The sequence below is a fragment of the Sceloporus occidentalis genome, unplaced genomic scaffold (assembly GCF_023333645.1).
Source record: "Sceloporus occidentalis isolate IW3139 unplaced genomic scaffold, rSceOcc1.0.p SCAF_96, whole genome shotgun sequence".
NCBI lineage: Eukaryota > Metazoa > Chordata > Lepidosauria > Squamata > Phrynosomatidae > Sceloporus > Sceloporus occidentalis.
This window is the reverse complement of record NW_028317076.1, coordinates 1,818,510-1,890,598: the sequence shown is the minus strand read 5'-3', so window position 1 is coordinate 1,890,598 and position 72,089 is coordinate 1,818,510. Positions and strand designations below refer to the sequence as shown.

The following is a 72,089-nucleotide window of genomic DNA, read 5'->3' as shown; positions in this document are numbered from 1 at the left end:
CGAGCAGTACAGGAATAACCAGATGGTACTAGGAGCTGGCAATAGGATAGTCGGGGTCACAAGCAGAGGTCGGGGCAGGCAGCAGACAACGGATAGTCGGGGTCACGAGCAGAGGTCAGGGCAGGCAGCAAACAACGGATGGTCAGGTTCAAGCAAAGTTCAGGCAACGAAAAGGCAAATAAGATTCTGGAACGCTAGTGAAGGCAATAAAGGCACTATCACAGGCAAGGGGTACATGCAGACTGAAGGTTTAAATAGTCCTCTAGCTCAGGATCCTCCTACCCCCTAAATTAGGGGGAGGAGGAAGAGATAAGTACCCTTTAAGACGCGGCATAAATATTCATGAGATATTCATGCGCGAACGGCTCTCATGCTGCTGAGACGCGCGTCCCGTCTAACCTTAGATCACCACACGGGGGCGAGCGTCTAACGGCCGGACGGACCACAACGTGTCTTCCCGCGAACAGAACGAGCAGGGGGCTGAACGCGCGGGCTGCGTCTCGGCTCCCCTGCTCGCGGCAACGCTGGAACCGCCGGCAAGGTAACAGTATCCGGAATTGTTCTGGCAGTTGTGGCTAAAATCTTTCTTGGTCTACCTGACCTTGGCTCCCCAAAATGTTCCCCTTCTTAATAAGTGATTGAACAGTACTGACTGGCATTTTCAAGGCTTTTCCATCTTCATACATTTCCATTAGCTTTTTATGCAGGTCTTTTGGCAGTTCTTTTCTGCTCCCCATGGCTCAGTATCTAGCCTGCTCATTGCATCCATGTGAGAGCTAAACTGATTGCAATTTAAAAAGCCACAGGTGTGGGAAATTAACCTTTAATTACCAATTTAGCCTGTGTGTGTCACCTTGTGTGTCTGTAACAAGGCCAAACATTCAAGGGTATGTAAACTTGTGAACAGTGCCATTTGGGTGATATCTGCTATCATTATTATTTAAAAAGGAGCAAGACAACTATGTGATAATAAATGGCTTCGTATGATCACTAGCCTTAAATAAAACGTTTTTTTCATGATCAGTCATATTTTCAAAATCAATGCCAACATTTCACAATTTCTGCCAGAGTATGGTAACTTTTAAGCTCAACTGTATGGATAGATAGATCGATTACAAGACAAGTTTTTTTCAGAAAAATACCCCTCGTCTTATAGCCAAGGTCGTCTTATAATCAGACCTCAAATAGAGGTCTGACTATAAGACTAAGATTCAGATCCCCCGCAGTGCTGCCGGGAACCTGGATCCTCCTCTCTAGCAGCCGGTGGAGGTCTGCATGATGCACGCAGACAACCTCCGCTGCTGCTGGCACTTCTGCCGGGCTTCTATGATGGAGCGCCAGTGTGACATGACCTTCGGGTGCTCCACCATAGAAGCCCCGGTGGAAGAACCAGCCAGCAGCGGAGGTTGTCTACGCGCATCGCACAGCCGTTCACCGGCTGCCAGAGAGGAGGATTCCCTGCAACGCTGCAGGGGACCTGGATCCTCCTCTCCGGCAGCGGGTGGAGGTCTGTGCGATGCATGCTACCGGAATGCGGCTACCGAACCTTTCTGGTGCTCAGTCATAGAGGGCCCCAGCGGAAGTCACGGGTAGCAGCGGAGGTTGTTTGCGCACATTGCGCAGACGTTCACTGGCTGCCCCCACTTGACACCAGGGAGTGTGGAGCATGGGGGACAAGTCTAGGGATGCATCGGTAAGTTGGGGGGCATATAGGGGGGTATAAGGTATATCAGGGGGCAGATTGGCAAATAGGGGGGAATAAGGTATATCTGGGAAGCAGAGTGGTACATAGGAGAGTATAAGGTGTATCAGGGAGGCAGGGTGGTAAATAGGGGGATATAAGGCATATCTGGGGGGGGCAGAGTGGCATATAGGGGGGCTATAAGGCATATCAGTGAGGCAGAGTGGCATATAGGGGGTATAAGGCCTATCTGGGGAGCAGAGTAGCATATAGGGGGTATAAGGCATATCTGAGGGGACAGAATGGTATATAGGGGTATAAGGCATATCTGGGGGAGTAGAATGGCATATAGGGTATAAGGCATATCTGGGGGCAGAGTAGCAAATAGGAAGTATAAGGGATACTAGGGAAGCAAAATGGCATATAGCGGGTATAAGGCATATCTGGGGGCAGAGTGGCATATAGGGGTTATAAGGCATATCTGGGGGCAGAGTAGCAAATAGCGGTATAAGGCATATCAGGGAAGCAGAGTGGCATAAAGCGGGTATAAGGCATATCTGGGGATAGGTTGGCAAATAACAGGGAAAAATCAACAAAAATGCATTTTTCTCAATCATAGTTTTTATTAAATATGAAAAAATTGTTTACATGGGAATTCATATTTACTAATAAAACTTTTTTCTTATAGGGTAGTCTTATGGTTTTTTTTTCTATAGGGTAGTCTTTTTCTTTTTTTCTAAATTAATATTCAAATTTTGGGGGGGTCGTCTTATAATCGAGCAACTATGGTATTCAACTTGTCTGGAAATACATACACAAAAAAAGTGAACAAAAAGTATAACTTATTCATTTTTAAATGAAGTATTTGCCAATTTTGACTTAAATTATTGATTTAACACAACTATATATATTCAGGTTTTGCATATGTAAAAATGGATATGCTGACATGTCAGGTCCGCGACACTCAATCAACACAACAATTTTACAAGATCGTCTACATGTGGGCATTCAGATAGTTGATGATTCTTTTCACACTGAATATAGCATGCACCAGTACTTGCTTCCCTGTTCATTGAAGTCTTTTTGTTGGGTCAAATCCTGAATAATGTTATTTATTCCCCCCCCCTCTCCTCTTCCCCTTTTCTCTTCTACTGTGTGTTATTTAAACTAAAATAAAAGGTACATTTTTCATCTTTGACACGGATATAATGTTGTTTCATGTTAATTTAATGTAGATACTGCAAACATCATTTATATACACATATAAAAAGTAGATGTGGACTAAAATCATTATTCTTTTCAGGAACAATGGTGGGGCATAAAATGGTTTCACATGGATTGTCATAAATAAATCTTTAGAAAAAAACTATAAAATAAATGTTTATAAACAATCATATTAATCAATTACAGTATAATCACAGATGATCTTTCCTGGAACTACTGGTCTCACATCGTGCAAGGATGCAGCAGAGGAGAAAATATGGATTGTAAAGAATGGGGCTTATCAGTCTGCTGCAGATTCTCTGTCTTATCTGAAAGGAGCAGATTACTTGCCTGATCTGCTCTCCATGCTGAGTACAAATCAAAAGATGTGTTTTTTTAAGCACATTGTGAGTAAACCGCTCAATCTCTAGCCAGATAAATCAATTAATGTGATGCAGAGCAGTTTTAATTTTGCCTATATTTTCTTTATGCTTATTCCCATACCTCCCACCATTTCCATGTAGATGGGTGTTGTAATAGCATCTAAGAGTCCTTAGAAGAGGACTTTACTGAAATGCAGGTGCAGGCTTTCAGTGCAGTGTAACTAGGCTAATTTGACTTCTTTTGCATGCCCCCTTCCATGCATTAGTCTTTCAGCTCTTGTGTGGGTCACTTTGTTTCCAACCGCCCTGTTTTTTTCTTTCGAATGTACAACACTGCAGATAATCTGATTATGTTAATTTGTACTTCATAAACCTAACCACAGGGTCCTTTCCAAGAGGAAAAAGAAGGAGAGTGTGGCTTGAGGGGCTTGGATGAACGAGTAAAATGGGGGGGGGGGGATTAAGACAATGAGTTCAAGTTGGTTAAGAAAACTTCTGTTTTAGTGAACAAAGCACTCATTGGGAAGTCTACACAGCCCTTGACTATCTGGAGTGTTAAAACTGCCCATCATAAAACCATGATGCTGAGGATAAGTTAACCTACATTATGTCTTATACTAATAATATCAACAATAAGCAAATCATTTCAGAACACACTCAATTAAACTGGAAATAAAAAGCTTCTTTACAACATTCATAGGTTTAACACTTTTTAATACTGACACAAATCTTGACATAAGTAAGGAGGCAGCCCTGGTGCTTTAGTGTAATAAAAATGTAGCTTGTGGCTGGGCATATTTAGCCGCTGGCTGCATGCTGCACCACCCGATTTGCCTCTCCAGCAGTGTGCGGTGGTGTCGGCCATCAGGTCACCAGTCACCCAGTGTGCCAGATGGGCAGGTCTGGCCTGAGTGAGCATTATGTAGATACATAAATTCACCACAAGAACTGCAGAAAAACTAGTTCACAGGTTATTATGCGCAGATGAACTGTATATGTTATGTAGAGAATATCTAACTTCTGGCTGCTATGAAAAGCAAATACAATGCAAAAATTCAATCTGCCGGTTTTCTTATGTATAAAACTGTTTAAACTCCCTTACTGTATTAATAGCCACCACTTCTGCTGGAAGGTTAGCTACCACCCTCAGTAAAATAAAACATGCTTACATTACATCTTAGAATAAACTAAACGTTGAGATTCTTAGTTTTTCCCAATAGGTTTTATCCTGCAAACCATTTATCATTTTTGCAGTCTTCTCTGGATTCTCTCCAATATATTGTAAGTAAAACCTTTCCAGAGATCTGTAAGAGACATAACCACCTCTCTGTTTCTGCTACTACAAATTATTAAAAGGACTTTGGGGGCTCAGGTTTGCAGACTTTTTAATTTATTGAGTTACTATTGACAGGCGTAGTTTCAGAAGACTGGAAGTTGTCAATTGTATACACATACACATTCACTCTTAACACCATACACTAACACTCAACAGTCTTAACACTGTACACTAACTGTACATTGACACACAAATACAGTTTAACACTGTACACCTCAGTCTAGCATTGTACACTAACACACATACACTCATTGTAGCACTGTACACTCTCCTCCTCTTGGAGTAATTCCACAAAAGTGGGACAGCCATCACCCAATCCGGGGTGTGTGTATATATATATATATAAATATATTCGTACCGCTGTCAGCAGGGATTAGCGTTAGGACCCACCGTCATTGGAGTACTTTGGCGTAGTGGTGGGCTAAGCATACTATGGCCATAAGATGTGATGGAATCTCCAATAGTTATCATTCAGTCCTAGGCTAGTTCCTGTATTTATGTGTGTCAGTCTGATGTAACCTGTCTTGTATCCCCCGGCAGCGGGGTGTCCTGTCTTGTATCCCCCGGCAGCGGGGTGTCCTGTCCTGTCTGGTATGTATATCTTGTCTGGTTATGTTTCTTGCTTGGTCTCTCTGTTCATTGCTATGTCCCCCTTGCTCGTTATGTTTCTGCTATATCCTTTGCTTAGATTCCATACTTTCAGCCTGCAGCATCCTGCACGTGATTCTAGTGATATGTTTCATGCCTGCTACAGGGTGCATGCAGGATATCAGCTTGTTTCATTTTGGACTACATCTGCTGCTATGTCAGGGCGCTGGTATGTGGCTGCACAACCCTAGGTGCTCAACACCCGGGTGAGTGCAGTAGCCCTGCGCCAGGCCCTGTCCAACTCTGCTTTTGCACCGTAACTCCTGCACACAATCTTTGGGCACGCTGGGTCAATGCAGTCATCTGTATGGACCCGGTTCGTGACAAGTCCTGGTCTGGTTAAAGGAATACAGTCACCTTAAGAGTCTCCACATGCGCATTCTTGCAGCACTTTATTTGATTAAAACGTATTACACTATATTTCTGGTTTTGTTATTTTTTTACGTGTATATGGATCCTGTGTTATGAGAATGAAGGTGTCATGTTTTAATTTTTTTTGCACATTTGTGTAATAAGTGCACAACCCACCTGTTTATGTTTATTCCATTTTTAAAGATGTTTGATTCAGAATAAAGAGATTTATATTATAAGAGTTGACAGACTTTAGTCCACGAAATCTAAATGACGCTTACCTTTGTGGATTGAATGCTTTCATTACTTTTTTCACTTACAACCTTTTCTGGTTGTATGTAGCTCTGTTCTCCATGAGGCTTCTCACCAAGCAAAAGCCAATGGGAGTGGCAGGCATACCCATACTCTACCATGGACAAGAGAAGTTTGAAGCATGCACCACGTAATTATATGACAGGTCCATTGTACACAAATGTTGTCATAGAGGACCATTTCTCCACTGCTGACTCTTTAGACTTTTCCCCTGAAATTCACACATGTAGGGATTCCTCATTTGTTTCATCCTCCACTTAAAAATTTAAATTTAAACAACCCAAATCCTGCAGTGAGGCGTATAATGTGAGTTATTCTTCTTGCCTGTTTGGGCTCAACTTATGACAGAATGCCAGGGGTTTTTTTTTTTGTTATTGTTTCGCTTGAGTCTCCCTGGCTTTTCTCCAGGGCAGTCTTGAAGTGACGGATCAGACAGCCCGTGGCCTAGGTTTATGGACTAGGAATCTGACACAGTCTCCTACTATTATGTCAAAGCATGCCACGCTGTATATCTGGTATAAATCCACCTGAGAGGCCATGTTCTAGATGGATATTAGATGGGTATTTGACCCTGGGCTCTGTACACTTTTTCTGGTCCCCAGGTTTAGGTCACATGTGTACAGGGCTACCGAATTTGATGGCGCTATATAAAACAATAAATAATAATAATAATGTGACATCCAATTCACCCTTTTTACCAGACTGTCAGGCTCTGTGTTTTGTGTCCCGCTGCTGCAGTCAGGCATGTATCCATTTACAAATCTAAATCTGCATTTATCGATAAATTCATATTGTAATGCAGTTCTATCCTTACAAAAAGATTAAAATGAGCACTGTTACAATACAAGATTAGGTATTAGGAACCAAATGAGTTTGAAACATGTGTCCCCAAAATGCATTATTTCTTCCACAACTTAAATGCCTTTCCATATTACAGGATATAAAATATGCATTTGGTGCCTCCTAGTGGACAATAAAGCTTATTACTCTCATAATTTCATTTCACAAGATATGGACATAAAAGCAATAAACATGCATACAGCAAATCATAAATACATGAAATGCTAGTTACTATATTTATTAAACTACGCGATAGAATCAATTTTAAGAGCGTTTACACAGGTACAAACACTGCATAAAATTTTAAAATGTAGGGAGGTACTATCTTTGACAATACGTTTCTAGGTTACTATTGATGATGAGTACTGGCAAACCAGCAGTGTAGATATAACATACATTTCAAGTGAACATATTTTTAATCAAATAACCATAAATGATAAAACCTATTTAAGATAAAAAAGACAGAAAACAAAATTAAGACAAACAAAACTAATTTGATAATGTATATGTGTAAACGTTGTAAGGGAAATAAGAAGCCACTTCCTACTCCTTCATGTTTACACTATATGAAAAATGTTACCGATAAGAGCTGGTGGCCAAGCTAGGACCGGCCATTCGGCAAACCAGCTAAATAACGTGCAGGCCAGTGGATGATGGGACACACAATTACCTTTACTGCTGTTCATAAATGCTAATTATTTCTGTAGTAGGTCAAACAGTTTAGTCCATTTACCAAACCAGTCGATTCACATAATGAAAAGCATTGCAAGTCGCTAAAGTTTTTATGCTAAATCTAGTGCTAGCAGACATAAAGAATGCACTTCTATATATATTTGAATCAGGGGCACCATTACGTAGAGCAAGTTAAATGTGTTTGATAACCATAAGTGGGAATTTTCTAACTGCGCCGACCCTGAGACTCTTTAAATATTAACCCTTTAATTGCCCATCATGCAGATTCTATGTTGTGACTCATGGAATGTGTTAACCAAATTAGTCTAATACTGGTCCTCATGGAAACCTTGATTTGTCTTTATTTAATTGAGTGACATGCATCCCGACAGGGATATCAACATCATCAGATCAATGTAGAGTATGAATGAGTTAGCTCCAGATTGTGTGACCCTGAGAATCTGCCCCTTCACCCTGAGACTCAGAGTGAAACCTTGAGAGTTCCAAAAACTTTAACTAAATTTAACTAAATTAATTGTAATGACTAAATTAATTGTATATACACTCAATGGCCACTTTATTAGGTACACCTTGCTAGTACCGGGTTGGACCCCCTTTTGCCTTCAGAACTGCCTTAATTCTTTGTGGCATACATACTACAAGGTGCTGGAAACATTCTTCAGAGATGTTGGTCTATATGGACATGATGGGATCACGCAGTTGCTGCAGATTTGTTGGCTGCACATCCATGATGTGAATCTCCCCTTCCACCACATCCCAAAGGTGCTCTATTGGATTGAGATCTCTGTAAACCTTAGAGATGGTTGTGGGTGAAAATCCCAGTAGATCAGCAGTTTCTGAAAAGCCCTGACTCTATTTAGCAGTCAGGGCGGCATGTGGTTGTGGGGATAGAGGAGTCAAGTATAGGTCAGGTTGTAAAACAGCTTAGGGTTGAGGTTACATTAAAAAAAAAAAAAGTTTTAGTGAGTGTAGAAGCTTCTGGATGCGCTCGCGCTGCTTAGTTGGCCGCGCCCCTTTTGTGCTCGAGGGTAGCTCGAGCCACTTAGTTTAACCGCGCTTTTGTGATCTTGAGGTAAAAGGTGTCTCGCGCTGCGCTAAGGGCGGGATTTTGCCCTATAAATAGAGCTTCTGAGGTGAGCGATTTCATACCTGCGGCGAACCGCTAGCTGACTGCACTGACCTCTTGGTAGCGTCTGGTGAGCGGCGGCATAGCGGGAGAGCCAAGGGTTGAAGAATGGAAGAACTTCTTCTGAGGCTTCGAGAGAAAGCTGCAAGCAAGGGAGAAGCATGGCTGCGTCGCTGTTTGGAGTCGGCTGCCGATGACGAAGACGTCCAACGCGGTTGGCTCGGAAAGCGAATTGGAGGTGTTCACCGAGGCGGAGCCCGGGGATGAAGTTTCAGCGGTGGAAGTTTCGCGAGAAGAGATTTTGGACCCGGAAGAAGGTACTTCGCGAGATTTCCTGATTGCATCGCGAGAGTTCATCAGAAACTCGCGTGAATTGAATCAGGAAGTGTTTGAATCACCCGGTCAGTGCAGAAAGAGCACTAGACTGGCTTCCAGACAGAAGAGAGCAAGGTCCAGCTCCCCAAGGAAGAGAGAAGGCAAGAAGAAACATCTTCAGCAGCCAGTGGAGCAGGGTTCCTGCAGCAGTCAGCCGAATAGGCGGCAGGTGCCGGCATCATGTGAGGCTGTTAGGCTGCAGGAAGCATCGGAGGTACCACAGACTGACGGCAGGGCTGGTACTGGTGAGTGCACAAAATTTTCTATGGATAAGCTTGGTGAATTGGTTGGTTCGCTGGTTGGTTTTTTGAAGGAAATGCAGTCTCCCAGTCCAGCCCAGGCTTGGGTGGATAAGGTTAAGCAAAATGTTGTTAGTGAGACGTGTATGAAGGAGTCATTATCGTGTGATATGTCACCGCTTGGTTTCCATTTAAGTCTTGCTGTTAAAGAAAAAATTTGGAACGGTGATTACGTGGATATTTTATCTTTATTACCTGCGTCTAAAGAATTCCTTTTGAAGCATGATAAGGACGATGATAGGAGACGTCCAATTCCTAGATCTTTTAATAACTGGTTGCAAGCTTTTTGCATTTTTGCTAGTGTGTTATGTGAGAAACATAGTGGGAAAAGTACTGGTCTGTTTCAGCATCTTGAAGCAGTTTTGGAGGCCTATAAGAACTTTGGTGGATTGTCATGGTTTAATTATGATGAGATTTTCAGGCAAAAGCTAGCGGTGCATAAAAACCTTCAATGGGGTATGAAAGACGTTGGAACGTGGGTTAGTGTTATGCTTCCTCAAAAAAATGTTTCTAATTATAGGTCACAAGGGGTTAATGCGCAACAGATGCGTCAAAAAGGTAAATGCTGGTCCTTTAATGATTCACAATGTAAGTGGCCAAATTCGTGCAGGTTTAGGCATGAATGTACAATTTGCGCCGGTAGCCATCCTGCCGTTAAATGTTTTCGTAGGAATCAGGGAAAAGATCAGTTTCCAAAAAGCGGAGACGCCGGTGAGACAGTTAAATCTGCTCCCCTTTTTAAACATTTATCCAAACAAGCGGATGGCTAAACTGCTACATGATGGTTTTAAATTTGGCTTTAATATTCCAGTTTTTAAAGGGAATAATTTATGCTGGGTTAATAACCTAAAATCGGTGGAGGGTAATTTGAAGGTTGTTGAAGAAAAGATTAAAAAAGAAATCTTGCTCGGGCGAGTTGCGGGCCCCTTTCAATTTCCCCCGTTCGACAGTTTTAGGTTATCGCCTTTGGGTTTGGTTCCAAAGAAGGAAAAAGGGTCCTTCAGGCTAATTCATCACCTTTCGTTTCCTAAAGGCGGTTCTCTTAACGATGAAATTTGCTTAGCTGATTTTCCTGTTCATTATGCTAGCTTTGATGATGCGTTGATGTGGGTGAGACGGTGTGGAAAAAATGCTTTGCTGGCTAAGATAGACATTGAAGCTGCTTTTAGGCTTTTGCCTATTAACCCGATTTGTTTTCCTTCTTTAGGTTTTCATTTCAATGGGAAATTTTACTTCGATAAATGTCTGCCAATGGGGTGTTCCGTTTCATGTTTTTATTTCGAAGCTTTTGCGTGTTTCTTAGATTGGGTGGTCAAGAAAGTTTCAGGCCTGGATTCTGTTGTTCATTATTTAGATGATTTTCTGTTTATTGGTAAGGCGGATAGTTTAGATCAGGGGTGGGCAATTAATTTTCCCATGGGGCCACATGAGAAATTGGAATGGTTTTAGAGGGCCAGACCTCTACAAACTACAAACTCCGAAGCCTTGTCCATTTTGTTAACTTATGTGCTGTTTAATAAAGTTATTCAAGCCTACGTCATTGGTAGAGGTGCTTGAATAAGTAAGGCCTGAATAACTATTAGCACAGCACAGAAGTGAACAAAATGAACAAGGCTTCGGAGTGCATACCGTATTTTTCGCTCTATAAGACGCACCTGCTGATAAGACGCACCTAGATTTTAGAGGAGAAAAAAAAGGAAAAAATATTTTGAGCTAAAAAATGGGCTAAAATATTTATTACAATAACTGAATAAGCTATGAACACAGTAAGACACACGCAGTAAGACACACACAGACACAGTAAGACACACACAGACACAGTGAGACACACACAGACACAGTGAGACACACACAGACACAGTAAGATACACACAGACACAGTGAGACACACACAGACACAGTAAGACACACACAGACACAGTGAGACACACACAGACACAGTAAGACACACACAGACACAGTAAGACACACACAGACACAGTGAGACACACACAGACACAGTAAGACACACACAGACACAGTAAGACACACACAGACACAGTGAGACACACACAGACACAGTAAGACACACACAGACACAGTGAGACACACACAGACACAGTAAGATACACACACACACAGTAAGACACACACACACAAACACAGTAAGACACACACACACAGTAAGACCTCCCTCCCTAACCCCCCTTCTCAGTATCTCCCCTCTAACTCCCTAACCCCCCCTTCTCAGTATCTCCCCTCTAACTCCCTAACCCCCCCTTCTCAGGATCTCCCCCCCCGCCCCGGTCACTTACCTTAAACTCCTGTGTTGGAAGCGTGAGGCGTTTGTCTCGGGTGCCGGCGCTTCACTGCTGATCGCCGGCGTCTGACGTCATATGCCGGCGCCCAGCGTAAAGCGCCGGCACCCGAGACAAACGCTTCCAACACAGGAGTTTAAGGTAAGTGACCGGGGCGGGGGGGGACACCGGACTCATTGGTGAGTCACCAGGACACTCTTTGCGGGCCGGTCCGAGCTATTCAGCGGGCCGGATGTGGCCCGCGGGCCGTGCTTTGCCCAGGTCTGGTTTAGATTGTTTAAACTTGTTGAATTCTTTCTTTGTTCTATCGGAGTTTTTTGGTATTCCGTTAGCACATGATAAGACAGTTTTTCCGGTTACTTCTTTATTATTTTTAGGTATAGAAATTGACACAGTTAAGATGTTATTTAGGTTACCTAAGGTTAAAGTGGTTAAATTGCGTACTATGATTAATGTAGTTTTATCGTCTAAGAAAGTCACAGTTAAATGTTTTCAATCGTTACTTGGCTTATTGAACTTCGCAGCTAGGATTATCCCTATGGGAAGGGTTTTTTCCAGGCAGATGGCTAAAGCTATTGCCGGGAAGAAGGTTGGTTTTCACAGAGTTAGGGTTACTAGGCAGGTAAAGGAGGATTTGTTAATATGGAAGTTATTTCTTAAAAAGTTCAATGGGGCAGCCATATGGCAACATGATTTTATCACTAATGATGATTTAGAGTTTTTTACAGATGCAGCGGGTTCATCTGGTTTTGGTATTTTTTGGCAAGGGCAATGGGCTGTTGCTAAATGGCCTCTTGATTGGTACGAAGCGGGTTGGACTAAAAATTTGGTATTGTTGGAATTGTTTCCTGTAGTGGTGGCTCTTGTATTTTGGGGTCAGGCATGGAGTAACAGAAGGATTTTATTGAACTGTGATAATATGGGGGTGGTCTGGGTTGTTAACACTTTGAGAGCAAAATCTTTGCCAGTAATAAGTTTATTAAGGCGGTTAGTTTATTTGTGTTTTACTAATAATATTTGGTTGAAAGCCAAGCATATTCCGGGTAAAAGCAACAGTATCGCTGATGCTCTTTCGCGCTTTGATTTTAAGCTGTTCAGGAAGCTGGTACCCCTGGCAGAGGAGGAAGGGCTGCAGGTTCCACCGTGCATTTGGCAATTGACTTCTCCCAGATAAGTAACTTAATTTCCAGATCTTTATCCAAAAGCACATGGGACAGCTATAGGAGGTCTTGGCGTTTGTGGTCAAATTTTGTGCAATCAATTAAAGTAGATTTGTTAGATGCCAGTTTAGAAACAGCTTTGGGTTTTGTTTTGGATCTAATTAAGAAGGAATTTTCGCGGTCATTGATAGACAGGTGTCTGTTGGGTGTATCTTTTTTCTTTAATTTAGCAGGTAAGCAACACGTTTTTAAGGATTTTTTAGTGAAGCAAATTTTGAAAGGCTATGGTGTTAGTCCTTGTATTCAGGACTCAAGACGACCTATTTCTTATGAGTTACTACATGATTTAGTGAATATTATGGATGATATTTGTTGGAACAAATTTGAGTCGTGCCTATTCAAGACAGCGTTTACTATTGCCTTTTTTGGGGCTTTTCGATTAGGTGAGTTGGTGGCCAATAATAAAAAGGGTGGTTCAGGTTTACAAATGGTAGATATTATTTGTGGTAATTTCTGAGGTCATCTAAAACTGACAGGCGGGGTAAAGGTTGTTGGATAGTCCTACATCGGGTTAATGGTAAGGGTATTTGCCCTGTGAGGATGTCTGAGGCTTTTATGGCTCAGCGCCCTAATGTCTCTGGTAACTGGCTGGTTCATGGTTCAGGACATCCGCTTACTAGGTTTCAATTTAACAGTGTGTTAAAAAAAGGTTTATTCGCTTTGGGTCTGGGTGCTGAACATTATTCTTCTCATTCTTTTAGAATCGGAGCAGCGACAGAAGCTGCTAGGTTAGGGCTGGATAATTCCGTTATTAAGAGGATTGGGAGGTGGGAGTCAGACCGTTTTAAAATATATGTAAGACCGGAATTGTTGTGTTTTGGCTAACATTTTTCTTTTTCAGGTCATTCCCCTAAAATAGTCTGGATCATTGGACACTCATTTGTTTTCTGGGCTCAAAGAAGAGCAGAAATCAGAAAAGGAGGAGACAACCTCGGTTTTGATGATAACTATGTTAAAATTTTTTGGTTAGGCATTCGTGGTTTAGGCATTTGTCAACTATACAGTATTTTGTGTGAATACATCTCTATTTTTCCATGCCCTAATATTATCATTCACTGCGGAGGTAATGATTTGGGCAAAGTGAAATCTATGGAATTATTGAAGGTTTTTAAAGAGTTGATTATTGGTTTAAAAAATATGTTTATTAATGTGTGTTTTGTCTGGTCTGAAATTGTGCCAAGATTGTTGTGGTCTGGCAGACTGGAATTTAAAACTCTAGAGAGGGTTAGGCGCAAGCTGAATAGAGCTATGCAGAAGTTCATGCAATTGGAGGGGGGGTTTAGCTTTAGGCACAGGGATCTGGAAGGTCTTTGTAAAGGTTTATATAGGAAAGATGGGGTTCATCTATCCGATATTGGAAACGATATATTTAATCTGAATTTGCAGTTGATGGTTGAACAGGCCGTGGTTTTTATGGGGTGGGCCGCGAATTCTTGATGGTAATTCGCAGCTGGTGGGTGAACCAGTGGTATTTTTGACTGTCCTGGCTTTAGGGCGCATGGTCTTTGAGTATTTTGTATGGTGGCACTCTGGGGCTTGGGCCAAGAGTGTATTATGGTTATAAGGTTTATGTTGATATTAAGTATTCGGTTTATGTTACAATGTAAGCTAAATAAAAGACCACGGCCTGTTTTCTCCAGTTCAAGTTGTCAGTGTCTTTATTTATTTATTGAGTTTTGAGGTAAGGTATTTTATTTATATATAGATATCCCTTACAATCACATGAAATACTCAGACCAGCCTGTCTGGCACCAACAACCCCTTTCCTCCCCATTTCGATGCTCGATTTGAACTTCAGCAAGTTGTCTTGACTACATCTACATGCCTAAATGCATTGAGTTGCTGCCATGTGATTGGCTGATTACCTATTTGTGTTAACAAACAATTGAACAGGTGTCCCTAAGAAAGTGACCAGCGAGTATATATTTAGTTCCAAGGAAAAATCAGTAAATAGATGACTTATTATTGTTGTGGAAATTAAAAACTAGTAATATTTTTGTCTAACCCCTTAAGGACCGGGCTCATTTTTTCTTTTTCTACCCTGTGGGACCGAGGCTGTTTTAGGGTAAATCAAATTTTTATTGCATTTTCAAACAGTAGAGGGAGGGATACAGAAAGGAAAAAAGGGAGGGGGGGGGACATAGGTAGCATCACAGTAGATTACAGGAGTGGTTCCCAGCATGCCGTCGCGTAACAAAAGACGGGCCATGATGAAATGCAAGAGCAATATCACACAGAATGACATATGCAAAACCAACGGAACAAGGGACCAGGCACATGTCCCTCAAAAAGAGGGTACAGCATGGATGAAACCAAAAGCACACAGGTGAACGTTAACACAGGTTCCAGAACAGCAGAGCAGGTGGACACCATGTAGTTGTGTAACGTGTGTGAGGCAAATTGGCGAATAGGAAAATGAAGGCAGCATCCGCAGGGTCGCGGAAACAAAACAAGCGGACCACGAGGCAAGGTCTAGGACCAGCGGGTCAAGCGTGTGAGAAAGAAGGAGCCCAGTAGCACATAGTAAAGGACTCATAAGAGGAGAGCAACTGTCGTGGCACCGCGAGACCGGGAAACCTGATCACGGAGCAACAGTGACACAGAGGGGTAGGAAGGATAAGGAGTGGGAAGGAGGGTGAGAAGAAAAAAAAAAAAGGGGGGGGGGTAAGAAAAGGGGAGAGAAAGAAAGAGGAAAGAAAAGGAGGGGGAATCCAGGAGAAGTGGCGAGACAGCAAACTTACCGGATTTAGGTAAGCAGAGAGCGAACCAGGGGGCCAGACAGAAAGTCCAACCAATAGAACCACATTTTCTGATACCTCTCAGCAGCCCCCGTGGCCAAAAGGGACAACTCCTCCAACACCCGTATCTGTTCCACCCGAAGGATCCACTCCTTGGTAGTAGGGGGAGCAGGATCACCCCAGTGCAGGGGGACCAACGCCTTAGCAGCCGTGAGGAGGTGACGGACAACCGACTTCCGGAACCAGGACGCCGAGTACGGAATGTGATGAAGGAGAAAAAATTCAGGCGTAAATGGGATTTCTCTATCAGTAAAATGAGCTAGCTGGTGATGAATAGATTCCCAGAAAGGAACGATGCGGGGACAGTACCACCACAAGTGCAGAAGAGAGCCCGGGGCAGCATCACACCTCCAGCACTTGTTCGGAATGTCAGGATGATATCTGGACGTGACAGAGGGGGGCCGGTACCAACGGGCAAGCAATTTATATGCCATCTCTTGATCCCTGTTACTCCTGGAGCAGTGGCGGGTAAGGTCACAGATCTTCCCCCATTGCTCAGAAGAGAGAACAATCTGAAGCTCAGACTCCCACCGCCCCATAAACGGGGGGTGGTCAGGGTAGGAGGTCGCAAGGAGCAGGCCATAGAGACGCGAGATACCGTGAGCAGGGAGTGAGGGCGCTGCGCAAAGGTCCTCAAACCGCGTGAGGGCACGCAACACATTGTGCTGAGGAGTCAAGGAGCGGAAGAAGCTGTGCAGCTGTGCATAGTGGAAGACATCAGTGAAAGAGGGAGGCGAGCGGGTAGCAAGCAGACCCAACAGCTTAAGACCCCCTGTAGTCACAAAAAAGCGTATGTCAGACCTCCGCGCAGGAGGAGACGAGGGGAAGAGGGTGGCACCCACACCAGGCGGGAAATCAGGATTATCCCGAACAGGAGTCAAAGGGGAGGGGATAGAAGACAACCGGGACTTCCATAGAATGGAAAGCCACTCTTTCCAGGTAGCATGAGTAAAAGGGTGGGGCAGCGCCGCACAACGAGCCGTCGGAACGGAAAGCCAGGGCAGAACCCTCGCAGGAAAACCCAGCAGGGTAGACTCAACCTCAACCCATTGCTTATGGCCCGGGAGGTGATACCACTCCAACACTCGGAGCAGGTGGCAGGCCCTATAATAAGAGCGTGGACAAGGCAAGGCCAGCCCACCCAGGGGCTTAGGCAAAATCAGAGTAGTGAAGCGGATCCGGGGGGTCCGCGAGTTCCACACAAAGCGCATGAAAGCCGTTCGGAGGGAGGCGAAGAAGGAAGACGGGATAGCAATAGGGAGGGTCTGAAAGAGATATAATACACGGGGCATGACATTCATTTTAATCGCATTTATCCTGCCAACCCAGGAGATTGTTAGCCGCTTCCACGATCGGAGATCAGCTTGAATGACAGTCAGCAGAGGCGCGAAGTTATACAAAAAGAGCTGGGTGAAGTCGGGAGACAGCCACACACCCAGGTATTTAAGCTTGTGGCAACACCAAGAGAAGGGAAACGAGGACTTCAAAGGAGAAACAACAGCAGGGGGCAAATTTATGTTGAGGATCTCTGATTTGGAGGCATTAATTTTGAAGTTGGTAAGTTTACCATAGACCGAAAATTCCCGGAGAAGAGTGGGGAGGGTGATGGTGGGCCGGGTGACAACAAACAAAAGGTCGTCAGCGTAGCCAAGAACCTTATGATGAGTCCTCCCAACCTGAAGCCCGCTGATATCCGGGTTCATCCTAACGGCCTGAAGGAACGGTTCTAGAGCAAGCACGAAGAGAAGCGGGGAAAGCGGGCAGCCCTGTCGAGTCCCATTCCGGATATAGAGGGGATCGGAGAGGGAACCATTGACACGGACACGAGCCGAAGGAGTGGTATACAAAGATCCTATCCAGGAGAGCAGGCCAGGGCCAAAACCCATATGGGACAGGGTGGACAGCAAGAAGGACCAGTCCACCCTATCGAAGGCCTTTTCCGCGTCGGTGGATAACAGCAGAGTCGGAGTGGAGGTATGCTTTGCATAGTGCATAAGGTTCAAGGCCCTGATAGTGCTGTCCCGAGCTTCCCGGCCAGGTACGAAGCCAGTTTGATCAGGATGGACCAAAAAAAGACATGAAAGGCTTCATCCGATTGGCCAGAATCTTCGCGAAGAGCTTCAGGTCCACATTCAGCAAAGAAATGGGACGATAGCTGCCACACAGCTCAGGATCCTTACCCTCCTTGGGCACCAGGGTTATCGAAGCCGCCAAAGTGTGATCGTGGATGCGACCACCATCCAAGATGGAGTTGAAAGCCTCTACAAAGTGGGGACCCAAAAGCTCACGGAACACCGAGTAGTATCTCAAGGAGAGCCCATCGGGGCCGGGACATTTCCCAGACTTAGAGGATTTAAGGGCCAGGACAACCTCCGGTAAAGAGATCGGAGCGTCAAGAAGGGCAGCCTCCTCAACTGTCAATTTCCTACCGATCGTCCTATCCAGGTATGAATGAAGGTCTGTCGAGACCCCCGGTGGGGGCTGAGAGGGCGCAGCAGGGCGGAGGTTGTACAACCTCTCATAGTAATCCCGAAAGCAGTTGGTGATATCCGAGGGCAGAGAGCGGGACAGGCCATCAGGAGAGCGGAGTTTGGAGACATACGTGGATCTCCGACCCACACGAAGCGCACGGGCCAAGTATTTACCCGTCTTATTGGCATGTTCATAGAACAAGGCCCTGGATTTCAGAAAGGAGCGCTGCATTTTAGAGTGAAGAAGAGTGGCCAGTTCGCCGCGTAAGGATAAAAGGAGCTGAAGATCATCACTAGACAGAGAAGTTTTGTGTGCCTGTTCAGCCAGAGCTATTTGCTGGTAGAGTCCCTCTACCCTCTCCGCCTCGCGGCGCCTTCGCAGAGAGCAGGCACCAATGAAGTGTCCCCTGACCACACATTTGTGAGCCTCCCAGACAGTCAGCCTGGGGGTCTCGGGGGTCAGGTTGTCCTTAAAGAAATTCTCAAGGACCTGAGAAGTTTCAGCACAAAACGCCGCATCAGAGAGAATGGACTCGTTAAGGCGCCAGGAACGCATGGAGGGACAGGTCAGAGGAGAAGCTAAGGAGATGGAGAGGGGAGCGTGATCAGACCAAGTAGAGATCCCGATAGTGGACCGGCGCAAAAGTGGTGCGAAGTGACAGGGGAGGAAAAAGTAATCAATACGGGAGTAGGAGCGATGGGGTGTGGAGAAAAAGGTATAATCACGGGCAGCAGGGTGGAGAGCCCTCCAACAGTCAACCAGCTTGCGATCTGTGAGGAGAGAGGCAACTCTATTCGTGACATGGCGAGGAGTCCTCGTACTGCCCGCGGAGGTGTCAAAGGCAGGGTGCAAAGCAACATTAAAGTCTCCCCCAAGGATCAGCAACCCCTCCTGAAAACTATCAAGCTCACGAAGAACGGCACGCAGGGCGAGATGCTGCCCCCGATTAGGCAGATAAACGTTGGCAAAGGTGTAGACCTGTTGCAAAATCGTGCCTTTCACGAACAAGAACCGCCCCTCCGGATCCACCCGAGAATCCAGTTCCTGGAAAGGAACCCGACTGGAAAAAAGCACCGCCACCCCTTTAGTTTTAGCGAGAGGGTTGTTACTCAGATACACGGTAGGATAGAGCCGGTTGTGAAGCCTGGGAGCCTTAGGCCCAAAAAAGTGAGTTTCCTGCACAAACGCGATATCAGCTCGTTGCTTTTTGAGCTCCCGAAAAAGGGTGGAACGTTTCTCAGGAGTGTTCAGACCACGGGCGTTAATAGAGAGAAGATTCAGCTCGCCAGGCGCCGGAGTCGACATAGTGTAAAGAGGAGCAAAGCAAGAAAAAGAAAAGAGGAAGTACGAAAAGAAGAGAAAAAGAAAAAAAAAAAAAAAAAAAAAGGGGGGGGGAGGGAAGGAAAGAGGAGGAGGGACTAAAAGAAGGGAGAGGGAGAAGAATTAGGACAAGGCCGGAAGGGAGAGGAAGGGAACAGCAACGAGGGGGAAAGGGAGAGGAAAGGGACAAAGTAGACACAAACTACGCCTGCCAGGGACCACTGCCTGGCAACCAATGGCGTCACTGTGTAGGGGAAAGGTCTACCACCACCGAGTGGGTAGAGCCGCAATCAAGGACAAACAAGAACCGTAAAAAGAAACAGTCAAGCGCGAGCCGCCGCTCGCAGCGCAGAAGAACACAGAGTGAGAAAAAATCAAAATAGGAGAGCAGCAACAGTGAAAGGGCGCTCCAACAAAAGGCGACCAAACATCATAAAAGTGATAAAGGCGAGGAAAAAAAAAAAAAAAGGGGAGGGGGGGGCATGTGAAGTTGTGTGGAATGGTGCACAAGCGTGTCCACGGTGTTACAAGTAGGAAGGCAAAACCCCATTTAGAGGAATAAACCATACGTCTGTAGTTATACACACATCGTTAGATAGTAGAAGCACAATATACCATAGAATACAAACGGATACAAACGGATAGCGGCAAACAGACGGGTGTGAAGTAGTGTATAATGGTGCACAAGTGTGTCCATGCTGTTACCAGTAGGAAGGCAAAACCCCATATATAGGAATAAACCATGCGCCTGTTGTGATACACACATCGGTAGATAGCAGAAGCACAATATATTAGAGAATATAAACCGATATCGGCAAACAGACGGGTGTGAAGTAGTGTGTAATGGTTCACAAGTGTATCCACACTTTTACAAGTAGGAAGGCAAAACCCCCAGAGATAGAAATAAACCATGCGACTGCTGGGATACACACATCAGTAGATAGTAGAAGCACAACATACCAGAGAATACAAATGTATACCGGCAAACAGACGGGTGTGAAGTAGTGTGTAATGGCGCACAAGCGTGTCCACACTGTTACAAATAGGAAGGCAAAACCCCCCATAAAGAGGAATAAACCACACGTCTGTTGTGATACACACACCGTTAGATAGTAGAAGCACAGTATACCAGAGAATACAAACGGATACCGGCAAACAGACGGGTGTGAAGTAGTGTGTAATGATGCACAAGCGTGTCCACGCCGGCACAAGTAGGAAGGCAAAACCCCATATACAGGAATGAACCATGCGTCTGTTGCGATACACACATCATTAGATAGTAGAGGCACAATATACCAGAGAATACAAACAGATACCGACAAACAGACAGGTGTGAAGTAGTGTGTAATGGTGCACAAGCGTGTCCACACTGTTACAAATAGGAAGGCAAAACCCCCCAGAAATAGGAATAAACCATGCGTCTGTTGTGATACACACACCGGTAGATAGGAGGAGCACAGTATACCAGAGAATACAAACGGATACCGGCAAACAGACGGGTGTGAAGTAGTGTGTAATGATGCACAAGCGTGTCCACGCTGGTACAAGTAGGAAGGCAATACCCCATATACAGGAATAAACCATGCGTCTGTTGTGATACACACATCATTAGATAGTAGAAGCACAATATACCATAGAATACAAACGGATAGCGGCAAACAGACGGGTGTGAAGTAGTGTGTAAGGGTGCATAAGTGCGGCCATGCCGCTACCCCCGATAAAACCAAACCCGTACGTAGGAAGAAACTATGCGTCCGCAGTATGAGACAGACGCGGAGAAGTATAATAGCCTATTGGTGAAATATAACCTAACAGGAGGTGTAATGTGGTGCTGAAGAGACCGCGCATAAGGAGAGCCACCAGGCAGGAACGGTGCGAGACATGGGTGGAGGCACGGAAGGGAAGCCCCAGAACCCCCAACAAGCCCGGCCCCAGACAGAGACTCAATTGGCACAGAGAGGGGAGAGAAAAAAAAAAAAAAAAAAAAAAAAAGGGGGGGGGGTTGGGTTTAGTTAACATGTGACAAATAGCAGCTCGGCCTACAGAGCCAATGCACAGAGGAGGAGCAGTGGCAAGAGTCTCAGAAACAGCAGAGCCGGGTGGGAGACCGCAGAGCCCCCAGTACCTCCAACCAGTACAGCATACACAAAACTAGGCATCACAAATAAAAATGAAAAGAAAAAAAAAACAAAAAAAAAAAAACAAAAAAAAAACAAACCCAAGAACACAACAAAACAATAAGGCGAGGCTGTTTTAATGCTTTTGTGGTGCTTGTGTTCAGCTGTAATTTTCTCCTCACCCATTTAGTGTACCCACATAAGTTATATATTGTTTTTTTCAGGACAAGATGGGCTTTCTTCAGATACCATTATTTTGATCATATCATCTTACTTACTATAAAAAAAAAAAAAAAAAACATGGTGAAAAATTGAAAAAACCCCCCACATTTTATGACTTTTATTTGAAAAATCTTTTACTCACCTAAAAAAGCAAGTAAAAAAACTAGCTAAATAGATTCTACTACTTGTCCTGAGTTTAGAAATACCCAATGTTTTTTTGCTGTTATTTGTAAGTTATAGGGCAATAAGTACAAGCAGCGTTTTATGATTTCCAAACCTTTTTTAACAAATCTGGTCAGTCTGCCTCCATCTCCTCTTTGGAACATCTTTGAAGCCGGTTAACTCAGTTTAACCCCGTCAAACCATATATTTTTGAAAACTAGACACCCCAGGATATTTCAAATGCTGTTATTTTAACCCTTTCCATGCACCCATTATACAACCACACTTTGTCAAACTTTGTAATAGTCATTTTTTTTGTTTTTTCCCCACACAAATTGTACTTTAGTTATAGATATACAGGTGCTGGTATATGTCACTGTCAAACAACACCCCAATGTGTGTTAAGGAACATCTCCTGAGTGCAGTGATACCCCACATGCATGGGTTTGTCGTGTTGTTTGAGATTTAAAATGCCACATTTGGGAAGTGCGCTTTTTTCTCCATTTTGGTCAGTCTGTACCTATGCCCTATCTTTGAGCTCTGCCACTCCAATTTACCCCATCAGCCATTTTTCTTTATATTAGACACCCCTTGGGTATTTGAAGTGCTTTTATTTTAACTCTTTGTTGAGATTTTTGAGAAATTTTAGCACTTGCTCAAAATAATAAACTTTATTTTTTTTTAATACTTTTTTTTACACATTTTGCTGGTACTGGATGGTTCCTATAGTGACATCACTGCATAATTATTTTTAAATGTTAGCACATTTTTTTTTTTATTATTTTTTGAATATTTTACCAATCACATTGTGATTAGAAAGCTGGGCTCCATTGACTTGCATGGTTGAATGCAGTACCTGTATTCAACCTGCAAGTGGAGCCAGAGTTCTCTAGAGGGTCTGGAGACCTTCTAGCAAACTTTTAAAACTTGATTGTTTTGTTTTTTTTACAGGGCAGCCGCCATCTTGCTGATGGTGAAGATCACCGGCAGCGGCGGCTGTGACCGCTCTCCGGAGCGGTCGTTAAGTGACCGTTTTTCTGTGACGGTCCTGAACCGGCAAAGGTCGTTAAGGGGTTAAAATGGAACTTTAAGAATTGGCTAGGATATGACGCGGAGATGAGTAACTAAACACAGTTCTTTAAAAACTTGTTCCTTCGGCCCTTGTCAGGCAATATCCTCAAGGTTTGCATTGTGTCTCCAATATGTTTTAATTTTACATAAAATTCATGTTACTCAACTGTACTCTTGAATTACTAGCCCGAGAACCAACGGTTTGCCACAAACCAGGTGATTACTGGAAAATAGCTGGGGGACAGAAAAGGGGGAAAATGCAGATGGAGGGGTTCTGCTGAATGTCCCCATGCATTTGTAAAAGGGACAATATATTTTTAGTTTTAAAATGTAAAGTTTAAAAGCATCTTTAAATATTTAATTTTACTGATTAACTGTGTAATACTGTTACGAAGCAGCAGGGGCGTACCTAGAGTATTTGGCACCTGGGGCGGATCCTATATGTGGCATATATATATAATTGTTAACAGCAATCACATTCCTATCATGCCCAGGCATACCCAGATTCCAGGATGTACTCGCAGACTTGGCATGATAGAAGTACGATTGCCCTATCTACCCCTTCTCACTCCCTTCTCCTTATCTACCCCCTATCCCCCGTCTCACTCCCTTCTCCCTATCTACCCCCTCCCTCTTTGAAGTTCACTTACCTTTCAGGAGTCCTGCGGTGGGGGTGCAAGGCCTCTGTCTCCCAGCTCTGCCACTGTATGGAACAGTATAGAGTGATGGGAGTTATGATGTACTTTAGAGCATAATTATATAATGAAAAATACATTGGAAATGGTACAGCATAACACCCATCACTCTCACACACACACCAATCCACTCTCACTGTCACTCTCATGCTTTCCTACCTTTCCTCCTTTCAGCTCCTTTTCCTCCTCTTCTTCAGTTCTTCTGTCTTCTTCCGGTTCAGAGGGCACGGACAGCGGTGGGCGCGGCTTCAGTGTTGTGCGCCGGGATCTGACAACAAACCCCGGCGCACAGCAGCTGTTGCCGCGCGGATCGCAAGGAAGCGGTATCGGAGGCCTTTAACAGGGAGATCCTTGAACTGGCTTAAAAATCACTCCAGGGAGCCAGGGGTCTGTTAAAAACCTCCGATACCGCTCCCTTGTGAGCCTGCTCCTCCAGCGGCGGACATTACTGTCCGTCTCTGGAGGGTTGCCGGGTGCCGGCAAGTTGGCACCCCCCTGATGAGCGCCCCCCGCTAGGTACGCTACTGCGAAGCAGTCATTCTTGCGGATTCCTTCTGCAATAATGACTGAGTTAACCATATAGTGCATGGCTAATACAATACAATACAATTAAATCCCTTTGTAGGGCACAGAGTAAGTTACTGGTGGGGCTAAAACTGCATATGCTATTTTGTATTGCATGAAAACACATATTACAAGTATTACAATGATTTATCATTTAATAATTATTCCATAAGAGGGCATCTTTCCAGAAGATTATTTCACCTCTGTAACTACTATGGTGAGGCTATATCTCCCACTAGCAGTTAAAAAACCACAACTTTTTATTACTACCATCATCTGAATGACATTAGTGAGAACGCACATCATATGAAATCAAGCATCTTGCAGAACAGGCAAGAAGGGGTTGGAAGTGTGTCATGGTATGGACCAGAAAGGTCCTGTTGCAATCTGTTCTAATGAGACAAGTAGAGCTGTTGGGTCTGGGTGACAATTTAGTTTTGTATGGTGGGAGGTCCCCCTGACACCCCCAATTTAAAGGGAAAAAGGGCGGGGAGTGGGGTGTGTCAAGACCCTGCTCCCTCGACCCAGAGGATTTGGGTCTTGACACGGAGAACCCGAGAAGCGGTGCTCACCCGGCAATCTCCGGGTCAAACCCGGAGAGTTCCCATGTATGGTGATGGAGCTATAATGTGTGCAGAAGCTGTTTATTTAATCTTTTTGAGAATTTTAAATAATTATTTTTTACCCCTGGCTACTAGGACAAAGCACTAAACACAATTCCTGATTGAATCCAAAACATTATATTACATTCATTTATTTCGCTCTAGAAGATTCGGTCGCGCTGTTACAATTAGTAAAATAATTTAAAATCACACACACAATAACAAAAAGGGAAGAGGGCCCTGCTCTTGTGAGTTTACAATCTACTTGAGGGGCAAGTGAAACAATAGGAAAGGACTGCTTGGATGGGGATTAGTTGATAGGGTATGGATGATCAGTAGAGGTTGTTGGTCGTTAAATTGGCTTGATTAAGATAATGGCTGATAGTGTTAGATGGCAGCCATAAGGGGCAGAGATGGCACAGACATGCTGTTTAAGAGCAGAGGTGGCACAGGCAGGATGTTTAGGGCAGATGTGGCCCAGGCAGGCTGTTAGGGGCAGAGAGGGCACAGGCAGGCTGTTTAAGGGGCAGGTGGGACAGACAGGCTGGCCGTTTGGGGACAAAGATTGCATAGACATGTTTGGGGGCAGAGGTGGCACAAGCAGGCTGTTTAGGGGGAAGAAGTGGCTGGTTATGTGCCAGGGGTGGGACAAACAGGTTCTTTAGGGGACAGGGGTTGCACAGGTGGGCTGGGGACAAAAGATGGTATAGACATGTTTGGGGAACAGATGGCACAGACAAGCTGTTTGGGGGCAAAGGTGGCATTGGGGGACATGCTGCTTGTGAAATTGTGGTGCACCAGGGAAATTTTCGCACGGGGTCCTGTGGTTTCTAGTGATGCCCCTGGTGTAGCGCGTGGGCACGTGAGCTTGAACATGCAATAACACATAAAAGGCTGGTGTCAAAATATTCCCAGGCCTGCTTTACATTCCCAGTCCGGCCCTAGTATTCATGCTTCCCAACTAGATGGAAAAAGCACAGTTATAAGTCTGGTACGTCAACTCAGGGAGGGCTAGCCTGGCAAATGGCAAAATTTATAGCAGGTGAACACTCATTTGGTAGACAGCATACTCAGATTGTGTTAGGGGCAAACGAACAGGATTAGTGGAATGGAGAACCAAAGACCAAGAGAGGGTCCATTCGGTCTGAGGTGTGCCATGACCGACGTACCAAGTAGGCCTATAGAGGGCAAAAAGAAGAAGACACAAAGTTAGTCGTACCATAACATGACAATATGAATGACCAAGCTTATAGAGTGAGTGACGTGAAGGCATTACGCATTCCCAAGATTGGTTGTGAGATATAAAGAAGGAAACACGAGGAGTTCCATCTGCCTAGCTTTTAATCACCTGGGCTGGAATTTATTCTTAGACGCCGCCGAGGCTGCCCAGATTATGCGAGTGGGTTACGGCCAATCCTGGTACGTAATAACCTAACATATCTGATAAACATGACTGACGACAACGGCTCCCTGGGGAAGGGCAAAAGAAGACTGGCTTTCGATTTCCCAGTCAAAAAACCAACAAGGCTCCCAGGACTGCAACTGGGCACCAAACGGAACCGGTAAGAAAGAACGTAATTCGTGTACTTGGCTGGACTGATTCATTTTCGTATGACCGAGGGACAGAACGAAATGATCAGCAACAGGACACAAGTCTGAGACTTCAGAGATGACGAAGAATAAAGCGTAATGGCCAGTAACCCCGGTCGCATGAACCAACCGAGGCTGACTTACCGTACCAGTAAAATAAGGATCCCAGGACTGCAGCTGGGCACCCGGGGGCACTGGTAGGAAGAAACAGTGTACTCAGACCAGATTGATTCGTTTTGTATGACCGAGTTACAGCTCGTAATGATTAGAAATGTGACACAAGTCGTAAATTTGAAGAACCGAAGCTGAATTAAGTACAGTAGCCAGCTCACCAAGCTGCCTGCATCCGAAAAAATTACAAGGAAGCTTAAGCACTATACATGTACCAGGACTAAACAGGATGTCCATTTAACATTAGCAAAGCTCTTACTCGCCATCCATTGGTAAATTACTGGGGGACTTCACTGGCTTGACCTTGTAGACCTCTAATACGTTATATCCAGGTGAGAAGAAATCAGAGAGGTTCTTTTAGAACTACAATATTTGATCTCAGACTTCTGTTAGGAAAAGCTGTTAAATGAATAGGCTTAACTGTGATCACCGTGAACTAATAGCGGATAAGATCAGATTGTCAGCTCTGAGGGACAGTTTGCGTATAATCGTCAATGTGTGAAGAATATGAGTGGATGATGACAGTCGCTGAGTGAGACCAGAAGGCTCACACTGAATCCTTTCTCTAAACGTCCCACTCACTGGAGCTAGAGCCTGAGAAGCAGACATGTAACGGACTCTTGGACGTGGAGCCTGAGAAGCAGACATGTAACGGACTCTTGGACGTGGAGCCTGAGAAGAAGACATGTAACGGACTCACGGATGTGGAGCCTGAGAAACAGACATGTAATGGACTCACGGACATGGAGAAGCAGGCATGTAACGAACACACGGACGCGGAGCCTGAGAAGCAGACACGAAACGGACTCACGGACATGGAGAAGCAGACACGTAACGGACTCACGGACATGGAGAAGCAGACATGAAAAACGGACTCACGGACGTGGAGAAGCAGACATGAAAAACGGACTCACGGACGTGGAGAAGCAGACATGAAAAACGGACTCACGGACGCGGAGAAGCAGACACGTAACGGACTCACGGACGCGGAGAAGCAGACACGTAACGGACTCACGGAAGCGGAGAAGCAGACACGTAACGGACTCACGGACGCGGAGGAGCAGACACGTAACGGACTCACGGACGCGGAGAAGCAGACACGTAACGGACTCACGGACGCGGAGAAGCAGACACGTAACGGACTCACAGACGTGGAGCCTGAGAAGCATACATGTGACGGATTCACGGACATGGAACGACAACCATGAGCTTACCCCCCCATTGACTCTGGCCTGAATACTGTACCCACAGAGGCGCATTTAAAGGAAAACTCATCAGCCGGAATGAGGGAATCGATGCTGAAGCTTGTATGGGGAATAAGGGGCAGGGAGCTTCTTGAGGTACAGCCATAATACCTGTAAAGGAACCACATGCTAAACCCTAATTAGGAATTTCGGGGAGGGATGAAAAACAGCAGCTTCTCTCAAAACCGGATTCCACACTAATAGGAGATAGACATTGCTTGAGAAATAATGCCCCGGGGCGCATTGCTTTGGTAGGGCCCAATGGCATCAGTGCAAATATGACGTAGCATGAATAGACTAAAATGGCAACCAGTGGTGGCAGGGCCTGCAGAAGAGGAAGGGGGCAGGCCGGCCGGTGCAAGCTGGGCTTCCAAAATTGGTTAATCTCTTGTGAATTAAGGAGACCGATGCCACCCACTAGTGAGGTTAGCATGTCCCTCATTGCGCCCTGTCCACAAAACTAGATTGTGGCAGGCTGGATCTATGAGGAGGAGACAGGGGACTAGCAAACAGTAGGTAGAAAAAAATCCGCAATGCTGGTCGAGGCAGAGAAAGGAATGTATCACCTTGTTAATACAGCCGTCGATTTAGCAACAGACTGAGCAGGGAGGGAATGTGAGGTGGCAAAGTCTGACCCAGGAGCGAGTGAACAGGGAATGGAGGACCTCTCTTCTTGATCGGATAGGAATGACAAGCCTATGCAACGGAACCTGGACAGATACCCCGGACCTAAATCTGAACTAACTGAATATCTAACCGAGCTCCGCACTGGAGTGGGACGAAAACGTAGAGGGGAGGTCTAATTAACTAACAGTGAGGCACGAATACTAGCTCGTGGGGCGTAACCTCCAAACGAGGAGGGGAGATTGCCTCGGGGAGCCAACTGCCTAGTTCAAGGAGGCCGTCTACCTAGGCAGGGACGTAACGAGGTCTAGAGAATATTGCCTCCTATCTGACTCACTAAATCTGACACTGTAAGGTTAGCAACCCCACGGAACATCTGTTTCTTCCAATTATTGGAAGAGAGGCCCGGTTGTAATGACAGGAACCGACCTGCCGGTAATCTATAGGAATGGGAAACCAGACAGTGAGATAAAACAGAGTCCCTCAATAATCACTTGACCTGGACACATCCTAAATAACACTCAGCACAGTGAAAACATAAAAAACTTACACGACTTATCACACAGCCAAGCTGTAATCATGTAGAGCAACGTGAAGAAAAAGATTTTAGCGGGACGGTTGATGCGTGGAACCGCCTCCCAGCAGAAGCCAACCATGAATACCTGAATTAGCAACAAGAGGCAAATAGCAGTACCTAAGGTGGCAGTCCGCTCGGGAACTGCTTAAGCGGCGACTAGGTAGAGAAGACCTATAGCAGAAAGTACTGGAAGACCAAAAGCAACAAACCATGTGACCTGGACACTTATCCTAAATAACACGCAGCACAGTGAAAACATAAACAACCTACATGACTTATCACACGGCCAAGCTGTAATCGTGTAGAGTAACGTGAAGAAAAAATCCGAGCGGGACGGTTGATACGTGGAACCGCCTCCCAGCAGAAGCGGTAGATGCCAACGAGTATCTGAATTAGCAACAAAAGGAAATAACTGTACCTGACTAGACGACTAGTTAAGAAGACGTGTAACAGAAAGTACTTGAAGACCAAATGCGACAAATATACATAAACAGACCACGTGACCTGGTCACTTGTCCTAAATAACAAGCACCAATAATGAATAAAAGAGGGGGGCCAGCGAGAGTTCGGGGGCCAAGCACCTACTACCAGAAATACACAACAAATGTAACCTGCACATACAAGAACCAGCATAGAAAATACATAAGAACATACAATACTTATCCAATGGCCAAGCTGGATAGTGTAGAGTAACGTGAAGAAAATTTGAGGAGGACCGGTTGATAGGTGGAGCAGCCTGCCAGCAGAAGCGGCCAAGGGCAACATACAGTTCCTCAATTAGCAATAACAGTGACAGAGGAAATAACAGAACATGAGGTGGCTGTCCCGTCTAACTGCTTTGGAGGCGACCAAAGCAACAAATATATATATATAATTTGTTGCTTTGGTCGCCTACAAAGCAGTTAGACGGGACAGCCACCTCATGTTCTGTTATTTCCTCTGTCACTGTTATTGCTAATTGAGGAACTGTATGTTCCTCAATTAGCTGTATGTGTGGAGCTGTATGTGTGGAACTGTATGTGTGTATATGTATATATATATATATATATATATATATACACACACACACAAATCATGTGACCAGCCTAAATAACACGCACTAATAATGAATAAAGGGTTAATGGAAAAAAAAAGGAAAACAAAAGTGGCTAACTGGCAACCCTTATCTGACTCTAGCAACAGAAATTCCTCAAGCAGGGCCAGTTGATACATGGAACAGTCTCCCAGCAGAAGCGGTAGGAGACCAACAGAGTAAACTAGTGAATGTAGCTTGTATGCTGATTGTTATCCACAAATGGTGTGTTTATGAATTAATTGGAGTTAAGTATCATTTGAAAGTACTCCAACAACAACCAATGTAATTGACCAGCTGTAGCATACAATGAGTAACTCCAAGAACGACTGAAAATACGCTTGGATAAGGAAATGAACCTCCGTAAAAGTGCAGACATAGTAACATGAGCTGTACAGTATAAAAGCATGAAAGAAAGAGAGCATGTGTAATGATGTGTAGTGCAGGACTAGATGTATCCAACAGGTATCGTTAGTAAAAGGGTTAAACAGGCTTAGTAACGTTTGAGTATGAGAAGTGCACCTGTGTGGCCATGCATACATATAAACAATCTGAATCAAGAAAAGTACCCACCAATGGGCAGACAGGAAGGGGGCTGTCTGTACTTTGACAGCTCTATGACATTATTAGTAGTGACGTCTAGAGGGGGTTTGTTTATAATATGTCATTCAGGAAGGGATTGCTATACCATAAGCGTAATAAAACAAAGAGTATGGGGAGCGTAATAGCATTAACCCTCATGTCTCAATGTACGGGAAGGGTACGCACGATCAAAAGTGACAGGCGTCCTGTTCAATGGTGTAAGGTGACAGTATGCATTCTAGGATTCTTACCTTATATGAGAGGACAGAGGCGGGAGCAGTAAAGGAGGGGAGTGGCAATTGCAGAGGCACTTTAGACCCGGTGCAGGTGGTGTGAGTGGGAAGCAGAATAGTGTGTGTGGAAACTGCTGTGGAATAGACATGGATTTCCTATCCGAAATGTCTCTGCAGTTTTCCCAGCTGTCGATGTTTCCCATCTTCGATGGTGCTCATTATTTGGCTTCTGTGATGGCAGCCAGGGAGAAGCCGGGTGAGTGAGGGTGCTGGGGATCCCTCCATGTGAGAAGCTGGGATTTACAACACACAGAGGCTCACATTATGCATATCTCTTTCTTTATTTAACAGCAGCAAAGAATGCAAGGAGTTAAACTTAAACAAGGTTAACCAATCAAAACTTACAACAACTCCCCTCCCCTCCACATAAATATGCTGCATTCTAGTCCCACCCCCTCTTTCTTTGCTGCTCCCCAGATAAGTATATTGAATCTATATATGTCTATTCTGTGGAGCGCTTTAAATGTTGTTATTTAATTGTGTATTTTACTTTGTGTTTATTTACTCTATCCCCTCTGGGGGCGGTGGGGTCTCCTCTCCTCCCTTTTTTTCTCTATTAGGACCCTTTCCCTGGTTAGTTTTCAGCAACCATCTGAGCTGCTAGCCGTTTTTTCCTGTGTGGTGTGTTCTAGCGGCAGCCATTGTATTGGTTTCCACCGTTTTTGGTGACATTTAGTCCTCCTGGTGGCCATTTTGTTGGAGTCTTAAAGGCTACTACAGTGCTTATGGTGGCCATTTTTCTTGGAGTTTGTACATTTATCTGTCTTAGGGGCGGAGTTACTTTGTTGGCGCGATTTTTTTCTGTACTTTAGGGCTACAGAGTGTGCTCAGTTAAGGCTTAGGTAGATTTTACTGTTTTAGCCTTATTTGTTGTTTCTGTTGTGCCTCTGCATTGCTGTCTCTGCCTGCACTGCTTTCAGGTAGGATGTCTGACAGAGAATCCCAACGTCCTGGGGCAGCCCCTAGAAGGACATGATTCCAGTTCTAGGGTAACCCCCATGGTTTATGTCCCTGACAGTGGCGGAACTACCGGGGTCGCAACTGCGACCGGGCCCTGGAGTTCTGCCACTCAAGGGGGCCCAAGCAGGGCCGGACTGGCCCACCGGGATACCAGGAAATTTCCTGGTGGGCCCGCAGATTCGTGGGCCCGGTGGCCGGCGGAGCGGGATTGGAAGCCGCCTCCGGCGCCAGGGGCGTGCTGGGCAGGGGGACAATTGCCCCCCTCCCCAGCGCTACTTTAATTCTTTTTTTTTAATTTATTATTTAATATGGCAAGCCAGTCCGGCTTGCCGCATTAAAGTAGCGCCGGCCGGCCGCATCAGCACCCAGCGGCTGTGTGCGATGGCCGCCTAGCGATGGGAGCAGCGTGAGGGGTGAAAGCACCGCTGCGTGCTGATGCCGCCGGCCGGAGCTACTTTAATACTTTATTTATTTTTTAATATGGCAAGCCGATCCAGCATATTAAAAAAAGGATTAAAGTAGCTCTGGCCAGCGGCATCAGCATGCACTGGCCGTTTAGATTAAATTTCCAGCAATCTGATGGCCACCTAGTGATGATGAGACTGGGAGCAGGGTGAGGGGTTAAAGCTGCTGGAGCACCGGATGTCGGGTCAGTGACATCCTGTTACCATAGAAAACGGCAGTCTGCAGCTACCAGAGGACAGAGGACAAGATGAAAAAGCCTCAAAGTGGAAGAAGTAGAAGATCAGTAAACTAATTTATTTTTTGTACAAACTGTATATTTTTTTTTGTATTTTTTAAAAAATGTGTGTGTATGTAAGTGTGCTTTTTTTTAAATGATTAAACAAAAAAATTAATCTGTCTGTATGTGTTCACAAGTTCAGCCCCCCCATGTCATTGCTGTCCCAATTCAGCCCCCCATGTAATCTCTGTCCCCAATGAGCCCCTCCTAGTGTCACCTCTGTCCCCATTCAGGAGGCAGAGTGCCCCATGATATGCCTTTTAACCCCCTATATGCCACTCTGCCTCTATAAATGCCTTTTAACCCCCTATATGCCACTCTGCCTCCAGAAATGCCTTATACCCCCTTATATGGCACTCTGTCCCATGATATGCCTTTTAACCCCCTATATGCCAGAGTGGCATATAGGGGTATAAGGCATTTCTGGAGGCAGAGAGGCATATAGGGGGTTAAAAGGCATATCAGGGGGCAGAGTGGCAAGCCTGGGGCAGATGTGCATAACCGGGGGGGGGCAGGTTGGCGAATAAAAGGAAATCAAAACAAAAATGTAGATAGAAGGGGGGGTAGGGAGAGGGTAGATGGTGTGCGAGGAGGGTAGATTGGGTTGGGTGGGGGGCCCTTAACAGATTCTCGCAACGGGGCCCTGAGGCTTCTAGTTACGGCCCTGGTCCCTGAGGAGGTGTCCCATGATAAGATTGTTAATTCCCAGGAATTTCAACGTTTACTGGATGCCTCTATGGCAAAATCAATGTCCTTGGCCCTTCATTCGGTCATTGGGCATAATGTCTAGCACTATTTCTCAATCTATTTCCTCTGCCTTAAAGGCTGTGGTGTCCCCCTCTATCCCACAAGAGATACCCACTGGGTCTAAGGTCACGATCGCTTTGCCTAGCGGTAAAGCTTCAAATAAATCGAAGCATGGCAAATCCATTGCCATCAAAACAGATTTGACGGACAGGTCTCGTCCTGTCGCAGAGGGTGTGGTTACACCACATAAGAGAGCCCCTCACAGGGCAAAAACTGTGAGACGTTGGAAAAGGGCTAGGACCCTTGATATATCGTCCGACTCTGATTCGGCACAGGAGGAGGCGTCTGATGAGTCAGAGGACGAGGATCCCGACTCTGAGTCAGAACACAATACTATAGATCAGGAGCCTTTGTCTCCAAAAGAGGTGACTAGTAAGTCCCCAACAGATGGCACTACATTATTTGATCCCTCGGGGGAACCACTCTTTGATCCGGAAGTGTTAAGACACCCAAGATCTTCAGAGTGGTGTCCTTCCGAACATGTTGCTCAGTATGTGGCCCAAAGAATACGGAAGCCTTTAGATAAGGCAACCAGAAATAAGATGAGGGCTGAATGCCCACGCCCTTCAGGCAGTATCCAGGTATCGAATAGATTTTCTATGGTTGCCATGCCAACAGATACTCCCTCATGTGATCCATTTTTCAGAGGTAGACAGGATATTGGTTTGTCAAGAGGTCAAATCACTATGGGGGGAAAAAAGGAGCAATTACCCCGATCCCTCTACAGACCCCAGGTTTCATAAGCAACTTATTCCTAGTTCCCAAGAAAGGAGGTGGGGTTCGACCGGTAATCAACCTTCAACCTCTAAACGCTTTTGTATGATATCAACATTTCAAAATGGAAGGCATTCATTGCCTAAGGGATCTGCTATTCTTAGGGGACTGGATGGTCAAACTGGACCTCCAAGACGCTTATTTAACAGTCCCTATTGCGGAGGATCATCAAGATTTCCTTCAGTTCAATTGGGGCGGTCGGAAGTGGCGCTTCACGTGCCTTCCGTTTGGCCTGTCATCAGCTCCTTGGTTCTTTACCAAGGTGCTGAAACCAGTCATAGGTTTCTTAAGCAAGAGAGAGGAGTCAGCTTGATCATCTACCTAGACGATATGTTGATTTTGTCTCAAGACATCCCAATGCTCCGTTTACATTTGGAGTGGACCACCTCACTTCTGCAGAGCCTGGGCTTCCTTCTAAACTGGGAAAAGTCTTGCCTCACTCCATGTCAGACCATGGAGTTTTTGGGGTTCAAAATAGACTCCATCCAGGGCACACTTCACCTTCCCATGCCAAAGGTGAAGATGATAAAGGAAATCAAGAAATAGTTGTTACGACCTATCATCGCCATTCGTCATTTGGCGAGTGTGATCGGTCTCCTTTCGGCTTCGATGCAAGCGATTTTTCCAGGCCCGTTGCATTATCGGGCCCTTCAAAGATTAAAGAACCGGTCAATGAAATTGGGACTGACCTACGATCACGTGATTCCGAGGCGACGGAAGAACTGTCCTGGTGGCTGATGCACATAGATGCATGGAACGGAAGAGCAATCTTCGGTTCGAGTCCAGATGTTGTCAATTGCCTAGAGCTTCTAGCAGGATCATTCGCCTTAAGAATTTTACTGAGTGGTTCAAGAAATTGCTCAGTGTTGCTTCGCATGGACAATGTATCGGCGGTCCGATACATCAATCACCTAGGGGGCACGAGATCTCTACATCTTTCCCAACTAGCAATGGAATTTTGGCATTTTTGCCTGGCACACAACATCTCGGTTCAAGCGGAATACATTCCCGGGTTGTCGAATTCAGCCGCAGATTGGTATTCGAGATATCTCAAGGATTCCAGCGATTGGCAACTCTTTCAAAAACTCTTGGATCTTTGGGGTCCGTTGGACGTAGATCTCTTTGCGTCCCGCTTGAACACACAACTTCCTCGGTTCTTCAGCTGGAGACCAGATCTGGAAGCTCTAGCCACAGATGCATTTCTTCAGATATGGTCGTCTCAGAGGAATTATGCATTCCCTCCTTTCTGCCTAGTGTCTCGTGTCCTACTACATCTGCGTCGAAAGTCCTCATAACACCATTATGGAATGCCCAACCATGGTTCCCGACTCTGTTGGAGATGTTAATAGATATTCCTCGGCTTCTACCATCCTATCCAGAACTATTGACAAATCTGGAAGGGGAGGCACATCCTCTACTGCAAGAAGATCGGCTTCAGCTAATGGCTTGGCTGATTTCCGGGGACCTGCATCACAGGCGTTTCGCATACGACTTCGGAACTCTAGGCAGGAGCTTGGGCTCCTGGGACTAGAACAGCCTATGGGGATACATGGAATGCGTGGAATCGTTGGTGCTTGGAGAGACCCCTGGATCTCGTTCCTGCACCTGTGACCTCAATTCTCGCATTTTTATCTGCTCTCTTTGAGCAGGGTTTAGCTTATCGTACAATTAATTTGCATAGATCGGCGATTTCAGCAGGTCATAGGGGCTTTGATGGGTTACCTACAGGTAAGCATGTTCTTATATGCTGCCTGTTGAAGGGCATCAGATTTTCTCGTCCCCCTCGCCCTAAGTATTCCGAGGTCTGGGATATCAACTTAGTTTTAAGAATGTTTGAGAGGTGGCCTGCAAACCATGAGCTATCACTTCGTCAATTGTCAGCCAAGTTAGTGACCCTATTTTGTTTAATTTCCTGTAAAAGGGTTTCGGATGTCAGAGCCCTAGACATTACTGCTAGGTCCTTTACCCCAGATGGGGTGGAATTCGACATTTCAAAACGTACAAAGACATCAATAAAATCCTGTTTTCTATCCAAATTTTCCTTCTTCTCCTCAGTTGTGTCCTGTTTTATGTTTGAGAGAATATGAGGATAGAACTAAGAATGTCAGGAAACTTGAACATTCAGAACTCTTTATTGCTACAAGAAGTCCGTATCAACCTGTTTCTACTGCATCTTTAGCTAGATGGGTTAAATGGGTGTTGAGTGAAGCAGGTATAGACGTTTCTATATTTGGGCCTCATTCCACCCGAAGTGCAATGGCTTCAAAAGCAGCAATTTTGGGTTGTAGATTGGAAGATCTCTTTAAGGCCGCAGATTGGTCTAGGGAGTCCACATTTCGTACTTTTTATTTTAAGCCCACAATTCATTTTTCTGATAATGTTCTAGTGCAGCTTTGAACCTGCATAATGTGAGCCTCTGTGTCTTTGTAAATTACCAGATTTTATTAATTCATGACGTAAAGGCACGGAGGCGAACATTATTCCCTCCCTTTTCTAGCCTCTCAATTTTTGTTTTGTTTACTTTGTTTTTCTCTTCCCTACCCTATATATCTATTTTTAATTATATGGACTATAAATTTGTTTTATAGCTACATAACCTATATTATTTTGTCACGTAAAGGAGACTTCTTTATTGTTGAATATTTTACATGACCTTACCACTTGTTGATTTATTTATTTTCTAGTTTAAAGAAGACGTCTTCAAGCTGGATGGTTCCAGAGTCTATATTTTCTGATTTTTGGCTCCTGTTATTTGTTCCTTTTACAGTTTTTTGACTCTATTGGATTATTAGAGTTTTGTCTATCTTCCTGCAGCCAAAGAAAGAGGGGGTGGGACTAGAATGCAGCATATTTATGTGGAGGGGAGGGGAGTTGCTGTAAGTTTTGATTGGTTAACCTTGTTTAAGTTTAACTCCTTGCATTCTTTGCTGCTGTTAAATAAAGAAAGAGATATGCATAATGTGAGCCTCTGTGTCTTTATAAATCATGACTTTACGTAATGTATTAGTAAAATCTGGTAATTTAGCAGTGCTTTAGGCTGCCATCCGCTGGCAGAATGAAAGGCCTGGCTAGTAAGTTTGACAGTTGGGTTTGTGAGCTCAATTGTTCACATGTGTGTTCCATGTGCAGCAGAAGTCTCCAGGTTGTTCAGTTCATTTCGTTGCTTTGTATAATTGTTGCACTATAAGGACATTCTTTATGAACCCCCCCTATCTTCCTTTGATAGCGTGCAACCTCCGTTTTAACCCTATTAGGACCAGGGTTATTGTCATGTTTTTGCATTGTGGCCCTTAAGCCATAATATCCCTCTTAACATATATATGGGGGGGGGGGGTTAAAACCATATTTACATGTTTAAGATGCCTAGGATTTTCATTTAAGTTTGGTTTTCTTTTTTAACCCCTGCTTATGTAACAAATGTCCCACTAACTAATGACCCACCACGCTATTTGATATTTTAGGGTTTTAAAAAAAACAGAAACAAACAACAAACACCTTACTGTCAAGTAAAAAACTGATCAAATGAGAAAATATATACAGTAATTATCACACGCACAGAAATGGGGTGATTGGCTGTAAGCAGACCACCAGGGGTGTGCCTGCAATCCTGGTGATGGGGGGAGGAGCAATTTTAAAAATGACATACCAGGTATGTCACTGGTCCTGTATAACATTTTTGGGGGGATTTACTTGGTACAGCATTGATCACAATACGTTTAATATACCTAACAGACTAGAATATAGCTTTCTCATTTGTGCAATGATGAACAGTTTACCTCACAGTCCTGTATGCAAAATTTATTGGATTGGCATGCCCTTTGCTAAGTAATCAGACAGAATCTGTCATGCTTTATTCCATCAAATGAAATTAATTACAAGGATTTGGTAACTAACCTTTTTTTAGTATCACGCCCTATATGGCAGGCACTATTTGTTTGACTGTCTCTAGAAATAGCTTGGTACATCTGCCAAACAAGTTGCCAATATAAAACTAAGTTTTTAATCAAACATAATGCATAATTTCTCAACCTCCTCCTTATTTTAGTTTTGCATAAGCTTTTGTGATTTAAAAACATGTAATGGATATTTAGCAAGTTTGGATTGCAAAATATTCTAGGTTTTTATCTGTATATTAAGTAGAAGAAAAAGAAAATAAATGTAGGCTGTCACTTTTATTATTTTTTATTTCAGAATTACCAAAACTGATGCATAAATAAGATCAAAATGTTACATATTATGTGGCAATCCAACAACTGAGCTGCAGAAAAACTTCTGAGCCGGTATAGAGATATAGCTCTGTGTGTAAATGACATTTTAGCATTTAAGTAAACTAGTTCAAAAATTGGGTACACCTCAGGACCTTATCTTCTTACTACATTACATTATCACACAAATACTGAATTTTATTTTCCAAAGTTGAATTTCAATATGCCTTTTTGAGGTAACCACATTCTGTCCCCATTCGAGTAATAATGAATACAACCTGTATGCAAGGCAACTGCAGGCTTGCAGTGAATTTATTAATCATACTTAAATAATAAACAACCCGGTGTGTAGTGACATATTCTGGCCCAGGCTGTCTAGGTCTGCCGCATAACAAGGAGCCTTAGGCCTGCAGTGCTACTACTCAATGGGCTGCTAAAAAGAGAGAACACAGTCCTTCATAGGCACACTTTATTTAAAACTGGAGCACTGGCATATGACATCATATCCCAATGCTGAGACGTAAGGAAAGCAGTGAGGAGGGGGGCGGCAGGCAGTGTGCTGTAGGTTAGGCCTAGGGCAGGGCCAAAGGTAACTACATTACTGCAAGTATAGTTACCCTAGTAAGATAATCAGTGAGAATTTTCCAGCTTTCTTCTCAGTGGTGTCTATCCAATACAGAGGGTTCTATGCAGTAAAGTGAGAGTTAAAATGGAATTTGTGGTTTCAACTCTCTGACATCACTATTCATTATGGAGGTCCAACCCTAGGGAGCTTCTGCTGGAGGAAGAGCTCACTGGTTTAACTATGTATTGTACAGGCCAGCCAAAGTCTTCCTGCAGTAGAAGCTCACTGGGACTGGATCTTCATAATGCATAGTGAAGTTGAAACTATTCTTTTAGTGAATAAACCCAAATAAAGTTGATATCTGAAGCATTGATCAGATATGGCAAGATACATGTGTTTGTGGAAATTAAGTTTAGCTCTGTGGTATTTGCTGGCACTCTATAAATAACATGTAACATATACCCAGGAATGCATTCATTATTTCCTATATAGTTTGGCTGCCTCTCTGCAAATTTTGTTATCACATTGAAACTTTTTTTTTTTTTTTTCTCTTTCTTTCTTTTTATCCAGCTTGAGTTTTGAAAACTTTTAGTACAAAACTGTCGCATAAGTTTTGAGTCATACTATATTTTTGTACCAGGCTGAATAATAATACTGAAATGTAAAGTTACCCTATAGCACACCCAAACGGTATATTAGTACCTTGAATGCTTTTTGTGAAGAGGAACTAAGGTGGGTCTAATGCCAGTCAGGCGCTTGTGATTGAGTTGTTAAAAGGGAACTCACACCATGCTTTTGCGTCATATGATACAGTGTGCAACATAAATGTGTGAATATGGAAATGGAATTAAACATCCATACAAAAGCAACATAAGCAAAATATTTATTTGCGACAATACTCATATAATACCATTACAAACACATGGACATGCTCTTTTATACACTATTGATTTTTGAAGGCAGATTCTGAGATATATATATATATATATATATATATATATATATATATATATATATAAATACGGTATATGGACGACAGCCATGTCTGAGCACTGACAGGCGGACCTCCCACCCCTTCAACCTCTGCAGCAACGCTTGCAGCACTCATACATCTATTTCCCAAAGACAACCTCTGGATATGACGCTGAGCACATGCACTCAACTTGTTTGGCCAACCATGGCGAGGCCTGTTCTGAGTGGAACCTGTACTGTGAAACCGCTGTATGGTCTTGCCCACCATGCTGCAGCTCAGTTTCAGGGTTTTGGCAATCTTCTTATAGCCTAGGCCAGAGCTCGACAAATCCCAGGTCACCATGGCGACTGAGAATTTTGTTGTAGCGCCCAACGTGCGGCCCGCCGGACTTCAATGTGCGGCCCGCCCAGGCCAGTCCGTGAACGGCAGACCAACGTGAAGTAGCTCGGCCGTGAGTTGAGGTGGTAAGACCGCCATGTGTGCACGCCGGCCGCTTTTATTTTGTTAGCCGGACGGCTTGCACACACCGTGCTGCTGAGTGAGGCTCAAGGAGGCGGGCTCACAGAAGAGTTCCTCGTGATGGGGAGAGGATCGTCATGTCGGAGGAGAGTGGTTAAAAAAAAAAAAGAGGGTTTGAAGAAAATGGATCTATATTTAAGGGAGAGGGGGGGGGGAATTCCCTAGGGACATAATCAATTTTTGAAGTTGAAAATAAAACTTTGTTAGTTTAACCCCTTCAATCCCAGGGGTTTTTGGTTCCTCAAGGCCCAGAGCAATTTTGCCATTTTTGCGCTATGTCGGTTCAGAGATTATTCTCTTTTCCTGTGAGTAGTGTACCCATGTAAACTATGTATTGTTTTTTCAAAGAGAGAGCTTTCTTTTGATACCATAGTTGGATGATTAGCTGAAAATTTAGAATGAGAAAGTTAGTAAAAACTAGAGAAAATAAAAAAAAAAAAAAGATTTTTTTTTACATTTTCCCTCTGAATCCTCACAAAATTAGGTAAAGTGATGGAAAATACCCTCCAAGTTTATCAATTCAGGTGTCCTGATGTCAGGAATACCTAATTTATATAGATTTTGTATACTTTCCCAGCACCAGGGAACATACTATAAGGTGTACATTTTTTGTATAGTTTTTATGCCTATGGCTAGATGTTATGCTAGGGCAATGGGATGTAAGGTTTTATAATTTTTTTATTTTTTTTTTTTATATATATATTTTTTTTTTTTACACAATAATGGTTAGAGGTCCTCTTAGGGACCTCCTGAACATGCCAGTCATGTCACAATGACATCACAGCTCACATTTTTTTTATTATTATTTATATTTTAATGATTTTTTTTTTTATTTTTTAAATGAATTAACGGCTTTTTTTTCCCCTTCGCTGTTTCAGGACGGGAGGGGGAGTGAGAGACATGGTTTCTCACTCCCCTCCCCGCGATCCCCCTGCACCGATCACACTGTGATCTCTATGCAGGTCTGTGAGGACGCAGCGTCTGCGCCTCATCACCTGCAGGGGATATCCTGTCCTCCGATGACCTTCCGGGTTACGTCAGCAGTGACGCAACCCGGAAGGGAATGCCCGATCGCGTGATCGGGCAGTTTGAAACGTAACAGCTTTCCGGCTTTCATGCCAGAAGCTGTTACAGCGGATCGGACAGCAGATCTGCTGTCAGTGGGGAGTCCAGGCTGTCAAACGACAGCCTGATCTCCCGTGCAGCGGCAGGGATGTGTCCCTGACGCTGCAAGAAGGGTTGGACATACCGGGACGTCCATAGGGGTTTCTTAATAGGCGTTTTTTGGACGTCCTGGTACGTCTATAGGGGATTGAAGGGGTTAAAAAAAACTTTTTTTAGCTGGCTCCTAGATTAAAAACAAATGTGTCAAGCCCTGGCCTAGGCCATCTTTATGTAAAGCAACAATTATTTTCAGATCCTCAGAGTTCTTTGCCATAAGGTGCCATGTTGAACTTCCAGTAACCAGTGTGAGAGCGATAGCACCAAATTTAACACACCTGCTCCCCATTCACACCTGAGACCTTGTAACACTAATGAGTCGCATGACACCTGGGAGGGAAAATGGCTAATTGTGCTTAGGGGTGTACTCGCTTTTGTTGCTAAGGTTTAGACATTAATGGCTGTTTGAGTTATTTTGAGGGGACAGCAAATTTACACTGTTATACAGGCTATACACTCACTACTTTACATTGTAGCAGAGTGTCATTTCTTCAGTGTTGTCACATGAAAAGATATAAATTATTTACAAAAAATGCGAGGGGTGTACTCACTTTTGTGAGATACTGTGTATGTGTGTATATTATATATATCTTTTATCTTTTTTTCCCCCCAAATAAAAGCCCTACTTGTCCTAAAACAAATATATATTTTATATAAATGTCTACTTGTTTAGTCCAGATAGCATTCTTCACATTTTATTCTTAAACCTGTTATTCTTGCTTCTCATTGCTTTGTGACTGCTGCTTTTGGTTTAAGCAATTTGTTTGAAGTATAAATGTTTATACTTTTTGTTAAAATATACGGTAGTCTCCCACTGCATATCTGTTGTGACAGAACAACCCTTAGATCTGAGTCTGTTAGAGATCTTTTAAGAACCACTGTCTTCTAGGGTAGCATAAAAGCACATTGCGGATCCATCTTAAATTGAAGTATTTATTTTCTTAAATACAGCAACAAAAATTATACAAGATAAAAATAAATCCATGCCTCTCCGCACCCTAAATAAACAATAGGAATAGGTGGCTTTCCCACTTTCCAACATAAACACTGCAACCAAATAAAAACCCACAATCTTTTGGATTAGCAACTTTGTCAGTTGGGATAAGAAGGTTAACCGAATTACACCAGGCTTGTCTTTTTAAACCCTCCTAATTAGGCCTGTGAACTGCAGTTAGTTTCACCTTTTAAATACTGGCCTGGATTTTATAAGGCTGTTGGAGCACCTGCTCTTCTGGAACCTCAATGACACAACTTGCTAGTCTCACAATGCCGTTTTATTCCTCTTGCCTGGGGCTTTAACTTTGTTTGTAAGGGTTAATAATATTAGCCAAAGCAGACCGTATATATCACCCATGTACTTCTATACCTGACTGTCTGCGTTTGAAAATAAAGTAGTTGGGCACACAAATTTGAGACTAGAAGAATGTTCATTCTGGCTATTTCTTAATATGGGCGTAGTATGAACCGTATATGATTTTAATCTATTTTGCTGCCAAGTACATTCAGTCAAAGCCCAGTTAATTAAAATATATGATCCACATAACTAAACAGAATCACTGAACAATAGCTTTCTTAATAGATTACCTATAAGGAATCTTAATTATGCATAGTGTTATTTGGTATATGGAATTATTATACACACCTTCTGGGAATGTATACCAGCCAACAATAAACAGCTAAAAATATGTTTTGAATACGCATTTTAAACTAAATATACACATATATTCAACAAAATAAAGCACTAGAAGCATAATTCCTAGTCCTACTGATTGCCTAAAGTTTAGCCATAAATAATTATTTTATAATTTAAAGCTCATTCATATTGACTTGCTCTATACGCCAGAACCAGCCCTGACCCAGCTAAGACAGGCTTTGGAAAACCTCCCCCAGACAAAATACATAGGAGGAAAACCTCCCCCAGCCATGACACACTTGGCTCAGGGATCTTTGTACGGCCACTCCTTGCCCTGCGAGCTCGGAAGAACATGCTCTCCCCTGATTCAGTGGCTTGAAGGATATTAAATGTGCATTGCCTGCACCTGTTGCAGGCTTCAAAGTCTTGCACTTGACATTCAGTCTCTTGCAAAACTAGAGTTAAAACATTGGTTCAGCTTGCTTTTCATATGATCCACCCCAGTGACCCATACCCACACAATTTACACATTGTTCCTGCATGGAATACACACAAAACAACTCGCTGGGGCTGTATAGTGTCACAAGAATATGTATATTTTCTGGAAACACTTTTCATGTGACACAGATGTAAGCTTAACAAAGTCTCTTAAAAGTTTATTTGTTTTGTTTATGTGATTAAACTTTCAGAGGAAATAATAATACCCCATACCACTTCTTTCGACGCCTTACAATACTACCAAACCTCGTTCTCCACATTCATTTGGGGCAATAAAAAAACGAGATTAGCCGTGTCCACTCTTAAACTTCCAAAACGTAGGGGAGGACTGGGGGTTCCAGACCTTCGATCCTATTATAAGGCTACACTGATAGCCCAGATGTTTACAGCATTCAAAGCTTCTGAACGCCCTAAATGGTTGGAACTAGAATCTACCTTTACGTCACCTTATCAAATTACAGAATTGCTATGGTTCCCACCTTCTTTATTCCCGAAATTAAAATCTCTGCGTGTCTGGAGAGAGATTATATCCAGGCTTCTGCCCTTCCCGGCTGCTCTTCCCCATGCCTCTTTATCACTGCTTTCCCACTTTTCTAAAGATCTTAGTCTCCACACTTGGATGCCTTTGGGTATCCACACTATTGGCCAACTCATGACAAAGTCTGGCTTGATGTCATTTGCGGACCTCGGAGCCAGATTTGGCCTCCCCCTTTCTGAACACTACACGTTTCTCCAACTAAGAAATATTCTATGGACGGTGTTCTCCCATCCAGACTGTACCGGAAACTGCAGACTGTTGGCTTTCCTACGCTCCCGGGCTCTACCAAACATGCCATTTCCATATGCTATGATGCTATTGTTACACATACTTGCCCAACCAAGTTGCCCTACATGAAAGCTTGGGAAAAGGAACTCAACACAGAGTTCTCTGACCAGGACTGGTCGTCCACTGTATCTAGATTCATTGGCATTTCACGTTGCAGTAACCACTTTGAAGCCAATCGGAAAGTCCTTTTTCGATGGTATATGGTCCCGACTAGGTTGGCCGCGATTTTTCCATCTTGTTCCAACCTCTGCTGGAGATGCCTAAGTGCTCCTGGCACGATGAGTCATATTTGGTGGCATTGTCCTGCATTGTCCTGCTATACAACCATTTTGGAGGCAAATTTTTGCCCTCCTTAACTCCTTTCTAGACTCTAAGATACTTCCTACTGTTAAAATTGGACTGCCAGACTTGCTACCTAAAAGCATTGCCCCTCTGACCTCTGACCTTGCACATCCTCACTTCGACAAAACGTCTCATATCAAGACATTGGAGATCCACTAACATACCGAACCTGTCGCTACTCAGAGACGACCTTACCTCTATTGAACATATGGAGGCATTGACATACACTAAATCGGATCGTTTAGAAGCTCACACTAAGATGCGGACGATTTGGCACCTTTTGGCATTACCATACCTGAATTCGGCCATCCTATCAGATAGGTGAGGGGGTGGGGGAAGGGTGAGGGGGCTCCGGGTGTGACATGCTCCTCTTGCGTCCTAGGCACTGCGTCGCTCCACAAATGTGAGTTTATCGAGGCGGAGGTTCTACTTCAGCTGTCTAAGGTAAAGACAAATAAGTCGATGGGGCCTGATGGGATACCCCCCAAGTTATTAAAAGAGCTTGGGGGTGTACTAGCAAAACCGTTAACTGATATATTTAACGAATCATTGGTAACGGGAGTTGTTCCTGGGGATTGGAAAGTAGCGAATGTTGTGCCCATTCACAAAAAAGGCAGTAGGGAGGAGTCTGGCAACTACAGGCCAGTTAGTCTTATATCTGTAGTGGGGAAATTAATGGAAACAATGTTAAAGGAAAGGATTGTTGAACATCTGAAGTCACATGGGTTTCAAGATCAAAAACAACATGGGTTTTCCTCAGGAAGATCTTGCCAAACAAATCTTATTGATTTCTTTGATTGGGTGACGAAAGTAATTGATCAAGGTGGTGCAGTAGACATTGCATATCTGGATTTCAGTAAGGCCTTTGACACTGTCCCACATAGAAGACTTATAAATAAACTGCAATCTCTGGGTTTAGATCCCAATGTTGTTGAATGGATTAAGGAGTGGCTGAGTGACAGACAACAGAGGGTTGTAGTCAATGGCGTATATTCAGAACAAGGTCTTGTTACCAGTGGGATACCTCAGGGTTCTGTACTTGGACCCATTCTCTTTAATATCTTTATTAGTGATATTGCAGATGGTCTTGATGGAAAGGTATGTTTATTTGCTGACGATACAAAAATTTGCAACATGGTTGATGTTCCTGGAGTAAGAAGCCAAATGGCAAACGATCTAGGTAAACTGGAAAAATGCTCAGAGCTGTGGCAATTGGCATTTAATGTAGATAAATGCAAAGTAATGCACCTGGGTCATAAAAACCTAACGGCAGAGTATAGAATATTTGATACTGTCCTAACCTCAATGTGTGAGGAAAGGGATTTAGGGGTAATTATTTCTGAGGATTTAAAGGTAGGCAGACAATGCAGTAGAGCAGCAGGTAATGCTAGCAGAATGCTTGGTTGTATAGCCAGAGGTATTAGCAGTAGAAAGAGGGAAGTGCTCATGCCGTTGTACAGATCACTGGTGAGACCTCACTTGGAGTATTGTGTACAGTACTGGAGACCGTTTCTCCAGAAGGATATAGAAATGTTGGAGAAAGTGCAGAGAAGGGCTACTAAAATGGTTTATGGATTACAAGATAAACCCTACCAGGACAGGTTAAAGGATTTTAACCTATATAGCCTGGAAAAAAGACGTGACAGGGGGGATATGATAGAAACATTTAAATACTTAAAGGGAATCAACAAGGTAAGGGAAGATAGTTTATTTAAAAGGAGAAATACTACCACAACAAGAGGACACAACCATAAACTAGTGGGGCAAAGGTTTAATGGTAACATCAGAAAATATTACTTTACGGAAATGGTAGTGGACGCATGGAATAGCCTTCCAGCAGAAGTGGTAGATGTTAATACAGTAAAGTCATTTAAGCAAGCATGGGATAGGCATAAGGCCAAGCTAGATATAGGATAAGGGCAAGTACTAAAGGAAAGTACTCAGAGGTTGGGCAGACTGGATGGGCCTACAGGTTCTTATCTGCCATCACTTTCTATGTTTCTATGTTTCTAATTGGGGGCTGGTGTCGCTAGCCGGTTGCCTACTCTTGAGGGGAATTAGGTCTTACCATCAGACCGGATGGTTTTAGATAGCGAAGGGACACATATCTCTTGGAAAAAGACAGATAGCTGGAGATTGCTATATTCTATGCATATGGCACTTCCTTTGGTTTTTCTTTTTTGTTGTTTTTCTTTTCTTCTTCCTTTTTGTGTTATTTAATACTTACATATTACACATGACACCGTACTCTCGTATGGTAACCATGGGAAACATAATGTTATATTCTCGTTGTGCACTGTTATTTCCGTATTATGGTTCACAGCGTGTCCTTGGGACTTCCTTTTTTCTATTGCTTTTTATGCTGACATCTCTACACGCACTCACACATCCTTCAATCGTACTTTATCACCCAATTTGTATGTATCCATGAGAGTGATACGTTATCTACACAGCCTTCTCCGTCTTGTGAAGATATCACTCTATCTCTATTATAAGAACAATTTCAGACGAGCTGTTCCTTTGACCGGTATTGTGCTTTATTGAATTGTGTTTGTGATTTCTGGAATGTACACATGTACTATGCATTTTTTTCTATATCTGTCCAATAAATCGTATTTTAAAAAAAAATAAAAAAATAAATGCCCTAGTAGAATATTCGTCTTTCACTATGGGCTGATTTACCAAAACTGTGTTGGATCAGTGGTGTGATGAGCAGAGCCAATTGGCTTTTCTAGGTCTTTGGGTGTCTACAGAACCAATTGGGATTCATGTTGGACAACCGTGACTGACATGAGAACAAACTGTTGGTAACTTACTGATTACAGTTGTTCCTCTTTTATGGTGGTTATATTTTGAACTTCTGCTTTTTGGTAGTGTAGTCATTGAGATTTATTGAGCTAACTGATACATTCTAAAGATCTTCCAGTAAGATGTGTCTGACATAACGTTTCTAGTTGTATGATTAGTCCAGTTAACATGGCTAATAGTCGTATATTGTGATGTGAAAGGAATGGTGGAAATACCTGTGGTTTATATCAAGCATATGAAATGCCTGCCAGAACAATAAAATAAAAATATGATCAGTAAGTTTTCCTCTAGTACGTTCCATACTAAAACACTTTCCTTCTGTGTACCATTCACTTCTAAACTAAAAAAGTACCATTGTAGTGTAATGAAGGGGCATAATAGTATTCTGACCGATCTTGTCCATGCTCTGCCCGCTTCACCAAACTCCACCCAGTTCCCCTTGTATACTGCAGGCAGATAAATGCCTTTATTTTTAAGGTATGCAGTTAATAAAATGTCTATATTAAAGTAATTGTAAAATGCTGCAATATGCATGAATGTTTGGTTAAGGCATTTGAAGCTGTATAAATTAAATTTACAATCTCACACTATCAATGTGTCTCAACCTTCTGTGTTCCCATCGCCTTTTCTGCAGCTCCGCTTCTCGTCCTGCCTTTTTTTTTTTTTTTGTTCTTCACTTATGTCTTTTTTTTCTTCTATTTTGGTTCACTTCTCCCCACTATTCACTGCTTTGTCCAGGCCTCCAATCGACAAAACCAAACGAAATGCAAACGGAAATTCAGAATGATCTGCTTAGTTTTTGTTTGGTTTGTTGGGGGTCCCATCTCGGTTTAGGACTTTAATACAAACGGACATGGCAAAAAATGAAATTTGTGCGAATGCTTAGTGTCACATTCCATGGCGTAGTGATTGACCAATTTTCTCTTCCTTTTCCCTGATTTCTGTTCTTACTGTTTTTTTGTCAAGTCACACTCCAGTTGAAGCACTGCTTACACACATTTAATTCAATGAACTAAAAAATGTGAAATAAATTATCTACGCTTAATAACATGGTTTTTTTTTCTTTTACTGGAGTATATGACAGGTGTTTTGGGAGATCATGACCTAAATTTTTCCTTGTCTACCGTAAACGGCATTTATGTCACAGGAGCTGTGGAAGTATCAAGGAGGAGTCCCATGGCATGCTGGTTCAGTGCCATGCTACACTGCTTCGGTGGAGGAATCCTGTCATCTCTAATGCTTGCTGAACCTCCTATATTATTTCTCTCAAATGGTACTAATATTCTGCTAGCATCTGTAATATGGTAAGTTATATACGTGTATGAAAAAATACACATTTCTTTTCAATGGAATAGAAAAACATATATACGCCGTTTTAGGAACAGGGAATAAATTCAAATGAAATATATTGCAGACTAAATTGAAACCTGCAATTGAGGAGAAACTCATTGTTCTTGCAAACAATACTGCTACAGTGCACAGAGGTTTTTGACCTTGCACACTTTATCGGGGGACATGTATGAAAAATCTATCGTGCAAGGCTGAATTTAAAGAGCTGTTACAGTTTTAAAATACATTTTCTCTGCTATGCATCTTCATTCTTATATAGTGAACATTGCTTTAAATTAAACATCGAAGAAAAATGCACCCAGGCACATAGCTTTAAGTTGAGTTTTCTTTGTGAATTTTCCAAAAAAAAAATACACATTTGAAAAATTACATGGGCCCAAAAATTACTAAATAGTAGTGGTCACCAAAACGCCATTTACTATCACTCATGAATTTATTACAACTTGTTATAATTGATCCTCTTTGTTTTTGGCTGCTGAATTAGCTTCCACTAAACATGTAAAGTAGGAGAGTGCTTAGTATGTATAAATATGTATATATAATATATGTAAAACCTTGTGTAGTTAAATACATGCACATTGCCATTGTATGATTTCCACATTGTGAACTGATTCTTGTAAAATCATCTCTTGTACAGATGTACAGATTTACTTTGATAAAACTAGCTCAATTGTTGTAAAACATTTGAAATGTTGCCATCTGGTGGTGATCTCCTCATAATGCACATGAAAAGCAATAGAATTTGCAAGCATTTTTTCGTGCATTTAGCATTTTTCCTTTTTTTCAACTTTGCATTATGTTAGAATCATAGAGTAAATAATAATACTGTACTGCCAGTTACATAATTATCATCTACAATTTGAATTCATTTTTTGTATTTTTTTTTTTCTCTTTCAGGTACTTGGTTTATTATTTTCCTTCGGACCTGTTCTACAATTGCACAAGTTTCCTTCCACTCAAAGTCATTATTGCAACACTGAAAGAAGTAACAAGGACATGGAAGATATTGTCTGGTGTGACACATGCCCACAGCCATTTTAAGGATGCCTGGTTGGTCATGATTGCTGTAGGCTGGACAAAAGGTAATATGGAAAAATTACTTTTGGTAAAAGTACTTGCATTGCATTTAGAATAGTGTTCTAGTAACTATTAAGTCATATGCCTACCTGGGATCTCTCAGCCCTGAAAGTTTTCAAATATAAACTCCTTAACAATGTATTTCAAAGATTCTGTTGTAGAGACTCACTAATTGTGGCAGCCCAATAATCCATTATGAAAGGTTTTTATGAAATGACACTCAGTATAGCCCTGATATTTCCAAGATGTGGTCATTGAATGTTTATATGGTTTTCAAATTTGAAACAGGGAAGAACTGGACTTGGTATATATTAGTAACCGTGGCCTTCATAATCCAAACACATATCTTGCTTGTCAGAATAAATGCAATGTATACTTGCCTTCTGCCAGTTTCAGCTCTGGCTAGGAAAAGAGTTCCAGGGGTCCCGGCATGCATTTATGGAATGTGCTCCATTGATTTCAAAGGGAGTGCTTTCCTGCCACTGATTGGCTGTTTCAAGCAGCCAAGAATAAGCTCGCTCAAAACGGAGATCATCACTGGCATAACAAAATGTATGTGAGGTCCCCAAAGGGATCTTGAGCCATATATAGTGTCCCTAAGCCCTTCCACTATAAGTGATTTTAAAAAAATCACTACTCCCAAACCTCTTAAGCCAATAACGTTAAAAAATAATATAATAAATAGTAGTACGTAAACGAAGGAGGTGGCCCTCTTGAACATAAGGAGAAAAATAAATTGGCTATCTATTATCACTAGGTATTATTTCTATGATTTTAAATGAGTGCCATACATTTTCCTGAACAAAACAATGTATACTTTTTGGGGGATAATTAAATAAGGAAAAGGAGGAATTATGGTTTAACCAACATATGCTAAAAATTACAAAAAAAAACAGGCCCTAATGGGTTAAACTACAGTGTTTTTTGCTAAACAAAAATTAGCTACAATGGTGTACATAATGTGTAATAAAACACATCCTTTATTGTGTTTTCCTTGTCTTCAGCTGCTGGAGGTGGGCTGATCTCCAACTTTGAACAGTTAGTGAGGGGTGTCTGGAAGCCAGAAAGCAACGAACTTCTAAAAATGTCCTAGTAAGTGAACAGCAATTATTACTATATAGCTTAAGGTTCTGTGTAAAGCTACCAATTCAGAATCTTCATCGCTACCGACGCTGTAGTTTGAATAGAATGAGTGATCTATGTGACAAGTCCTTCCTTACACAATGCTAATACATCTCGTTGGCATTTGCTGATAAGGCCAACTGTTGTCTGTCCTGGATTTCTTTGCTATATGTCCCATGGCAGAGCTATTACCATGTACAAGATTACCCCTAATGTGTTCTGCTCTTCTTGCAGCCCAGTGAAAATATCCTTGGTTGGAGCAGTTCTGTTTACCCTGCAGCATGGCCAGTATCTCCCCATTTCAAGAAATGACCTCATGTTATTCTACACTATGTTTCTTATAGTTACTAAGGTAAGTCCTAGGTAGAGCTACAACTAACAATTATTTTCATAATCAATTAGTTGGCCGATTTTATTTTTGATTAATCTGGACCGACCGAGAGAGGGTAGGGAGTTTTTATTTTTTATTTTAATTTGAATACCGGAGGGTGGGAGGGTGTTAATGAGGGGAATGGGGTAGTTAATGATTGGATGAGAGAGAGACTGGGGACGGAATCAGACCGAAGGGTGGGAGGGAGTTAACACATACCTTACAGCAGTAATCTCTAGGTAGCATCTCTTTAACTTTTAAACAATAGTGTGTGCTGTACCCAGACCAACTAATCGATAGTGAAAATCGTTAACGATTATGTGCAAAATGTTCTGTCTACTTGCCATACAACTAGGTGACAATGATGCTGACGCGTTCGTCAACCTCTCCATTCCAACCTATCGAGACTCCATTGGGTCGCCTGTTGTTTGGCTGTCCGTGTGATCCAACAGAAGTAAAGGAAAAGGTCACTGCTTCTCCAGATGTCAAAGCAAAGCTTTCCAGGCAACCAGAGGAAAAGAACAGCACAAATGAAAATATCAGGAAGCGTCCGACTAAAAAGGCTGACTGAGCCAAAAATCACCTCAGTTTTTAGAAAAACTAAAGTAGACTTTGGAGCACTTTACCATTAACGCAAAAATCATGGTCTATTTAATTTCTGTTTAGGTAGAAAAATGTCAAAAAAATATTGCTATGTGACGATATAAATGTCAGTGAAAAATTGTTGAGTGCCTTCTAGAACAAATTAACATCACTAGATCACCTGTGAAAAACTGGGAGAGGTCACACTGCAATGTGTATGAGCCATCACTTAGTACTTTAATTTATCACTTTCTTTCTCAAATGTTTTGGTGAATTTCACAGACGTGTTAGAATAGTTGGATTTTTGTGCTTTTTCACTTGGAAATCGATATCGTATATATGTAAAGAAAAAAAATAACATGGTTATTTATATAAAAAGTTTGATACAAAATATTTTTTTCCCAAATAAGTACAACTTGAAGAGATATATATTTTGAATGAAATATAATATTGTATTTTAATTCTTCTTGTAATTTAACATGAAACTAGATTTTGAAAATGTGAACTACTGTTTTATTTTGATATTGTGAATTAATACAAATAATCGCTATAAAGTAACATATTTTTTTCTTCCCACACTAGACTGAAATGCAAAAGAGAGCAGAATTTTGTTTTTTTTATTAATTTTGATTAAAGGTTCAAAAGCAGAATTCAACTAGGAGAGCACAGTTTCCAACTGATATACAACACCTGTAACTATAGTGAATCCCTCATTTCCTGTCTAACCTCAAACAAGGCAGTTTAAAAGCAGGTGCACCAAATGGTCCAAGGCTTAGCCACAGCCTGCAATTGGTTGTAGAACTGGGATAAAGCCAAGCCAGTTGGGCAAGACAGATATTCAGCTAACATAGATTAGTTTCTTCAAGTGGCTTTATTGGGACAGATATAGTGCATGTGCAGGAAGCATATATAGGTACGTCCAAGCTTTTGGTATAAGCAGATGGTTGAGGGGTAAGTGATTAGCAAAAGAACCCATGCACCAATATTCATAAGGAAAAATGTATTGAAAGTCTTAAGAAACAAACTCCAATATGTCTTTAAGTTAAATATAAGTGGGGTGGTCAATCTGTTCTCTATGTACTGCTGCTTGTTTCATATGGTGATAGATCTTATTTAACCTGTTATTACCAAATACTGCCTGTATTTAAGAGTTATTGGTACACTTTGGTACAGAAAACGCATAAATACAGCTAAGAGGAACAGGGCTCTCCACTCCACGCCACGTAATTCTAACTGGTCATTTAGGTATTAAATATCCCTCCATTGTCTGCCTTCTCTAGTCACTTTAGAGAAAATTGGCTATAAGCCAAATAGTATGGACATTCTGAGTGTAATAAAGTGTTGAGCAGTAAATAAATTAAATGAGGAATATACTTATCAAATGGTGTTTCCAGTAATACTCAAGAAAATACATGTAAGACAAATAAAAGATCTACAATTGTGTGAATCTGAGTGTATATACTTTATATATGCCAAATGGTTTGATGTCAGACTCGCATCATTTACTAGAGCCACCACAACATGGGCTCTAGTATATAAAAACATTATAGATCCCAGTCCTATATTTGATGTCAGATAAACTGCAGAGGAAGCAAACATAGCGTAATACTGTATAAAAAGAAATAAATAATTTGTTAGCCCTAATAGTTCGCTGTACATCATAAAAAGTCTGTAATATGGATGATGAACGTGCGTGTGGAACATACAAGGAGGCAATTGGTGGCAGGCATTGTGGATTTCACCAGGTCCCAGTACCAGAGATCCTTATACCTGCAGCTCTGCAACGTTCATATTCCCAACGACAATCAGCTCAAACAGGACACCCCCACTGTGTGACGTAAGCAAGACATGTTTCGCCTATCCACTGCTCATACACCCTATTTACTTTTCTGGGTTTTCTCACAAGCGGCTTTGTTTCATGCAACGGAGGCACCTCCGCAATGGGTAATTCAGGAAAATTGTTACCTTTTCCCACATTCTGTGCCACAATTGGCTTGGTTGCCCCCACGTAGTTGCCCTCCTTTACCCCAGCTTCCACCTACTACATCAACTACATTTTATATGTGGTATAAAACCAGCTGGAAATTTCCATCATTGCATTCTCTGACTAAAGCCACACCGCTGGCCACTCTAGAGATTTTAATACCGGGGCCTGACTTGAGACGTTGGACGGGGTCCTCCCTGATGCGCGTTAGTGATCTCTATGATAAAGTGATCTTGAGATCATTTGAGGATATCAAAACTTCCTACTCGATTCCTAAAACTGAGTTCTATAAGTATCTACAAATTAGACACTACATACAAACTTCATCGTCCCCTCCCCGGTCCTTAGTGCATTCGACCAATCCTATTGTTTCACTTTGTTATTTCCACATGCTACATGACACTCCTATCCCAATGGTGGGAACACAAGCTACCTCACGTTCGTGCTTGGCAGAGAGAGATATGGGTACCACATTCCCTTTGGAGTCTTGGCTGTGCGCAGAGGAGGCTATGAAAGATGTTTCCCAGTGCATGAACAATATTGAGTTACAAAAAAAATAGTTTGTAGATGGTACCCCAGTCCGATTGGTGCATATGTTTGAATCGTGTTCACTACTCTGTTGGAAAGGATGCAATGAAGAGGGGACTATGATTCACGTCTGGTGGTCATGTTGGTTTATTGCTACCCTGTGGAAAGAGATTTTCAGATTTCTACACATCATCCTCAAATTAAATTCACCCCAGACCTGGCTGTTTTACATATGTTCCCGGGCGGCATCACATCCCATGTTAGGAAATTAGTCATTCATATATTTTTTGTTACTTAGCTTTTGTTGGCTTGAAAGTGGAAATCCTCTGAAGTTCCCTCTATTGCCCATGTGTTACATCAAGTAGACCAGCACAGGATTTTGGAGCGGATGACCAACGTTAATGAACATAAACTCCACATATATGATAAAGTGTGGTCTCTGTGGATAAATAGAACAGATTCTCGAGGTCAGATAGAATGTGACATTGGTATTACAAATTAGAATGCTAAAACCATTACTTAAATCAAGGTACCCATTTCATTTGAGTGACATTCTATAAACTAACTACAAATTTGATACACGTTTGCTACATTCCATAATTCCCCAAAAAAAAACTACTGACCGGTTTCCTTAATTAATATTGATTATTAATAAATATTGATTCTATAATATAAGCAGCAATATTGCAATATTGCACAGAGAATAAAGGCAATTATGCCCAGCCTGATACATAAAGACCAAGTGGGTCTGGTTAGGTCAGATATACAAGGGACAACGCAAGAAAAATAATGGATAGAATTAGAAAAGATACTTTTGTCGGCCCCCCTCTTTAGATGCACAGAAAGCATTTCATAGGGTCAGTTTAGTATTCTTGGAGGAAATTATGTCTATGATTAATTCAATAATGGCTTTCAATACTAATACAATGACTAGAGTAGTGGGACAAGGTTATAGAATCCCAGTGGTTCCGTATTAGCAATGGTACAAGCAAGGAATGCCTATTGTCACTGTTATTTTATATTCTAGCATGAAACCATTGACTACCAGAATTCAAAATAACAAAGAGATTAAAGACTTGCAGTTAGGGAATACCAAATACAAATCCTTACATGCGAACAACATCTTTCTCTTATTAACTCATCCTAAAGACTCTGTCTTACTTTGTTCAAGCTTACTTGATGAAAGTGTTCAGTCATGTCAAATTATAAATTTAATTTAGAAAAATCCGAAACTATGTGTTTGGCCTCTTCTAAGGACCAACAAAAAACAACACCTTCACAATTTAATGGTCCCCCAAGGGGATTAACTATTTAGGTGTGTTTATATCACCAGATGCAACAGAAATGACAGAAGTTAATGATTCAATTTTTTTATTTTTTTTTAACATTTTATTCAAAGAGGATATAGTACAGATGAAGTACAGAAAAAGAATAAGGCAAACCAAAATACAGTACACAAATACGGTATACACGTATCAACATTATATAAGGCAGAGAAGGTACAGTTTGTAAGTACGAACAGTACAGGTACAAGAAAAAGGTAGGCTGTATCCACTGGGCCAGAATAGCATTTTTTTTACTAACCGCTGATATGGTAATCAAAAGGGTTTTGTCTCCGGCAGTATAAGGACGGACATCTAAAGATGGTAAAATTCCAAAAAGGGCCCACTCCACAGTCAAATGGAAAGTAATACCTAAAACACTGACTATATAGTGATGAACGGCTTTCCAAAAGGTGGCGATGTATGTACATTTAAAACGTTTAGAACAATCGCCCAATCCGGCAGCTACATAGGGCTCCGCAGTCATGTACGCTCGATGGAGAATTTTCAAAAACATTTCACTATAGGAACAGGACACCAAAAGTTTAGAATTTAACACCGTGGCTTCAACCAGTGCATCCAGTTCTGTCATTAGCAAAAATACATACCTTCAAGACCATCTGAAATATAACCAATACAAATATTAAAGAGAATGAGTCCAAGTACTGATAGTACAATGGTACTTCTATTGTGTATTGTTATGTTATGGATGTTATATATGACTTATGAGAGATGTCACCTAACTAGTGATAAGTGAGTAATGTATATTTGATATTCTCAGGGAATAACTAAAAGAGTTGCAATAAATATTAGCCTACAGAATCATGTACAATTTGTCTTATCTTGATATTATTATTAATTTGATAAGGCATTTTTCTAATATTTTTGTAATTTATTTATATTCTTAAAATAAAAAAAAATCAGTGTGTTATAGTTTTTTTGCTATTTGCATTTTGTTCTAATTTGTTAACAGGATAGTAGTAAGATCATTAAAAGGACATGGTGAAGCATCCCAATAGGTGTGTACATTTTCACATTGGAGGTGGTGGTCTGTACCATTTGATATACTCAACCCCGTCAGCTCCCACACTGACCTCAAAGCACATGTATGGAATTGGAAACACTTTCATGCCACTTATTGGCTGCTTCACTATAATACTTTGAACAAAAAAAGTGGTTTATCTGTTTATGTATTTAATATTTTCATTGTAGCTACTTTTCAGATCACAAACAAATAGACTAAATACCGTATTTGAGTAGGTGAGCTATAAAAATGTGTTTCAAAACACCACAGTGATCAAATAATGAAATAGTATACTTATATATGTATAAATATATCTCTCCACGGTTGTTGTATCCAAGTAGATTGATGATCGTTTACATGAAAAACAAAAAAATGGTCCACATATAGCGCAACTTGACGCCAAGTGATATAGACAAAAAAATTAAATAAAATAAATGCTGAAATAGCTAATATACTGAAAAGATACCAAAACAAATTTAATAAAAAGTTAAAGAGCAAACAAACAATAGGTTGTGCGAATCTTCAACATCGGCAATCACAGAAAAAAGTATATGCTTACAAGAGCAGTGTTAGAAGAGCTTCAACAGAGATGCCGATATCCGAACCTTTCTTGAGTTTGTGCGTCTCTCATCTAGAAAGCCGACAGCAAGCGTCCAAGGTTAGTGGTACAGGTGGTTGCTTCGATCGGCGTTTCTTTCCTCCTAGGGAGACGCCGTTCAATTTCCGGATTCACGTACGTGACGTATTTGTCACGTTCTACCTAGGCTGCGGAGCTGCATATCTATCTTGCTTCAGTTTTTCTGTTTTGCTTTAATCCATTCCTGGATTTCCGTATGCTCTGTTCTGATCTTTCATTCCTGGCTTCTAGTTCTGCTCTTTGCTTCAGCTCTGTGTCCTTTATAAGGTGTGCCCCTCCTGTGTGTTCTGTTTGTCTCAGTCTGCAGTCTAAAGGTATGTCTCAGTGCTATGTGTTTGGATTACATGTTTAGTTTGTTTCGTACCACTGTCAGCAGGGATTAGCGTTAGGACCCACCGTCAGTGGAGTACTTTGGCGTAGTGGTGGGCTAAGCATACTATGGCCATAAGATGTGACGGAATCTCCAATAGGTATCAAATAGTCCAAGGCTAGTTTCTCTATTCTCTATTTATGTGTGTCAGTCTGTCCTGTATCCCCGGCAGCGGGGTGTCCTGTCCTGTAACCCCCGGCAGTGGGGTGTCCTGTCCTGTAACCCCCGGCAGCAGGGTGTCCTGCCCCCCTTGCTTGTTATGTTTCTGCTATATCCTTTGCTTAGCTTCCATACTTCCAGCCTGCAGCATCCTGCATGTGATTCTAGTGATATGTTTCATGTCTGCTCCAAGGTGCCTGCAGGATATCACTTTGTTTCCTTTTGGATTACATCTGCTGCCATGTCAGGGAGCTGGTATGTGGCTGCACAACCCTAGGTGCTCAACACCGTAACTCCTGCACACAATCTTTGGGCGCGCTGGGTCAATGCAGTCATCTGGAAGGACCCGGTTCTGTGACAGTATTCCCCCAAACAGAATCTCAGAGGATCCAAACTAGTGTAGCACTACGCGTTTCGCCAAATTCCTCGGCTTCATCAGGTGCATTCCGATTATGATTCAATGTCTGTCTTATATATCATCTAATGATGTGGTTAATTATATCCACATGTATTGTTAGACTTAACCCTTTGGTATCAATTTACATGGATGAAGGATATACTGCAATATATATAATAAATCATTGGAACTTATATATAATATATATAATAATTTATTGTGTATTTATTTAATAGAAAAATTATTATATATAATCAATTATAAAAAAAATATATACCGTATTGGCTCGAATATAGGCCGCACTTTTTCCCCCCACTATAAGTCTTTAAAGTGGGGGTGCGGCCTATATTCGGGGTCTAGCGCCCGACGCCCAGGACATGCAGTCCCGGGCGCCGGGCAGGGGACCTGCCAGCGCTTTCCACGGGGGGGGGTGTGCCAGCACGGGAGGTTGTCTAAGCTTTAAAAAAGCACCAAACTTTTAGGGTGCGGCCTATATACGGGGGCGGCCTATATCCGAGCCAATACGGTATGTATAATTAATTATAAAAAATATATACAAATATATATAAAATATATATATAAAGATACAATTAAAAAATAAATATTTATTTATTAATTTATTTAAAATGTATTTATTTAAAATTAGATAATATATATATATAATTATACATACCGTATTGGCTTGGATATAGGCCGCCCCCGTATATAGGCCACACCCTAAAAGTTTGGTGCTTTTTTAAAGAAAAAGTTTTTTTCTTTAAAAAAGCACCAAAAAAACATGCTGCCACTCTGCCCCCCCGAGATATGCTGCCACTCTCCCCCCCGAGATATGCTGCCACTGTCCCCCCCCGAGATATGCTGCCACTGTCCTCCTCCCCCCCGAGATATGCTGCCACTGTCCCCCCCCCCCGAGATATGCTGCCACTCTGCCCCCCCCGACTTACCAGAGCAGACTCCCGGGTGTCCTGCGGGGCCGGCGGGATGTGCCGGCACCGGAAGTTGTATACGCGTATTGCGTAGATGTCCCCAGCCGGCCCAGCAAGACACCCGGGAGTCTTAATCAACCTCCCGTGCCGGCACCCCCCCCCGTGAAAAGTGCTGGCAGGGGAGGCTGTCTGAGCGTATCGGAGAGTAGGATGCAGGTCCCCTGCACCGCTGCGGGGGATCTGTATCCTAACCCCGCTGCCTGCGCGAATATAGGCCGCACCCCCACTTTAAAGACTTAAGGTGGGGGAAAAAAGTGCGGCCTATATTCGAGCCAATACGGTATATTATTCTTCATCCATTTCCAACCAAAATTATATCTGTATATCCATTAAAGAAGTATAAACATATTAATACCTGAAAAATAAATAAATACATATTAATAAATAATCATAGTCATAATATATATGTATATTGGGATTATTTGAAATCTGTAACTTTCTTACTGCAGTTTTTATTTCTGGTTTTACAGGCCTGACATTTGCCACAGTAAATAAAGGTGATGCCGTTGTCCCTTGACGGTCGGCCGCGGGTGGGCGTGCATACTGCTCACTGTGGTCGCATTCGTCTATGGGAACCGCCGTGAGCCGCCCACGACGGCGAAATACTGTTTCGAGAGCTGCCGTGGCGTGCCGGCAGCACTCGCAGAGTCATAAGCGAGGTGCTGCGGCACGCTCGCGGCGCTCTACCACTGCTGATGGGTGCTAGACCCGCGATACTCGCGGGTTTAGCACTCGTTTGTTTTGTTTATTGCACCGACGCCATTCTTTGGACTTTCCGCCTGTACGCTCGGTGACGTACATACGTCTCTGCATAGTGGGTCCATTACCTTAGTTGTCTAGGTCCCGACGTAACAAAAATCACATCATCGATATAACGTTTATACAATAACGTTTATCAAATTTTTGGTCCATTCATAATTATTAAAAATAAACAACTGTTCAAAGTAAGCCATAATAAATTGGCATAGCAAGGGGCAATTTTTGTGCCCATTGCTGTGCCTTGTTTTTGTAAATAAAAGGAATTTTGAAACCAGAATTTATTTTTTTTTCAAATATTATCATTATTCCTTCCAAAATCAAATTGATTTGTTCATAGGGGAGAATGTTTTTGTTTTGTATAAAAAATCTAACTGCTTGACATCCTATATCATGTTTGATTATAGTATATAGAGATTTTACATCGCAAGATACCAAAAGAAATTTTTCCTGCCACTTTATATTTTGTAGTTCATTAAGAATTTGAGTGGTATCTTTCAAGTATGCTTTCGTCTCAATTACATAAGGTTGTAATAACACATCTATATACTCTATATGACAGTCTGGAAAGGATGGAATTTCTTCCTGACACAATTGGCCTTCCAGGTGGAGCAGTGATGTTTTTATGTATCTTTGGCAGTGTATAAAATACTGGGATTTTGGGGTATAATATAGACAAATATTTAAACTCATGTTGCGTTAAAATCCCTAAACTTTTACCTCGTTCCAAAAATTGGCCTAGTTTTTCTTTTATATCTAGGCTCGGTCTTTTTTAAGGACTTCATAAGTAGTTTTATCATTTAGTTGTCTGTTTATCTCTTCTATATAGTAAATTTTAGATAAGATTACCACACCTCCTTTTGTAATTCTTTTAATGCTTCTATTTCTTTTTAATGTGGATTTTTCTTTTAAATTTGTATGTGAAAAATGTGAGGTTTGGTTAGTGTCTAAATAGTTTTCCTTTATTTGAGTATTTGTGTCATTAATGTTATTTAAAAAATTTTTTTAACCCCTTAATGACAAAGCCCGTACATGTACGGACTCAAAATGCATTGTTTTCAATGGGTTTATGGACCGCCCCTTGTCCTTAAGGGGTTAAACAAAGTTTTCTAATGAATCGTTGTATATCTATAAATGTAGAAAAGTGATCAAAGTGTTTAGTTGGTGCAAGTTGAAATCCTTTTTTCAGGACTTTTTGTGTGTATTTTGGAACTTAAATAAAAAATTCCTATATCCAATATTTCTGTTGTTATAGCCCGTTTCATGGTCTTGCTATTCTTTAGAAGCAATTTCTTTTTCTTTGAATCTTTCTCCCTGCCCTCGTTCCTCTATCTCTGGACTTCGTGTTCTTTTTGTGGGTGTAAGTGGGCCTTAAAAAACTTGATAATTCGCCAATATTTTGAATCTATTGTTGATCGGAATTTCATTAGGATTATTACTAGTGTTTGATCTTCCATGTGTCTCCTAACGGGAGTCATCTTTCTTTTTTTGAGGTGTTTTATATGTCTTATGTTGACCTCTCTGGTAATAATCATTTTTTTTTATATTAAATTTTGTTTCATAGTTTCTCCGATGATTTGGATTTTCTTGGTACATAAGGATTTTTTTGAAGGAGAAAAAGATCTTTCATCCTGTTTATTTCTCTGTGAAACATTAGAAGATGTATGTCTTATGCTATTGGTTTTAAACGGGAAAAATGTCTTACTTTGTCGTTTCTATAATCGTTTATATCTCTATCAAATTTTTGTTTGTTTGTTGTTCTTTATTTCTATATCTATTGTTTTAATATGTTCTTTTGTCTTTTCTGAATGTATTTTGAACTCTGGTGATTTAAAAAAAGGGTCTATTCTTTTTTTGTATTGACTCTATATCTTTTTCAATCATAGTTAATTTTTCCCTCTTCCGATGTATGATCAGCATCATTAATTGTACTGAACAAGAATCTAGAATTTTATTCCAATGGTACATAAAACTCGGGATATCATATTCAGAAGTGGGACTTTTAAAGTCCTCTTGGAACTATTCCTTCTTTAAGGTATCTTTCTAAAGTTGCTATCTCCCAGAAGATTTATAATTCTTTAGTCATAGAAAATTCCAGATCATTAAATAGATTCTTCTTTAGTAAATAGGTGTCTTCATTATTTGTTTCAAAATTTTCAAATTAACTATTTTTCATATGTTCTAAAGTAAAAAATAGACATGATTACTGCTGCTTATATTTCAAGTGACAACAACAGGAGGGCCAAAACAACTAGAAAAAAAATGAAAACGCTGTAAAGTGAGAAAGAGCTTCAAACCTTTAATTTTTTATTAAATTTGTTTTTGTATCTTTTCAGTATATTAGCTATTTCAGCATTTATTTTATTTATTTTTCATGTAAACGATCATCAAACTACTTGGATACAACAACCGTGGAGAGATATATTTATACATATATAAGTATACTATTTAATTATTTGATCACTGTGGTGTTTGAAAAAAGAAAAAATGGTTCTGCACTCAACTCCCAGGAAGCTGGGTGCTAGCAGGAAAAAAGGGACAGCATAAACCCTCTTGAAGCACACAAACAAAGAAAAGGAATCCCAGCACTCCAAACAGCTTCCAGTCTTTAGGATACTTTATTAAGCGAAAGCAAAAAAAAAGCTCTCGCTTAATAAAGTATCCTAAAGACTGGAAGCTGTTTGGAGTGCTGGGATTCCTTTTCTTTGTTTGTGTGGTGTTTTGAAACACATTTTTTAATAAGGATTTATAGCTCACCTACTCTTATTTGTTTTCTCTGTTGTTCTATATCTTGGGTGATTCAAGGGAGATTGCCCTGAGTATTGGTTTGAAGCTCTTCTCACTTTACAGCGCTTTAATTAAATTTTTTTCTAGTTAAATACCGTATTTGCTTGATTAGCAAATACCCTGAAAAATATCCCTTGTCTTATTTTCGAGGTCATCTTATTATCAGACCTCAAATAGAGGTCTGACTGAAGACTAAAATCCAGATCCCTCGCAGCGCTGCAGTGGACCTGGATCCTCCTCTCTGGTAACCTCCGGTGCTGCCAGCACTTCCTTTAGGGGCTTCTATGACGGAGTGCCGGCGTGACCTTCCGGTGCGCCATCATAGAAGCCCCGTCGGAAGTCCCGGCAGCAGCGGAGGTTGTCTGCATGATACGCACAGACAACCTCCGCTGCCAGCACCTCCGTCTCTATGACGAAGGTCACGTCATGCCGGTGCCTCCATCATAGAAGCCCCTGTCAAAAGTAACAGGCAGCAGAGGTTGTCTATGTTCATTGCGCAGACGTCCACTGGCTGCCCCCACTAGACACCGGGGAGTCTGAAGTACGAGGAATGAGTCTGGGGAAGCATTGGTAAGTCGGGGGGGGGGGGGAGAGTGGCATATGGGGGGATATAAGGCATTCCTTTAGGCAGAGTGGCATATAGGGGGTTAAAAGGCATTTCTGGGGGGAGCAGAGTGGCATAATGGGGGTTAAAAGGAATATCATGGAGACAGAGTGGCATAATGGGGGGTATAAGGCATATCTGGGGGGCAGAGTGGCGAGCCGTGGGGCAGATGTGTATAACTGGGGAGGCAGGTTCGCAAATAAAAGGAAATAAAAACGAAAAAAAACATAGTTTTTATTAAATATGAAAAATAGTCTACATGTGAATTAATATTTACTAGTAAAAACATTTTTCCCATAGGTTAGTCTTATATTCAGGTTTTTTCTTTTTTTCCTAAATGAATATTCAAATTTTGGGGGGTCGTCTTATAATTGAGCAAATATGGTATGTATTGCATTAAATAATTTATTTGATATGTGCGTTTTGTTCTGATGTGTTAATAGGATACCAGTGAGATCTTTAAAAGGACACAAAGAAATGTCCCACATCAATAGGTATGTTTTCACATTGGAGTAGGATGGTGATAGATTTGATATACTCAACCCCAGTCAGGTGCAGCACTGACTCTGGAAAGGCTGTGTGTTTGGGGGGGTCCTGTTCATACCTCCATGCACATGTGGAAATGGAATCACTTTCATCCCACTGATTGGCTGCTTCACTATTTAATACATTGAACGACAATGTGGTTTGTTTTTAAGAATTTAATATTAGTTAGCCCCAACACTGGTTCAGGGAACACTGAGGGCAAGGGTTGTTCTTATGTTTGTTTTTCATGTAAACGATCATCAAACTACTTGGATACAACAACCGTGGAGAGATATATTTATACATATATAAGTATACTATTTCATTATTTGATCACTGTGGTGTTTGAAAAAAGAAAAAATGGTTCTGCACTCAACTCCCAGGAAGCTGGGTGCTAGCAGGAAAAAAGGGACAGCATAAACCCTCTTGAAGCACACAAAGAAAAGGAATCCCAGCAGGCGATAGATTTGATATACTCAACCCCAGTCAAGTGCAGCACTGACTCTGTAAAGGCTGTGTGTGTGTGTTTGGGGGGGGGGGGTACATATATGGAAAGTGCTCTAATTGATTTTAATGGAAACACTTTCTCACCACTGATTGTCTACTTCACTTTTTCAACTAAAATGTGGTTTGTCTTTAAGCATTTGTTAACAGGATACAAGTGAGATCTAAAATGACACAGAAATGTCCCACTTCAGTAGGTATATATATATATTTTCACATTGGAGCTTTTGGTACCTCCGTCATGAGCTGCATATCAACCAAAGCCAATATCGGGGCGTCTTGAGGGACAGTCGGGAGACTGGGTAGTAGTGTAATAAGTTAAGAGACCTATGTATGGGAACTGCTATGGAGAGCTTTAAACGTAAGAGTCAGGATTTTACATTGAATATGTATAGGTAACTAGTGAAGAGTTTAACAGAGGGGAAGTCTTGCAGCAGCGTTCACGATGGATTGTAAGTAGTTAAGATGAGAAATAATTAGGGCACGAACAAGCATTTTAGTGGAGTCTTGCACTAGGAATGGCTGAATGCCGGCAATGTTTAGTTGTAGAGGGCAGACTACAGACTGGATGTGTAGGGTGAATTAGAGGTCGGAGTCATGGGTAAAATGTTAGCATTGGAGGTAGGGAAATTAAAAATAACTGTTTTAGAAAGATTGTGTTTAAGGAATTGTCATCCAGTTAGAAACAGAGGTTAGGCAGTTAGTGACAATCTAAGAGGGTGAGAGATTGAGGTAGATATGAGTATCATCAGCATATAGGCGGTACTGAGAGCTAAGGGATTTAGGATAAAGTGAGAACAGAAGGGACTCTAGAACTGAGCCTTGGGGTACAGCAAGAGTAAAAGCCCTTTGATTTTGTAATTAGTACATGCACAGGTTTGTCTGCCATTTTATGGCTTTCTTGGCCTCGGATAGAGGACCCCACCCTATGCCTATCTGCATGGGTTCTTCAGCAGTGATTCCCCTCAAAAATAGATAATATATATATATTAATTTAAGCCTCTGAGCAAAAAAGGTGATAATACTGCCGAAACGCCAGTATAGCAGTAGGATGCTCTTCAGGCACTGGCAGACAGACACATTCAGCAACAAGGTATGGGACTGTGATAACACAATATTTATCACTCACAAACGTAAGATGTGAAGAAAGCCCATCAAAAGATGTAGTAAAAAACTTCTTTAATATCTTCCTTAAAAATCTGAAATAGTAACAAAACTCCAATTGTGCAATATCACAGTGACAATGCAAATAAAAAAATAAAATTTCACTTCACTGCAATGTTATGCACAAGCGCTCAATGGTATAAACAGTGTAGAAATCCAAACAGTCTCAACGCGTTTCACCAAATGCACGTTTGGCTTTCCGAATAAAGAAAAAACGTATGTATTTGATAAAGATCCTCCACTTCTGAGCACTGTGATGTTGATCAATGAACATCCATGCACAGTCTATCAGTTTCGCAATTGGTTTTACAAAGTTTTAGCAGAGTCTGATTCTAGTTTCCAGTCTAGGATTTGCTGTCTGAAGCATTTTCTGTAGGATTGGTGGTTAAGTAGACTGGACAATCTCAGAGCCCTTGTTGCTGTATGAGTAGCTGATATAATGATGATTTCTTGCTCACATGCTGCTTTTCTGATGGCGATTGTTGTCAGGAAGATGGAATTACTCTGCACATTTGCAAATGTTCTATATTTCACTCCTGGTGTTAAATGTAGTCTGGTGCATTAATCTGACCACATTAAGTCTGAATTCAGGTATTCACAGAAGAAATATTAATAATAAAAAAAATCTACTTCTGGAAAATTCCTTTTCACAGTGGTAGCAACAGTGAGAGACACCTCCCTCTAGTAAAAATTATGCATAGTATACTGCTGCCCATCCATAGGCTGCTGGGTTGTTTTGTTTAAAATGTATGTAGTAAAATATGAGGGAATGTCAAATACTCAAAAGCTTAGGTAGGTAAACTGTGATATACTCATTAGAACGCATTTTTTTTCTTAGGAATTATTTAAGAAAAAGTCAGTGTCTTCTTTATTGGTAGTTATTCATATGTTGCCATCTGGTGGTAGTATCTTCATAACACACCTTAAAAAAGAAAATCACTTTATTGTTAATGCTATTTGAAATAAATCCTTATAGAAATTAATAACACATGGAACCATAGCATTGCAGATATAGACCAACTAAATAACACAAGCCCAGACTTGCAGGTACGGATCAACTAAAACACAACCATCAGAGGGCACTGTCCAAATGGGCTCTGAGGGTATTTATGGGGTGTGAGAGTTAATTAGCACCAATTACAGGTTTTGGGGCCAAAATAGTATGATGTCACTCTGCCTCCATCCTATAAGCAGTAGTAGTATATAAAGGTACCACTAGCTGGAGGAGCATCTCCCTCATCTCTGCGTTGATGGCTGTGACTGATGGGAGTTGGAGTTTGTCAACCCTTTTTATATAGTTTTATATGTTCCCCTATATGTGTTTTTAGAGGTTTTGAAGTTCTTCCAACATATAACAGACTACACTGACTCCATAATAAATAAATTATCCTTGATGTATTACAGGTGAAAATTATTATTATATTAATATATTTAGTAAAAAATAATAGGAATTTCATTTTTGTTTGTATTTATTTTTGAAGATTTATATTTTATTAACTGGTTTATATTAGACTTGTGCATTCGTCTTCAGGCGAGCATGGAAACGAACACGAAGAGTGCGTTTTCGTGTTCGTTCCGAAGACACGCCGAAGAGAAGACGGCGGCGGTAAAACGTAGGCGAAGACGAAGACACACACCACGAAGATCTTCGTGATTGTCTTCGTCTTCGTCTACCATTCCCCCCCTTCATCTTACCTTGTCTTGGCTTCTTGGCATCGCGGCAGTTCCCGGAAGTGGAAATCCGCAGGTTCGCCGTCACGCTACAGGGCAGTGCGAATGAGCCTATTGGTCGCCTACAGGGACCTCCTCTGGCATCAACCAATTGGTTGATGCCAGAGAAAGACCCTGCAGGTGACCAATAGGCTCACTCGCAGGGTCTTTGTAGCCCCTGACAGCGAACCTATGGATTTCCGCTCCCGTTAACCCCTTCGATGCTGCGTTATCTAACACAGCATCGAAGGGGTTAACGGGAGCGGAAATCCATAGGTTAAAGGGCCGTGCTAGCGAACAATAGGCTCACTTGCACGGCCCCTTAACCCTTTAAAAAAAAGTTAACCCCTAACTAATTGAACAGGGAGGGAGACCAGTGGCATCGGCAGTGCCGATGCCACTGGTCTCCCTCCCTGTTCAATTAGTTAAATGTCCGTACGAGCGACTTTATTGGTCGCTCGTACGGACATTTAACCCGGCACAGACTAACTAATTGAACAGGGAGGGAGACCAGTGGCATCGGTCTCCCTCCCTGTTCAATTAGTTAAAGACCAGTGGCATCGGCAGGGCAAGTTGCAGCATTGGGGTTTTAAAACCCCAATGCTGCAACTTACCCTGCCGATGCCACTGGTCTCCCTCCCGTACAGAGTTAAATGTCCGTACGAGCGACTTTATTGATCGCTCGTACGGACATTTAACCCGGCACAGACTAACTAATTGAACAGGGAGGGAGACCAGTGGCATCGGCAGGGTAAGTTGCAGCATTGGGGTTTTAAAACCCCAATGCTGCAACTTACCCTGCCGATGCCACTCATCTCCCTCCCTGTACAGAGTTAAATGTCCGTACGAGCGACTTTATTGGTCGCTCGTACGGACATTTAACCCTGCACGGACTAACTAATTGAACAGGGAGGGAGACCAGTGGCATCGGTCTCCCTCCCTGTTCAATTAGTTAAAGACCAGTGGCATCGGCAGGGCAAGTTGCAGCATTGGGGTTCTAAAACCCCAATGCTGCAACTTACCCTGCCGATGCCACTGGTCTCCCTCCCGTACAGAGTTAAATGTCCGTACGAGCGACTTTATTGGTCGCTCGTACGGACATTTAACCCGGCACAGACTAACTAATTGAACAGGGAGGGAGACCAGTGGCATCGGTCTCCCTCCCTGTTCAATTAGTTAAAGACCAGTGGCATCGGCAGGGCAAGTTGCAGCATTGGGGTTTTAAAACCCCAATGCTGCAACTTACCCTGCCGATGCCACTCATCTCCCTCCCTGTACAGAGTTAAATGTCCGTACGAGCGACTTTATTGTTCGCTCGTACGGACATTTAATTAATTGAACAGGGAGGGAGACCAGTGGGATGTGCCGGGTAAGTTGCAGCATTGGGGTTTTAAAAGTCTGCACGAGCGACCAACAGAGTCGCTCGTGCAGACTTTTAAAACCCCAATGCTGTAACTTACCCGGCACATCCCACTGGTCTCCCTGTTCTATCAGTTAAATGTCCGTACGAGCGACTCTAGGTCGCTCGTACGGACATTTAACTGATAGAACAGGGAGACCAGTGGGATGTGCCGGGTAAGTTACAGCACCAGGAGCCTAAAAGTCTGTACGAGCGACCAACAGAGTCGCTCGTACAGACTTTTAAAATCCCAATGCTGCAACTTACCCGGCAGATCCCACTGGTCTCCCTGTTCTATCAGTTAATAAATGATAGAACAGGGAGACCAGCGGGATCTGCCGAACAATTACGGCACCTGGAGTATAACAGTCTGTACGAGCGACCCTATTGGTCGCCAGCAGGGGGCTCGTCTGCCATCAACCAATGGCAGACGAGCCCCCTGCTGACGACCAATAGAGTTGCTCATACGGACATTTAAACTCCTGGCGCCAGAGCGGCTTTAACCCCGTTTTAACCCCTTAACCGGGGGAAACGAAGAAAACCCGAGCACGAAGAGTGTCCGCGAATATTCGCCCGAAGAGAAGACAGGACCAGGCGAATATTCGCGGAATACGAAGTTTTTTTTTTTGCCGAAGACGAGCACGAAGACGAACACGAAGAGCCCCCTGGTGCCCAAGTCTAGTTTATATCCAATTGCTTGGCTTCTTCAATATATTTTTCTATTGCTTATATTTTATAATGTCTTTCTACAAAATTGTGTTATATATTTGAGGCCTAATTCCTGAAAAATGACTTTTGGGTCAAAATATTATTATGTACAGGTATATCTAAATCTTTATATGTAACACTAAGGTTATTATAGTTAGCTGGAAGGGTAATCCCCCCCTTCATTTGAGTTTAAATAAATAAAAAAAATAATCCTAAGGAACAAGTGTCTCCATTGCATATGAAAAAGAGATCATCTATATATCTGTGGTATGATACCAGGTTCCATGTTCCAGCTACTGTATGTTTAGAGTAGATTAAATATTTCTCCCAAAAAGCCATAAATAGGTTTGCAGCTGGGCATGAAAAAAGATTTGCTTCATAAAAAAATTGGGGTTGAGGTAACTTTGGTGTGGTTTCCAAAAAATATATGACTGCTTCACATCCCTTATTGTGGTTAATTATGGTATATAAATAGATAACGTTGCTTGCTACTAAAACATAGCTGGCATCCCAAACAAAATCTTTTAATATTGAAAGTAGTGTCTTTTAAATATGATTTTGTGTTTCTTACATAAGGTTGTAATTTAATGTCTATGTATTCTGATAGACAGGATGTTATTAAATTTATTCCAGACACTGAGACTATTTCGGTAATCCATAAAATACTGGGTTTTTTTTAGGATATATGATGATCATATTGTCGTATTCATGTTTGCTTAACATGCCTAGACACACACTACATACTCACCAAGCATTACATTAACATATCCAGACACACACATGCTTACCTACAGCTGTCATACTACTAACGCAGTTATGCAGGGCAATAATACATGACCCTATGGAGCTCCTCCTCATCCAGGTACATTAAGAGTTTAGTCTTGGATTCAGGTCTTATCTCTTCCTGGCTGTCAGAGATCAGAGTTCCCCGCGCCGGCGCCGGTGCCGCACCGGTGCGGGGAACTCTGATCTTTGACAGCCGGGGAATGTTTGCGGGATGCACGCAGACAACCCCCGCTGCAGCTGCGGGGGATCTGGATCTTAGTCGTCTCATAGTCAGACTTTGAGGTCTGATTATAAGACGACCCCGATTATAAGACGAGGGGTATTTTTCATATATATATATAATATGATTGTTAACAGCAATCATACTCATATCATGCCCAGGCATACCCAGATTCCAGCATGTACTAGCTGACTTGGCATGATAGGAGTGTGATTGCTGTTATATATATATATATATATATATATAAATATTGTTATTATTATTGTTCACATGTGAACTCAGCACTGGAGGCATAGAATCAGACATACAAATCCCGTATTTGCAGGTATACAATAATAATGTATGGAAACATAGCAAGAGATAAAACTACAGGCATAGATCACAGGTTGCACAACGCAAAGCCAGCTCTGGCGTACACACTGCCCACATAGAACCTGACCAGCACCCAGATTACACACATAGGATTTACCATCTTTGTCCCCAAACAGCCCAGCATGAGTCAGCTTCGTCCCCAAACAGCCCGGCCTGAGCCATCTTTGTCCCATAAACTCCCTGCCTGTGTCATCTTGGTCCCCAAGGCTCAAACATCCTACTTGTGCCATCTTTGCCTTTCCACAAATCAATTTTACATCTATCATACACACAAACACTTTAACAGTCACTCACTAATTCACACTTTCATTCACATAATTAATTCACACAATCATTTATTCTCTCTCATTCACACAAATTTACACATTCATGAATGCATTCTCACCACCTCATTAATTATCTCCCTCATTCAGACAATTCATCCACACATTCATTCATTCTCTCACTCATTCTCACTATCTACCTTTCCCCCTTTTCTACCCCTTCTCACTATCTAGCCCCCTCTCCCTCCCTTCTCACTATCTACCCCCCTCTCCCTCCCTTCTCACTATCTACCCCCCTCTCTTCTCACTATCTACCCCCCCTCCTCAGTATGTACCCCCCTCCCTTCCTCCTCACTATATAGCCCCCTCCCTCCTCACTATCTACCCTCCCTCCCTCCTCACTATATACATGTTCGGAGCGTAGTACTAAGACGAGGCTAAGTCTAGGTGTTAGCAGTTGATATCCAAGGCTTAGTACTATGCTCTAAAGCTTTTTTTTTGTAAATATTTGCACTCCTTATCTTGGATTTAGTGCCCTTATTGGCACAGTTACTTCATAACATGTTATTG

General features: G+C 42.2%; 1 protein-coding gene across 1 annotated transcript; it reads left to right on the top strand.

Annotated features, from left to right (window-relative positions):
* The first annotated feature begins 31,027 nt into the window (after positions 1-31,027).
* On the top strand, positions 31,028-52,303 carry LOC149284256 (trimeric intracellular cation channel type B-A-like). The gene is made up of 6 exons (XM_089496956.1): positions 31,028-31,136; positions 48,961-49,117; positions 50,061-50,245; positions 51,245-51,332; positions 51,597-51,714; positions 52,088-52,303. Exons 1-6 carry the CDS (start codon positions 31,028-31,030, stop codon positions 52,301-52,303), a joined length of 873 nt encoding a protein of 290 aa, XP_089353082.1.
* Positions 52,304-72,089: the final 19,786 nt, after the last annotated feature.

Bases quoted from the DNA above. Each gene is read 5' to 3' on its own strand.
- LOC149284256 (XM_089496956.1), top strand. From the start codon at position 31,028: ATGGATTTCCTATCCGAAATGTCTCTGCAGTTTTCCCAGCTGTCGATG. The intron at 31,137-48,960 runs GTGAGTGAGGGT...TTTATGTCACAG, and splicing joins GGCAGCCAGGGAGAAGCCGG to GAGCTGTGGAAGTATCAAGG. The intron at 50,246-51,244 runs GTAATATGGAAA...CCTTGTCTTCAG, and splicing joins TGCTGTAGGCTGGACAAAAG to CTGCTGGAGGTGGGCTGATC.